The 65,185-nt window shown below is 44.7% G+C and overlaps 1 protein-coding gene across 1 annotated transcript; it reads right to left on the bottom strand.

Moving 5' to 3' along the window:
• Positions 1–10,955: 10,955 nt before the first annotated feature.
• Positions 10,956–36,344, bottom strand: LOC103664388. The gene is made up of 7 exons (XM_008692269.2): positions 35,603–36,344; positions 35,299–35,464; positions 30,160–30,275; positions 29,281–29,399; positions 26,160–26,289; positions 13,163–13,300; positions 10,956–11,417 (listed from the first exon to the last, which is right to left on the bottom strand). The coding sequence occupies exons 1-7, from the start codon at positions 35,882–35,884 to the stop codon at positions 11,169–11,171; spliced, it is 1,200 nt and encodes a 399-aa protein (XP_008690491.2). The 5' UTR covers positions 35,885–36,344; the 3' UTR covers positions 10,956–11,168.
• Positions 36,345–65,185: the final 28,841 nt, after the last annotated feature.

Here is a 65,185-nt window from a genome sequence, read left to right as displayed (position 1 = left end):
AAAAAAAAAGAAAGTAAGATCTGGGCACTAAGTTTAAGAAAATATTTTTAAATCATTCTTTTACTGTCATTTTGTCTATCTCAAAAATTAAATAAATAAATTTTATAAATTGAAAAAAAAATAAAAATAAAAAGTATTTTGGAAAATTAAAAAAAAAATCCATTTCAGCCAGGGAAGGGGACTGTTGTTTCTCCTTTGTGTCCCCTGAGTGCTTAGCAATGGATACAGACTTGCTGGTTACTTATTTAAAGTTAAAATCTGCTGCTGTCAAAATTTATTTAGTATCCATCATTGACCAGGCATTTTAACTATTGTGTATTCATGTATGTTATCTCAGTTAAACTTTGAATAGCTCAGTGCCTTGGGTATCCCATCCCCATTTTTAAAGGAGAACACTAGGGTTTCTTTGTAGATCTTGGATACCAGTCTTTTATCTGTAGTATCATTTGCAAATATATTCTCCCATTCTGTGGGCTGCCTCTTATTTTTTTTGACTGTTTCTTTGGCTGTGCAGAAGCTTTTTATCTTGATGAAGTCCCACAAGTTCATTTTATCTTTTGTTTCTCTTGCCTTTGGAGATGTGTCATGAAAAAGTTTGCTGTGGCCAATGTCGTAGAGGTTGCTGCTTATGCTCTCCTCTAGGATTTTGATGGATTCCTGTCTCACATTGAGGTCTTTCATCCATTTGGAGTTTATCTTTGTGTATGGTGTGAAAGAGTGGTCAAGTTTCAGTTAGAATGGCAAAAATTGACAAGGCAAGAAACAACAATTGTTGGAGAGGATGTGGAGAAAGGGGACCCCTCCTACATTGTTGGTGGGAATGCAAGTTGGTACAGCCACTCTGGAAAACAGTGTGGAGGTCCCTTAAAAAGTTAAAAATTGAGCTACCCTATGACCCAGCCATTGCACTACTGGGTATTTACCCCAAAGATAAAGACGTAGTGAAGAGAAGAGCCATATGCACCCCAATGTTCATAGCAGCATTGTCCACAATAGCTAAATCGTGGAAGGAGCTGAGATGCCCTTCAACAGATGACTGGATTAAGAAGATGTGGTCCATATATACAATGGAATATTACTCAGCTATCAAAAAGAACAATTTCTCAACATTTGCTGCAAAATGGATGGGACTGGAGAAGATAATGCTAAGTGAAATAAGTCAACCAGAGAAAGACAATTATCATATGGTTTCTCTTATCTACGGAACATAAGAACTAGGAAGATCGGTAGGAGAAGAAAGGGATAAAGAAAGGGGGGGGTAATTAGAAGGGGGAATGAAGCATGAGAGACTATGGACTATGAGAAACAAACTGAGGCTTCAGAGGGGAGGGGGTGGGGGAATGGGATAGGCTGGTGACGGGTAGTAAGGAGGGCACGTATTGCATGGTGCACTGGGTGTTATACGCAACTAATGAATCATCGAACTTTACATAAAAAAATAAAAAGTTAAAAATTAAAAAAAAAAGAACACTAGGGTTTCTTAGCAACTAGGAAATCAAAATTACAGACCAGTGAGTGGGAGAACCAGGGCTCTGAATTCAAGTCTTCTGACTTCAAATCCTAGGCTTTTTTCTATTATTCTACTTTTCTGTAAAGTAGATTTTCTATAAAGATCACTGATTTTTCAATACTGGAACCCTTGAAAGTAGGGGCTAAGGCATTGGGAAAGAAAGTTATTTAATAGACTCAGGTTTCAATTCTAAATCTAAATATATATATACATATATACTTTTGCCCTTCTGAAGTAGTATCTTTTGCTAGAAGCTTTTTTAAAAAAATAAATAATATGTTCTAGGGACAAGGAGAAAACAAACTTAAAATCCATTTGAGTACAAATCACTGGACTTGAGTTTCTTCCAGGGTTTTGCTGTCTTCTATATGCATGCACTGATACTGAGGACTCTAAGCCAGCATGGAAATTCAGGTTACAAATATAAGCTGCTCATAACTTTGTCTCATGGACCAGCACCGGAGTTTGGGGTAATGGAAGTGAATGAGAGCGTCCTGTAACAGCAGGAAATGGTCACAGCCTGAGTTGGCCCAGGTGGTTTCTCTCCTCTCCCCAGTGTTGCAATGGATTCCCAGAAGGCCACCTGGCCCTGCCTTCCTCAGACTACTGGGAGGGCCCACAAAAGAGAGATTACCAAAGTTCGCATAATGCTTTACAGTTTACACAGTGCTTTTTAAACACAGCTAAGCATTTGGTCTTTGCAATCACCTGGTAAGGTTAGGGTGTTATATCACCCATTTTACATCAGAATAGTCAGAAGATCATATATTAAATAATTCACCTAAGGTCCCAGTAAGTAGCAAAACACATTCTCAAACCAACTCCCTTGTTCAGTACACCTCCATATGTCCCACTGAATCTGTTCAGGGCTTACACCCTGCACCAAAGCATGATTCCCTGAACACACTTCCTCCCCAGCCTCCAGGCCCTGGTATGTGCTGTCTCTGCCTGGAAAATTCCATCTGCTTCCACCATTTCCAATTATAGAATCCCAACTTCAAGGCCCAGCTTAAGTGTCAATTGTCCACAAAGGTTTTCCAGATCCCTCCTGTACTCTGCCTCCCTTGTGTTTCCATAGCCCTATCCTGTACTTAAAAAAAGAAAATTCACCCCAATCTGCTGAGTGTTCTACTTACTACACTCATGTCAGCCTCATGGTCTATTGAGGGCAAGCCCAGTGTATCTAAAAAATGCCTTATATACATCAGATTCCCAATAAACATCAAGTTTATTATTTATTATAATAAAAATGCTTACCTAATTGAATTCTTATTGCAGACAAAATAAAATAGTAATAGTTAACGTTTGTCAACACTTTCCATGTGCCAAATGTTGTTCTGAAAGCTTTGTTCATCTACCCAGCCCTACCACCAACCTGTGAGATGGGTCTTGTCACTGTCCACATCTTAAAGATGAGAAAACTAAAGTTGAGGAGGATGAGAAACTTGTCGAGGGTTACCCAGCTAGTAAGGGGTAAAGCTTGCTTTGAACTACTTTCCTTGTAAGGCAGGGACAAGTCCCTGAGTTCTAAGAGTTGTACATTCATTTCCTTCTATAAAAAAGAAACCTCCACTCCAGAAGGAGGCTGAATTGGAGCAAAGCCAGCCTCTGATTTTGCTGGTCTTGCTTTTGGCCAGAGACGGGCAGCAACTCTGTTGACGGCTGGTGCTCGCTCTGGTCCGTGGCCTAGAATGAGCCTGGAAATGAAGGCTGATCTTTCTTGAGCTATCAGTGTGAAAGAAAGGGAAGAGAAAGCTCCTACTTTCTTTTGTTGTTGCCCCCACACATCTTGCCTTGGGGCTCTCTTCTTTGCTCTCATCTTTTAAAGGACCAGAACAGGAGAAGCACAAAGCCAGGAGAGCATCTTCAAGGTCAGAAGTCAACTGCATGTTGGGACAGTGCTGCCTTGTGTAGCCCTGGATGGGTTATATTTAATCCCTTTACTCATCTACCCTCCTGTGTACATCCAGGGCAATCAAAATTTTCTCCTGGTGAGTGTTAATTCTTCTGACTACAAAAGAAGGCTCTTTTAAAATTCAAACACTGGTGTTTTGCAGCCTGTGGTTGGGTAGGGAAATCTCTGTTTCCAGGATTTTAGGTCCTATTCTCTGAGCTGTTCCGGCATGGCCTGCTGTGCCTGGGAGATGATCAAGTGTGTCTATCCCACAGCCTGGGACATTTGGGCCAGACCTCTGTCTTCTAGAGAAGAGGTAGCAGAGCTGGCAGTAAGCCAGACACCATCTCAGGCTGCAGCTCTTTGCTGCAGAAGAAGAATCTAGAGAAGTTCCAAAGGGCAGTTCAGAATGTCCCATCTTTCCTACATTTTCCATCTATCATGGCCCATGAGATGAGGCAAACATCAAGGCAAAAGATGAAGGGTCTGGAAATCAGTGCTATAGCTAGTGATTTCTAATTGGGAGACACATCTCACTCTGTCCCAGCCCCTGAGGATGCCCGATACCACCAGCACCACTGCTTCTCCTTCCCTTGTCACCACCTCCAGTATGAGCATCATCCTTTTCAGACCTTTGTGGAGCAATAGAGAGTTGAAATGGATTCAGATTTGCTTGACTAACAGATTTCCACCCAGTCCTTTGCTGCTGCTGGGGCCTGTGGCAAGTTATAAAGTATCCATGAACTTCAGTGTTTTCATCTTCAGAAGTGGGGATGAGAATGATCTCCTTTTTTGTAAAAATGAAACAGGGCCTTTCACATTATAGACACTTAATCAATTTTATTTTCCTCCTTTTACCAAAGAGCTAGGTTGAGAAGATACATGCCTAAAAACAGAATAAACCAAGCTCGTATTGAGTGCCTGATGACTGCTGCAGAGGTAGTTCACAGAAGAGAAGGCCCAGCTGGCAGGGATTATTTGTACACCATGGTCTTTTCGGAGCATCATTTCGGCTGTGTTCTGCCTCAGGTGGGAGACTCAATGTAGGTTCAAGAGTTGGACATAACTAAGCACAATAATTTTGAAAAGCAACCTGATAATGTAGCCAAAACCAAAAAGCCACTCAAACCTAGTAATGCCACCTTAGAAAATCACATTACAATAAAATAATTGAGAAGAAAAAACATCTACTCATTTTAAAGACATTCATCATAGCACTATTTATATAAGTAAAATGAGAAAAATCAAATAAATAATAAAAAGAGAATGTCTCAGATGGGACTTAACAGGTATAGTCAGAGCATTTCATACTAAAGCAGCAGAATACACATTCTTTTCAAGTGCACATGGAACATTCTTCAGATTAGGTCACATACTGAGTCACAAATCAGGCCTCAAATGTTACAAAAAGATTGAAATAATACCATGTATGTTTTCAGACCACAATGCTATAAAACTTGAAGTCAACCATAAGAAAAAAATTGGAAAGACCACAAATACACGGAGGTTAAAGAACATCCTACTAAAGAATGAATGGGTTCACCAGAAAACTAAAGAATTTTATATATATATATATATATATTTTATATATTTATATAATTATATATATATAATTATATACATATATATATGCAAATGAAAATGAAAACACTATAGTCTAAAACCTTTGGGATGCACCAAAGGTGGTCTTAAGAGGAAAGTATTTTATAGCAATATTGGCCTTCCTCAAGAAGCAAGAAATTCTCAAATATACAACCTAACCTTACATCTAAAGGAGCTGGAAAAAGAACAGCAAATAAAATCTAAATCCAGCAGGAGGAGGGCAATAACTAAGATTAGAGCAGAATTGGTGATCTAGAAATAAAAACATAAACCAAAACAACAGATCAACAAAACAAGGAATTGGTTCTTTGAAAGAATTGAAAGAATTGATAAACCCCCAGCCAGACTTATCAAAAAGAGAAGAGAAAGGACCCAAATAAAATCATCAACGAAAGAGGAGAGATCACAACCAACACCACATAAATACAAACAATCATAAGAGAATATTATAAGCAATCATGTGCCAGCAGATTAGGCCATCTGGAAGAAATGGATAAATGCCTAAAAGAAGTTAGATAGAGGACTTGCTCCAGGAAGAGAGCTGTCACCATGGATAACTACACTGTAATATGAACTAGGTAGGGTGCACAGGGAGAAATGGAACAAGGCCTGTTTGAACAAAGTCCTCTCTGTGTCCTGTTGTTTCTGGATGACTCAGCAAACATTTATCGACCAAACATTTACTCTTTTTCATCTTCCTGTGAGTTGCATTTCTTCCTTTGAACTCCCTATCCCCTTCTCCTTAGTTCAGAATGACACATACACCTCATTTTGTCTGATTGTCTTTGGAATTTCCATGTCTGTGTGGATTCCCTGTGTGCATGAAATGAAATTCGATTTTCTCCTGTTAATCTGTTTCATGTCATCTGATTCTTAGTCTAGCTAGAAAGACCTTTATGGGCAGAGGAAATTCTTCCTCCTTAACAACATAAAAGTTGAACAGTTCATGTGTGTGGAGCTGGGGCTTTGAGGTAAGTCCAGTGTCTTGCTGAGGCTTCTCCAGACCCCTGACACATCAACATGAATGGGTGGAGGACACCCACAAGCCTCTATGCAAATCCTGGGAGGACTTGTCCCCTAGACCCAAGTTTCTCCTGTCTCTCTCCCTGGATGTGTGGCCCCGCCTTTCATATTAGGGGAAGATCCCTCACTTTCTACGGTTGGCTAGGAAAAATTTTCATAAATTCTTTCAGGCATTTAGGGGGAAGGTCGAAGTTTTTTCCTGAATCTTTCAGGACTTGATTGTTCTCAGCTTGAAATAACCTGCGTTTGAAAGTGGCACATTTTGGGGCAACTCGCCCTTGGCCCTTACACCACAATCTTACAACCTTTTCAGAGTGAGAAAGATAAACTAACCAGCTTGCCATTTATAGAATGCCAGTCACTCATCGAAAACTTAACGCATAGTATTTCTAATTCCAGCAGTAACCTTGCAAAGCAAGCGCTGACCACCTTTGTTTTACTGACAGGGAACCTGAAGTACAGAGTTTAAGTAGCTTGCTCACTGTTGCTTTACCAGGAGGTGGCAGAGCTGGCAGTAGGCCAGGCACTGTCTCAGGCTGCAGAAGAGGAACCTACAGTTCTCAGACCGCGGGGAGTTTTCGTTTGCTTCCAGCTCCATCTGCGCGTGAATGCAAACACCTGTCTCATTTGCGCATTGCCCATGTTGGAGCATCATTGTCTTGTGCAGCACAGGCCCTTCAAGCTTCTCTACTGTAGCAGATCCTCTCCCTTAGGGTAAAGCCAAATGCAGGATCTGCAGGGTTAGCCGCCCCTTCCACTCCAGTTGAGAGTGGTTTGCAGTGACTAAGAAGGTAGTAGACAGCATGTCGTTGTGTCTGTTCTCTGACCTTCCTGATGCCCTAGCAGTGCTTGGGAAAGTGGGAACAAGCTGGGAGGTTGGACTGTTCTGGGCGTGTCAGTGCCAAGCATTATCATTGCCAACAACATTGGAAAGAAGGAATGCAGGACAGGATGGGGCAGGCCTACTGAATTCTAGGGGCAGTCCCTTTTCTGTGATAGGGCCAGACCAGGGCTAGAAGCACCATCAAACACGGAAATGTTGAGGTATTTTCCCCAGAGATGCTGCCCATGCCAGGGAAATGACAGGCCTTCTTAACAAAGATTGCCAAGGCCCAGGTCATCCCCCTGAGGGGCAGGACAGGTCACTCTGCCAGAGCCCAGCCCCAGAGCATCAGGGCTCAGAGGGGACCCACAGGCAGGCAGAGGCTCTCTTTAAGTAAGGGAATCTTACTGCCAACAAAATCTTATGAGGAGGCAGTATACAAAGTAGGGGAAAAAGGGCCACGTTTTAGTAGTATAAGTTATTTTATAGTTTCAGATTGAATAAATTATTGTAAACTGGTCAACAAAAACAATGAGGCTTTTCTGATAAATACAAACATTTTATAATGGATGGCTTTGGCTGACATATACGCAAGCCAACATCTCACTTACCTATGTTATTTTGTGAGACATTATTGAAAAAAATCTGGATTCATACAGGTCAATAATTACAAATTCGAGAAGTTTAAAAATATCTTGCTTTGCAATTTCAGGATATTTTAAAATTAAGAGGGCAGGAGATTAATTTTTGGAGTCCACGTTAAAACATACTAACCTGGCAGGTGAGACTTGGGTAGTTTCCAATGATTTGTATGTTGGCTGTTATATCTTTGAATATATTTTCTTAATTTTTAGTTTTAGAATAGTTAAATTATACTTAAAAAGCTGAAGCGAATCTTTGTAGAACTCTCTGATACTGGCAGACCTATAGGATGCAGAGGAGCTTGCATTAGAAACCACTGGCCCAGGCAAGTCAAAGATGGCCTTCATTTGGGACTCTGTGAGTATGTGCTGGGCTGTTCATTACTAACTGCCTGCAGATTTCAGAATGTTCACTGGGTAGTCAGCACTGTAACATGGTGGTTAGAACATGGGTTTTGTTGTCAGATAGACCAAGGTCTGAATATGAACGCTGCCACGCAGTTTCTAAGATCACTGTTTCTTTGCCCTCCATTTCCTCATCTGTGGCCTGGAAATGGTGCCACGTAAGCAATATGATTCCTGTGGAAATGAAATAAGATTATGTATTTAAAGCTCTTAGACTAGGTTTTGGCATTAGAAAGTACTTTCAAAGGGGGAGTGGAAGCAACTACTTCAGGCAGGGCTGCCCAGGGCTGAGTGCTATGCAGGCTGCTGAGTGCTGAGTGGTCTCCCGGATATCAGTGTCCTTTGCAGGCTCTCCTGTATCCAGCTCCCGTGTCACCCGAGCTCCAGGCTCACATGTACAGCTTGTAGCAGATTTGGGTATTTAGTAGCAGCTCAAACTCAGGAACAAACAGAATTAGGACTTATTGACCTCCCAATGCTGTGTACCCCCAGATCATTTTATTCTCCTGGTTAATAACCTTAAAATACTATTGACTTTCCTTACCGGGACCTATGACCTTGGACTCAAAGTGAGGTCCACAGAGCAGCAGCCCAGGTGTCTCTCCTGGAGCTTGTTAGAAACATAGACACTCTGGACCCCTAGAATTAGAAGCTGCTTTTTAACAAGATTTCTGGTAACTTTCCTGCATGTGCAGTGTGAGATGCACTAAGCCCACTCTTTCTGACCTCAAGGGTTGAGCTCCTCCTGGCGCAAGACACCCAGCACTGTGAAAGCCTGGACCAGCCTCTCACCCTTTTGGATCCCCTTCCATGAATGAAGGGTAGTCTCTGAGTTTGCTAAATGTCTGACCATTCTAATGGTTGATTTAAGATCCATGAGAGGTGGCCCTGGGTTCAGATCTGGGTAGCTAGACCTCCCACTCCAGTGAATGAGCCCCCATGTTGACTCTTCCCAGGCTGATCCTTCAGACCCAGAGGCAGGAACTGTCCCATAGACACATGGCTAGTTAAGACCCACAGGTTCACCACTCAGTTCTGGGCCTTGGTCGACTCTGAACCATGTATCTGTCAGTAATATTGTCAGACAGACACACATTTGGGTTGTGTTTTGGTGTTTGCTGGTAGCAGGAATAGGATTTCTAGGTCTATCAGGACCAGCAATGTCAATCCCAGAGGCCACACTAGGAAGCAGTTTGAATACATGGAGAGTTACCTGGAGGCCCAGGGGTCGGAAATACAGCATCATTGGTGTTTTTTCTTTTTTAGCCTGAATGGGGAGTGACCTTTCTTCTGTCCTAGCCCAGAGACTTGCTGTTACTAAAAAGAACAGCAGTCACTCACCTCCGTAGAGAATGATGATGAACATTTCAGAACCAGCCAGAAAAGCAAAAACCAGCTGGCAGTCAGCAGAGCACCTCCTTTCATTCCATGCCCTAGTAAGGACTTGATGGGGGACTTTGGCCCCTGTGACAGCTTGTTTTTCTTCAGTGGCCTGGAGCTCTGAACTGTAGAATCTCACAGGTGGAAGAGATTTGGAGACCTACACCCTCTATGGAAGTGGCAGCTTCTGGTTGGGGGTGGGGAGTCATGTGAGAAAGCTCCCTCCTAAAGTGTTTGAGGCACAACAGTGGGTGGCCACCCCGAGAAACCCAATGAACAGCAGGGGGAGGTTTGCTCCTCCAGGTCCTGGGTGAATATCTTTTGGGACCCCCAGATTCAGGTCCATGGAGAGGCAGGCCTGTATATGTTTGATCAAATTGACAAGATAATCAGAGTCCAGATGTGGCTCCACCTAGCTGCGGTCAGGACCAAGGACTGCAGCCTAGCACTGGTTGCTAGAAATGGCTAGACACAGTTCTATGGCATGGCTGTAGGCCAAAGAGCACTAGCTGAGGATGGGGAAAGGAGCCCCAAGAGCCAGGGATTCCTGGGACTTAGGTTACTCTTCCCACCCCTACTTCTCCTTGTGGTTTCCTCTTCCTAAATGGATTCTGTCCTGATTCCTTTTGGCTAATACCTTGCATGCTCTTCTCTTTCATGTCTTTTATCAGCTACCTAACCAGCCAGAAATGCTTTCCCTTTTCTGGACCCCTTACCCACAATCCATGTTTCACACCCTTGAAGGCTTGGTTCAAGCCCTAGCCCCTCCTCAAACTTGTCCCAGGGCTCCAGCCCTGGAACTCTGCTTCTTTGCCCCTGAATGTCTCCCTCTGTCTTAGTGGTGTTCAGTTTCCCATGTGTTGGTCACCCCAACATGACTATGTGACTTCAGGGTTAGTGGCTTTGTCTGTACAGTTACACTCATGAAGCATTTCTGGCTCACCTGGTACCCTATACATGTGAAGCAGTGTGCTGAGTGGTGTGTGTGTGTGTGTGTGTGTGACACACTCTGCCTTTAAGGAACTTAAAGTCTAGAAGGAAGGATAAATCATGGCACAAATGGTTAAAGTGGGAATATAATGAATAGTAGAGACAAGACAACATGAGGATTCAAAGGAGAGAAAGATTGGGAAGGGGGTTGAGAATTGCTGCTTGGAGCCAGGGGCCTCCAGGCCAGGTCTTGGAGGGTGCAAAGAGCTTCAACTGGAATGAGTGGACAGAGGGAGGAGTGACCTTCTGGGAAGAGAGCTGCTTGTGCAAAGGCACAGAGGGCAGAAAGTGCAGGCTACCCTGGGCCCCTCTGGGGCTGAGGCCTTCAGTGCAGCACAGGATGCTGGAGCTTGCCAGCATGGCATGGCCTGCCTTTCTGTGCTCCAGGTGGTCACTGGAACCAGGCAGTGAATGTGACCCACTGGGGATCCCCCTGAGAACTCAGCAGTGATGGAAGATGGGTATGGAAGCTCTGTGCTATGGCTGTACCTGAGTTCTCATGGTTCCCATTCCAAGCACTTCTCACCCCTAAAGCCAGGCTCCCCAGTAAAGCTGTTGGGAGCATTTGGCCTGGACCACAGCACCCAATGACCAGCACCCTGAAGAGAGAATGTGGGATAGACTCAGTGATGGGAATACATCAATTTTCTCAACCTGTATGACTTTATTTTCCCTCACCGCAAAGGATTGCAGACAGAAATCTGCACAAGCCCAGGTCCAGGCTCTGAAAGAAATTTGGGTATTACCCAAAAGAAGCATGTCATAAAACTGAGCACATGCTCTAAGCCTGGTGACCCCTCAGACACCACTCCTTCCTAACAAGAGCGAGCAGATTAACCTGGTTGTGTTCTCTGTGGAAAAGGCGCTCCTACAGATGGCCACCACAGTATCCTGTGTGATTCAGTGGCTCCCCAAGCTGGGCCAGCTCCCTCCTGCGCACACACTGCCATCTGTCACCTGGAGGAGCAGGGACAGCTCCCACTCCAGGTCCTCAATACTCTGAGCCAGGTGGGCTCTTCTCACTCCCAGCATCAGGGTCTGGTCACTCTTCAGGGCCCAGGTCCCCAGATTCTCTCCACCTGGGCCACTTGCGTCTGCTGGGTAGGGTCCGTCTTCCTGCCACACACAAGGAAAGATGCTGGGAACCTCCTGAAAAGGACACAAATAGAAAAAGGAGATGTGGCCCCTGAGAGCTGTAAATTCACTCTTTCCTGAATCCACCATGTGATGTTGGCAAGACTCTTGTCACTCTGACAGTCTCCAGGCATTACCACCCATCCAAATACTTGGGAAGATGCCAACAAGTTACCTCCAGGGACTGATCTCACAATTAACTAATAAAGACATAGTGTTCCCTGAGTTTATGTTGCTACATTAATGCACAACAACAACTAATTATATCATTACATAATCATCATGGTTAATAATCTGGAATAATTATTGAATAATTAACTCTTGCTGCATTTTATAGCCCCTCAGCTCATCCTGTTTTTTTCCTTCCTTAATACTAGAGATATTTATATAATGTCTCTTTAATCTTGAAGTATCCCTGTTATTTTATCCTCACCAAATCATCTGAGCCCTTCAATGCAGCCAATGATAGGTCCCTGTGCCAGGTCCCTCCACAGTGGCACTGACATCACAACTGCCTATCTGAACTGGAGGGTGGCTGTGTAGAGACCCCACAGCTTAGTGTGACTTTTTTGGGAAAAGTCTAGATGAAGCTCAGGGAAGGAACAATAGACACACTGAGGAAAAAACACAACGGGAAGTTGGCATCTGCATTTGGGTTTCATGAGGAAGACCCACCTTGGGAGTTCAGGGAAACTTTGGGGCCTCAGGAGACAGTTCCTGCAGCCCTGCTGGGAAGGGCACCTGTGCATTTCATGACTGTTACACAGCCCCTGCTGTGTCTTTGTTTGTACACAAGATAAATTTTTCCTTTAGTCATTTGTGAGCACAGGTGCTCTTTCTTGTTGTTTTTGTCTTAAGAGAGAGGTCAGCTTGACCAAGAAGAACAGATTTTCCAGACCTCCCAAAATTAAGGCCCAGGCACATACAATGTTCTCATGGAACTCTCTGCATTTATAGAGCATTGCAGTGCCCCAACCCTGCTCCTCCTGGGTCCTCACTTCCAGGGTCCTTCCTAGCTGAAGAGGAGATTCTTTGGTGACATAGATATCCTGGCACAGATGCCCACTCTGGGAAGCCCGGTGAGGGGAGGTGTCTATGCATATTCCTCCACCAGCCAGGGCATTGCCTGTGTTTAGCAACTCAGTAAGGCAGGGAGTAGGGTGAGATGATGTAGGCACTGGCTTGGGTGCAAAAGTTAAGAGTATGCCAAAAAATTCAGGTCAAGAGAAATGGTATTCTAATGCAGCATTAAAAATCTCCAAGTGGCAAACTAAGGCCCACAAGCTGGCTGCCTGCTTTGATGAATAGAGTTTTATTGAGCTCAGTGCAGATAAAACTGAATCATGCCTTCTGTCTTTTGTCTTTGTCCACTCCAACCTTCCCTGTGTTGACACATCCAGAGACCCAAGTTAGGATGGGGGTGCAATCTAGATGACAGATGCATCTCATGTAAAAGTCCCTGTTCCAGTATGTGCTAAGCTGCATCTGAACAGCTATTTTTTTTATTGCTCCCTTTTTATGCTCCTCCTCTGTCTTTCCAGGCCATCAATTTACTTAGAGACCTGTAAACCCAAGCTGATTGAGTGGGCTTCCCTGTCTTTAGAAGTACTTGCCAAAGCAAACAGGCAAAACCAAATTTTGGCTGGTGGGCTTTCTCATCAGAGCTGGTTGTTTTAGTCTCAACCTCTTCTATGGAAGACTGTGAGACCCAGCTGTCTGTGGGCACCTCAGGAGCTGATGTGGTGGTTGGCTGGGCTTACCACAAATGCATTGTCTTCACTTGGGGGCAGTTGTCCTGGTTTGTCTTTTTCCTTCTGAAGTTCTAGGGCTTGAGCAGTGAGCTGAAAGAACTCCTCATTCAGCTCATCCAAAGTATCTTCCACCTGCCATATCTTTCTCTAGAAACAAGGGACACATGGGAAAGGCTGTTGTGGAGGTGTGCACAGGGGCCACAAGAGCAAAAAGCAGGACACCTAATGCAAGTAGGTGTGACCAGGGAGTACTTTCTTGAAGAAGGCGCATCTCAGCTGAATTTTAACAATAAACAAGAATTAGCTGGGTGGACAATGGTAGGAGGGCATGCTAGGCAAAAGGAATGGCATATATGAAAACAAGAGATATGAGAGAGGAAGGGAACATTCATCCATCTGTCATTCCATCTATCTGTCCATCCACTCATAAGTAAAGAAGGATTTATTGAGACCCAGTATGTGTCAAGCCAATGTTTAATTCTGAAATTCCATTAGTGAACTTCCATGGGGTTTATAGTCTATCAAGAATGGCAGGCCTAAAACAAGGAATTATGAGTGAAGAATGTTACCTGTGGGTTGCTGTGGGAAGGTTGCTACAGGAAGTAGTCCAACTTCAGTTTGGTGGTAGCATGGAATTTGTTTGGAAAAGTAGAAGGAGATGATGCTGGAGAAATGGAGGTGATGTGGGGGCTAGAGACAGTAGGCCACAAAGGGGCTTGGGCACTAGTCTTGGCTACTATGGTGGAGACTTTCTTTATTAATAGAATTCAATTTGTTGGGAGTGTTGTGTGCCCAGCTGAAAAACTGCTAATTTCAGACTCTCTTATAGATTGAGATTTCCATATGACTAAGTTTTGGCAAATGAGATGTAAAAGAAATTTGTTGAAAGGATGGATTTTAGCAAATCTCTTTAAAAAGACAGCTGACTCAGTCAGCCTGTGCCCTTTTGCCTTCCCACCTTTCCAACAACCATCTTGTGACCACAGGGACCATGAAGATGAAAGTCATGCTAAGAGTTATGAAGCAGAAAGACAGAACGATCCTAGAGTTTGTAGATCATAGATGCTGATGGGTTTGCTCTGCATGTTACATTTAAGCTATTTGTGAGTTAATAAAACATCCAGTTGCCTGGTCAACTTGGCTGTCATGGAAAGTTCACCTCTTGCTCCACACATGAAATGCCAGGTAAAATACAAATACAAATGCAGAACCACATTTCAGTGGGAACCCTCCTGATGCCAGAGATGAAGAAACAAGTCAGTGGTAGGAGGAAGCTGAAGGCACATGGCATGTAGGTATTTTTTCTCAAAGGCTTAGGTGTTAACTACCATCTTGGGCAGGTGTTGAGGTCATGAGGCCATTTATGGCAGGAACTGGTCCCTGGCTGCCTGAGCAAAGTCTGGACTCAGGCTCTCTATTCTCTGAAGTTGAATTAAAAACCTACATCTGGCCTGAGCACATGGCCTATTGCTGAGCAAGCTTGTTGCTCAGGGCTGAGGTTGGAACAGGTTTGATGTGAGAAATTGGAACCATGAGGTTGAGTGCTCTGTATGAGGCCAGATAACAGAGAGAGAGAGATGAGGGATGTGGAAAGTAACCTCCCAAGAGAACTGGAAGCAACAAACCCAATAGGGTGCAGAGAGAAAATTAATCATTGCTTATTGTGTGGGGATGATGGTTAAAATGATTACCATCCATTTTGGATACGAACGGCTTCCCATGTCATGTAAAAACTCCATTATGTCATGGATTGTCACAGTATCTGCTATTTTACCTTCATCAAGAAGGAAAGCAGAAATGTTCTTTCCGTAGAAAGAATTTTCCAATCTATGCCCATCCTGGGTTGTGTGAGGGAATAGTGTCAGTGACATCTGAAGGAATTTCTATACCTTTATAGGGGTGGTACTTGTTTTAGGTGAATGAGCAGAAACTGTAATCTCTGAGGATGCCTTATGGGCAAAACATTGTTTCACAGGCTTCTTTCCCATTTCCATTCCCCTTATTGTCAGATCTGCCCAAATATCTTTTTTTTCTTTTTTTTTACTAATAATTTTTTATTATATTATGTTAGTCACCATACAGTACATCCCCAGTTTTTTGATTTAAAGTTCCATGATTCATTACTTGCGTATAACACCCAGTGCACCACGCAATAAGTGCCCTCCTTAAAACCCATCACCATCCTATCCCAATCCCCCACCCCCCTCCCCTCTGAAGCCTTCAGTTTGTTTCCCTGAGTCCATAGTCTCTCATGGTTCATTTCCCCTTCTGTTTACCCCCCCTTTCTTCTTCCCTTTCTTCTACCGATCTTCCTACTTCTTATGTTCCATAAATGAGTGAAACCATATGATAATTGTCTTTCTCTGCTTGACTTATTTCACTTAGCATTATCTCCTCCAGTCCCATCCATGTGGCAGCAAATATTGAGAACTCATTCTTTCTGATGACTGAGTAATATTCCATTGTATATATGGACCACAGCTTCTTAATCCAGTCATCTGTTGAAGGGCATCTCGGCTCCTTCCATGATTTAGCTATTGTGGACAATGCTGCTATGAACATTGGGGTGCATATGGCCCTTCTCCTCACTACGTCTGTATCTTTGGGGTAAATACCCAGTAGTGCAATTGTTGGATCATAGGGTGGCTCAATTCTTAACTTTTTAAGGGACCTCCACACTGTTTTCCAGAGTGGCTGTACCAACTTGCATTCCCACCAACAATGTAAGAGGGATCCCCTTTCTCCACATCCTCTCCAACATTTGTTCTTTCTTGCCTTGTCAATTTTGCCATTCTAACTGGCGTAAGGTGATATCTCAAGGTGGTTTTGATTTGAATTTCCCTGATGGCTATGATTTTGAACATTTTTTCATGTGTCTGTTAGCCGTTTGTATGTCTTCATTGGAAAAGTGTCTGTTCATCTCTTCTGCCCGCTTTTTGATTTGATTATTTGTTTCCTGCGTATTGAGTTTGAGAAGTTCTTTGTACATGTTGGATACTAATCTTTTATTTGTAGTGTCCTTTGCAAATATCTTCTCCCATTCCGTGGGCTGCCTCTTAGTTTCTTTGACTGTTCCCCGGGCTGTGCAGAAGATTTTATCTTGATGAAGTCCCACAAGTTCATTTTTTCTTTTCTTTCTCTCGCCTTTGGAGATGTGTCATGAAGGAAGTTGCTGTCGCCGATGTCAAAGAGGTTGCAGCCTATATTCTCCTCTATGATGTTGATGGATTCCTGTCTCACATCGAGGACCTTCATCCATTTGGAGTTTATCTTTGTGTATGGTGTGAGAGAGTAGTCAAGTTTCATTCTTTTGCATGTAGCTGTCCAATTTTCCCAGCACCATTTATTGAAGAGACTGTCTTTTTTCCACTGGATGTTTTTTCCTGCTTTGTCAGAGCCAAAGGTCCATTTCTGGGTTCTCTATTCTGTTCCATTGGTCTATGTGTCTGTTTTTGTGCCAGTACTATGCTGTCTTGGTGATCACAGCTTTGTGGTATAGTTTGAAATCCGGCAATGTGATGCTGGATTTTTCCTTTTCAACAATTCCTTGGTGATTTGGGGCCTTTTCTGGTTCCACACAAACTTAAGAGCTGTTTGTTCCAGTTCTTTGAAAAATGTCATTGGTATTTTGATCGGGATGGCATTGAAAGTGTAGATTGCTCTGGGTAGCATAGACATTTTAACTGTGTTAATTCTTCCGATCCATGAGCATGGAATATTTTCCCATCTTTTTGTGTCTTCTTCACTGTCTTTCAAGAGTGATTTGTAGTTTCTAAAATATAGATCCTTTACGTCTCTGGTTAAATTAATTCTGAGATAACGTATGATTTTTGGTGCTCTTGTAAATGGAATGGATTCCCTAATTTCTCTTTCTTCAGTCTCATTGTTCGTGTATAGAAATGCATCTGATTTCTATCAAACAACATTCAGTGGAAAAAAGACAGTCTCTTCAATAAATGGTGCTGGGAAAATTGGACAGCTACATGCAAAAGAATGAAACTTGACCACTCTCTCACACCACACACAAAGATAAACTCCAAATGGATGAAAGACCTCGATGTGAGACAGGAATCCATCAAAATCCTAGAGGAGAACATAGGCAGCAGCAACCTCTACAACATCAGCCAAAGCAAATTTTTTCATCACACATCTCCAAAGGCAAGAGAAACAAAAGAAAAAATGAACTTGTGGGACTTCATCAAGATAAAAAACTCCTGCACAGCCAAGGAAACAGTCAAAAAAACTAAGAGGCAGCCCACGGAATGGGAGAAGATATTTGCAAACGATACTACAGATAAAAGACTGGTATCCAAGATCTACAAAGAACTTCTCAAACTCAATATACAGGAAACAAATAAATCAAAAAGCGGGCAGAAGAGATGAACAGACACTTTTCCAATGAAGACATACAAATGGCTAACAGACACATGAAAAAATGTTCAAAATCATTAGCCATCAAGGAAATTCAAATCAAAACCACCTTGAGGTATCACCTTACGCCAGTTAGGATGGCAAAATTGACAAGGCAAGAAAGAACAATTGCTGGAGAGGATGTGGAGAAAGGGAATCCCTCTTACATTGTTGGTGGGAATGCAAGATGGTACAGCCACTCTGGAAAACAGTGTGGCGGTCCCTTAAAAAGTTAAAAATTGAGCTACCCTATGACCCAGCCATTGCAATACTGGGCATTTAACCCAAAGATACAGACGTAGTGAGGAGAAGGGCCATATGCACCCCAATGTTCATAGCAGCATTGTCCACAATAGCTAAATCATGGAAGGAGCCGAGATGCCCTTCAACAGATGACTGGATTAAGAAGCTGTGGTCCATATATACAATGGAATATTACTCAGCTATCAGAAAGAACGAGTTCTCAACATTTGCTGCAACACGGACAGCACTGGAGGAGATAATGCTAAGTGAAATAAGTCAAGCAGAGAAAGACAACTATCATATGATTTCTCTCATCTATGGAACATAACAACTAGGAAGATCGGTACGGGAGGAAAGGGATAAAGAAAGGGGGGCAATCAGAAGAGACAATGAAGCATGAGAGACTATGGACTCTGAGAAACAAACTGAGGGCTTCAGAAGGGAGGGAGGAAAGGGAATGGGATAGGCTGGTGATGGGTAGTAAGGAGGGCACATATTGCATGGTGCACTGGGTGTTATACGCAACTAATGAATCATCGAACTTTACGTCAAAAACCAAGGATGTACTGTATGGTGACTAACATAATATAATAAAAAAAAATTAAAAAAAAAAAGAAATGCAACTGATTTCTGAGCATTGATTTTGTATCCTGCCATATTACTGAATTGCTCTGTAAGTTCTAGTACATTGGGGGTGGAATCTTTTGGGTTTTCCATATAGAGTATCACGTCATCTGCAAAGAGAGACAGTCTGACATCTACTTTGCCAATTTGGATAACTTTTATCCCTTTTTTTTGTCTGATCGCTGTTGCAAGGACTTCTAGTACTATGTTAAAAAATAATGGTGAGTGTGGGCATCCTTGTCGTGCTCCTGATCTTAAGGGAAAGGCTTCCAGCTTTTCCCCATTGAGAATGATATTTGCTATAGGCTTTTCATAGATGGTTTTTATGAAATTGAGGTATGTACCCTCTATCCCTACACTCTGAAGGGTTTTAATCAGGAAAGGATGCTGTATTTTGTCAAATGCTTTTTCTGCATCAATTGAGAGGATGATAGGGTTCTTGACTCTTTTCTTGTTTATATGATCTATCACACTGATCGATTTGCGAATGTTGAACCACCCCTGCATTCCAGGGATGAATCCCACTTGATCTTGATGGATAATCCTTTTAATGTACTGTTGGATCCTATTAGCTAGGATCTTGTTGAGAATTTTGGCATCCATATTCATCAGGGAAATTGGTCTGTAATTCTCCGTTTTGATGGGGTCTTTCCCTGGTTTGGGGATCAAGGTAATACTGGCCTCATAGAATGAGTTTGGTAGTTTTCCTTCTGTTTTGATTTTTGGAAATAGCTTCAGGAGAATAGGTATTATTTCTTCTTTGAATGTTTGGTAGAATTCCCCAGGGAATCCGTCAGGCCCCTGGACTCTTGTTTTGGGGAAGTTTTTGATCACTGCTTCAATCTCTTCATAATTAATTGGTCTGTTTAAATAATCAATTTCTTCCTGCTTCAGTCTTGGTAGTTTCCAGGTTTCCAAGAAGGCATCCATTTCTTCCAGATTGTTTAATTTATTGGCATAAAGCTGTTGATAAAAGTTTCTAATATCCTTCCTATTTCATTGGTGTTGGTTGTGATCTCTCCCCTTTCAATCATAATTTTATTAATTTGGGTCCTTTATTCGTTTGAATAAGTCTGGCCAGTGACTTATCGATCTTATTTATTTTTTCAAAGAACGGGCTTCTAGTTCTGTTGATCTGCTCTACTGTGCTCCTGGTTTCTAATTCATTGATCTCTGCTCTAATCTTGATCAACTGCTTTCTCGTGCGTGGGTTAGGCCTGTTCTTCTGTTCCAGTTCCAGCTTCTTGAGGTGTGAATATAAAAAATGCATTTTAGATTTTTCTATTCTTTTGAGTGAGGCTTGGATGGCTATGTATTTTCCCCTTAGGACTGCCTTTGCAGTGTCCCATAGGTTTTGGACCAATGGGTTTTCATTCTCGTTGGTCTCTGTAAATTGTTTAAATTGATCTTTAATTTCCTGGTTTACCTAATCATTCTTGAGCAGGATGGTTCTTAGTTTCCAAGTGTTTGAGTTTTTTCCAAATTTTTCCTTGTGATTGAGTTCCACACTCAAAGCACTCTGGTCTGAGAATATGCAGGGAATAATCTCAGTCTTTTGGTATTGCTTGAGACCTGTTTTGTGACCCAGTATATGGTCTATTCTGGAGAACTTCCATGTGCATTCAAAAAGCATGAGTATTCTGTTTTTCTGGGATGTAGTGTGCTGTATATATCTATGAGGTCCATCTGGCCTAGTATATCATTCAAAGCTCTTGTTTCTTTGTTGATTTTCTGCTTAGGTGATCTGTCTATTGCTGAGAGTGGAGTGTTGAGGTCCCCTACTAGTAACATATTATTATCTATATGTCTCTTTATTCTGGTTAAGAGTTGGCTTCTGTATCTAGCTGCTCCCCTGTTGAGGGCATCGATATTTATACTTGTCATATCCACTTGTTGGATATATCCTTTAAGAATAATATAGTGTCCTTCTGTATCTCTAACTACAGTCTTTAGTTTAAAATCTAATCTGTCTGATATGTGAATTGCTACCCCAGCTTTCTTTTGAGGTCCATTGGCATGAAAAATGGTTTTCCATCCCTTCACTTTCAATCTGGATGTATCTTTAGGTTCAGAATGAGTCTCTTGTAGACAGCAAATGGATGGGTCATGTCTTTTTATTCAATCTGCAACCCTGTGGCGTTTATGGGAGCATTTAGGCCATTCACATTGAGAGTGATTACTGAGAGATATGATTTTAATGATGTCATGCTGCCTGTGAATTCTTTGTTTCTATAGATTCTAAATTTCTGTTCTGTATCACTCTTGGGGCCTTTTTACCTTTATAGAACCCCCTTAATATCTCCTGTAGGGCTGGTTTCATGGTTACAAATTCAGTCAGTTTCTGCCGATCCTGGAAGGTCCTTATCTCTCCATCAATTCTGAATGACAGACTTGCAGGATAAAGGATCCTTGGCTGCATGCTTTTCTCAGATAGAGCTTTAAAAATATCCTGCCAACCCTTTCTCTCATTCCAGGTCTGTGTAGACAGGTCTGATGTTATTCAGATATTTTTGCCTCTGTACATGAGAAATTTCTTCACCCTTGCTGCTTTCAATATTGTATCCTTGGATCTAATATTTGCAAAATGCACTATGACGTGACGTGGTGTAGGTTTGTCGTGGTTGACCTTGGAAGGGGTCCTCTCTGCCTCTTGGACATGAATACTTGTTTCCTTTGCCAGATTAGGGAATTTCTCAGCTACAATTTGTTCAAATATCTCTTCTAGACCTCTCTCTTTCTCCACCCCTTCGGGGATGCTGATGTTTCTGACATTAGAACGTTTCATTAGGTAGGTTATCTCCCATAATCTACATTCTTGAGATTGGATTTTTTTGGGCCAAGGTTCTGTTTTAACTTTGTCTTCTAACATCCCATCGTCCAATTCACTAATTCGTTCTTCTGCCTCATTTACCCTGGCTGTCAGAGAGTCTAGTTTAGACTGCATTTGATTCATAATACCTATTCTCCTGAAGCTGTTTCCAAAAATCAAAACAGAAGGAAAACTACCAAACTCATTCTATGAGGCCAGTATTACCTTGATCACCAAACCAGGGAAAAGACCCCATCAAAACGGAGAATTACAGACCAATTTCCCTGATGAATATGGATGCCAAAATTCTCAACAAGATCCTAGCTAATAGGATCCAACAGTACATTAAAAGGATTATCCATCAAGATCAAGTGGGATTCATCCCTGGAATGCAGGGGTGGTTCAACATTCGCAAATCGATCAGTGTGATAGATCATATAAACAAGAAAAGAGTCAAGAACCCTATCATCCTCTCAATTGATGCAGAAAAAGCATTTGACAAAATACAGCATCCTTTCCTGATTAAAACCCTTCAGAGTGTAGGGATAGAGGGTACATACCTCAATTTCATAAAAACCATCTATGAAAAGCCTATAGCAAATATCATTCTCAATGGGGAAAAGCTGGAAGCCTTTCCCTTAAGATCAGGAGCACGACAAGGATGCCCACACTCACCATTATTTTTCAACATAGTACTAGAAGTCCTTGCAACAGCAATCAGACAAAAAAAAAAAGGGATAAAAGTTATCCAAATTGGCAAAGTAGATGTCAGACTGTCTCTCTTTGCAGATGACGTGATACTCTATATGGAAAACCCAAAAGATTCCACCCCCAAAGTGCTAGAACTTACAGAGCAATTCAGTAATGTGGCAGGATACAAAATCAATGCTCAGAAATCAGTTGCATTTCTGTACACGAACAATGAGACTGAAGAAAGAGAAATTAAGGAATCCATTCCATTTACAAGATCACCAAAAATCATACGTTATCTCAGAATTAACCAGAGACACAAAGGATCTATATTCTAGAAACTACAAATCACTCTTGAAAGACAGTGAAGAAGACACAAAAAGATAGAAAAATATTCCATGCTCATGGATCGGAAGAATAAACATAGTTAAAATGTCCATGCTACCCAGAGCAATCTACACTTTTAATGCCATCCCGATCAAAGTACCAATGACATTTTCAAAACTGGAACAAATAGCCCTTAAATTTGTGTGAAACCAGAAAAGGCCCCAAATCACCAAGGAATTGTTGAAAAGGAAAAACAAAGCTGGGGGCATCACGTTGCTGGACTTCAAGCTGTACTACAAAGCTGTGATCGCCAAGACAGCATGGTACTGGCACAAAAACATACACATAGACCAATGGGACAGAATAGAGAAATCAGAAACGGACCCTCAGCTCTTTGGACAACTAATCTTTGATAAAGTAGGAAAAAACATCCAGAGGAAAAAAGACAGTCTCTTCAATAAATGGTGCTGGGAAAATTGGACGGCTACATGGAAAAGAATGATACTTCACCACTCTCTCACACCATTCAGAAAGATAAACTCCAAATGGATGAAAGTCCTCAATGTGAGACAGGAATCCATCAAAATCCTAGAGGACAACATAGGCTGCAACCTCTTTGATATCAACCACAGCAACTTTTTTCATGACACATCTCCAAAGGCAAGAGAAAAAAAGAAAAAATGAACTTGTGGGACTTCATCAAGTTAAAAAGCTTCTGCACAGCCAAGGAAACAGTCAAAAAAACTAAGAGGCAGCCCACGGAATGGGAGAAGACATTTGCAAATGACACTACAGATGAAATAGTTGTATCCAAGATGTACAAAGAACTTATCAAACTCAATACACGTGAAACAAATAATCAAATCTAAAAATGGGCAGAGGAGATGAACAGGAACTTTTCTAATGAAGACATACAAATGGCTAACAGACACATGAAAAAATATTCAAAATCATTAGCCATCAGGGAAATTCAAATCAATACCACCTTGAAATATCACCTTACGCCAGTTAGAATGGTAAAGTTGACAAGGCAGGAAACAACAAATGTTGGAGAGGATGTGGAGAAAGGGGATCCCTCTTACACTGTTGGTGGGAATGCAGGTTGGTACAGCCGCTTTGGAAAACAGTGTGGAGGTCCCTTAAAATGTTAAGAATTGAGCTACCATATGATCCAGCAATTGCACTACTGGGTATTTACCCCAAAGATACAGATGTAGTGAAGAGAAGGGCCATATGCTCCCCAATGTTCATAGCAGCATTGTCCACAATAGCTAAATTGTGGAAGACGCTGATGGAATATTACTCAGCCATCAGAAAGAATGATTACACAACATTTGCCGCAACATGGACGGGACTGGAGGAGATTATGCTAAGTGAAATAAGTCAAGCAGAGAAAGACAATTATCATATGGTTTCACTCATTATGGAACATAAGAAGTAGGAAGATCGGTAGAAGAAAGGGAAGAAGAAAGGGGGGGTAAATAGAAGGGAAATGAACCATGAAAGACTGTGGACTCTGGGAAACAAACTGAGGGCTTCAGAGTGGAGGGGGTGGGGGATTGTGTTAGGCCAGTGATGGGTATTAAGGAGGGCACATATTGCATGGTGCATTGGGTATTATATGCAAATAATGAATCATGGAACATTGCATCCAAAACTGGGGATATACTGTATGGTGACTAATATAAGAAAATACAAATTATAAAAAAAATTTTAAAAAGGATGTAAGTAAATGTAACATTTAAATATATAAACGAGTACATTAATATCATGATAACCCACTTAGTTGGACTGCAGTGATGGCTCGTCTTTGCCCCCTCTGGACCTATGCCTTTCACCATGTTCTTCTGTAGTGCCCCCCCACTGTGTGTCAGCTTTTTTCTCATAGCTTGAAGCTGAGCTCCACCATCTGACTTCCTTTGGCCACTAAGATAGGCAGAAGTCACCCGGTGCCACTTTTGAGCCTGGGCCTTAAGACGCCTTTTGTGATTCTGCCAATATTGTAAGAAGGACATGTCCAGGCTAGCCTGCCGGCCCTGGGAGGAGGAGGAGAGACCCTTGATGCGCAGTTGCCCTGAAACAGTGTCTCAGGCAAGCCCAGTCTGGATCTGGGGCCCAGGTGAAATGCAGACACCCTGTGAGATCCAGAACTTCGGGGCAAGCCCAGACCAAATTAGCTGAACCCCCAGACACAGGAGCAATAAACGTTTATTGTTCTTTGCTGCTGAGGATTTGTGTTGTTAGTACTGCAGCAAAAGTTAAGGGATAATCAGTAATCATTCTTACATTTTGGGCTTTCTCATTTCAGTTTTTCTCTCTCTCTTCCCTCAAGCTAGTTTCACTACTGCTTTTATGGCCCTCTCTTTCTGTTTTTCCCATGTGTCTTTTTAAGAATATATATACCCACATATGAAATCATTCCACATGTGCAATTCTTTATCTTCATCTTTTACCTTAATAACATTGAAAATTCTCTATAACCTTATTTTTCATAAAGGCATTAATATCTCATGATAGAGTTCTACCATAATCCAGGTAAACCCTTATATTATCAGAAACTTAGGTCATCTCCATTTATTTTTATAATATAAAAAATTTCAATGTCCTTGTTTCCTCATATTTGCCTGTATTTAAAATTTTTTTCCCTTAGAGAGATTCTTAGGATTGGAGATACTGAGTGGACTGAATATTTTAGAGATTTTTGACACAAAGTGCCAGGCTGCTTTCCAACAAGGTTTTAACTTTTTATCCTCAATCAGCTGGATGTGGGAGTATCTATCTCTTTCATCCTCACAAACACTTAGTACTTTAGTTAAATGTTTTAGGTAGATATAAAAGGTCATCTAGTTTAATTAACATTTCTCTGATTTTTTAAACATTTTTCATATAATTTTACATGTTGGTATTTCCTTTCTCTTAGGGCCATTTACATATTTTTTCCTCATAGAGTAAAAGTATCTGTTGATGGTAAATTTTGACCTAGAGAATCATGTTTTATATTATTATGTGATCAAACCTATTGTTGCTTTTCTTTGGGATTTTTTTCATTGTTTTGAAGATTCTTTTAAACCTTCACAGGCTCCCACCTCTTGCCTTTATGAATATTATAGATGTAGGGGCCAGGGGCAGCCCCCAACCAAGGCCAGCCATCTTGGCATGGAGATTATGCCAAGTTTAAAACAATCATGGCCCAAAGGGCTTGACTTCCCCCACAACCACCTAAACTAATTTAGATAGAGGACCTGCTCCAGGACAAGAGCTGTCACCATAGAAAACTACACTATAATATGAACTAGGTGTGGTGGACAGGGAGGAATGGACTGAGGCCTGTTGCATCAAAGTCCACACTATGTCCTATTGTTTCTGGATGACCCAGCAAACATTTGTTGACCAAACATTTACTCTTTTTATTGTCCTGTAAATTGCATTTCTTCCTTTAAATTCCGTATCCCCTTCTCCTTAGTTCAGGATATACCTCATTTTGTCTGACTGATTTTAGAATCTCATGTCTGCGTGAATTCCCCATATGTATGAAATTAAATTTGATTTTCTCCTATTAATCTGTTTCATGTCAATTTAATTCTTAGTCCAGCTAGAAAAATCTTGAAAGACATAGAAAAAATGATTTCCTCCCCTGCATAGACAATCAGTGAACACTTAATGAGTGATTTTCTTGACCAACATTCTCCAATCCAAATTTCTTTTTCCACAAACTATCCCTCCCAGTCATGTTTTCTCCACCCCTGTGTTTGATTTCTGAACCCCAGAGTCACATACAGTGTGTAGGTAACAAGCAGGGCTGAAAGATGGGACAGCTGAACAGCTCAGAATCCTTGGAGGAGGCAGAGGCTCATAGCATTCCCTGAGGTGAAGAGGACCTTGGTCACAGAGTTAGACTCCTACCTGCAGTTCAGGATAGGCTCCATGCCTGTGTCCTGCCCTGAGGCTCCACAACCTAGAACCTGGGCTCATGGTATCTCCTCTTTTGGTGGCACACTGGGGGAGCTGTCCAGGTCCCAGGTTCTGCTGGGGGCTGGGGAAAAGGAATGAGAGACGTCCTTTCAGGCCTCTGCTACCCAATAGTACATCTCCCCAACCAGAAAAAGGACATATTGGCCACTTTCAACTCCTCCCTAAGGTGTCAGGCATTAGAGAAGGATGATATTATTAACATGACAGAGAAACTGATAGACATGCATGGATTCCCTGAAACTGCACCCACACAGCCATGCCTGCCTCAGCAGGTAAGTGACTTCTCAGTAATGGGTACAGAATATGCCATCCAGAAATATGCCAACTTGGCATATTGATTATTTTGAGGGGAAGGCAATTGACAAGAAGCAGATATAAGGCAAGCTCTCTGCCCTCACCCTATTTACCTGAAAGCAGAACATATATTTTAAAGGTACTTTCCTCCCTTTTCTAGGAAGGACAGGAGTTAATCCTGAGACAACTCTAGATACTTAACCAGCCTGGAGATGGCACCAAAGGAATTTACATAAAAACCTTGCTAAAACTAGCCCTTATTCTCCACTAGTTCCCCCATATATTTACCTTCTCACAATTTGATGCCCTAGAAACTCAAAGCCTTTTCTTTTGTCTTGTCACCTCTCTAAAAATTTACTGTTCTTCTGTTAAGATGCTGTGTAAGCCTCAGTTCTAAGGACCTTCCTTTACATTTCACTGAGTGCTTTCATGTACTATGTGTATGTTAATGAACTTGTTTGTTTTTTCTCTTGTTGATCTTTTGTCAGTCTAATTTACAGGGCCCCAGCCAAGAATCTAAGATGGGTAGAGGAAAGGAATTCCCCCCCCCCACATCAGTCTGGCCATGCCCTGTGAGGGTCCCCTTAGGAACTCCCCAAATGGTGTTCCTGCTGGGGTCTAGTAACTGCTCTGTGACCTTACCCTTCAGGCTTGGAAGGGGGAGATGTTGGCCCAGTACTACTTGCCCCAGGGTACTGTGCTAGTCTTTGTGGTTACATGTACCTGCCTACACCTTTATACGTCCTCCTTAAATTTTCCATCTAGAAAATGCCAGCTGCTTCCTGCTGGAATCCTGGTCAATAAAGTGCTATACTGTTCGGACTCCCTTTGAGAAACTCAAGTCTTGATCTCAGTTTCTGCCCCTTGATATGAGAGGGTTGGACTGTCCTCAGTGAGCTTTTGGGCCTCTGGGACTGATCTCAGTTCATGAGCTATGCCTGAGCTTTCTCACATCCATGTTTTTGTCAACACTGTTCCCCTCCAGGAACACCCTTCCCCAATGCTTCTTCCGGTTAGACCCCTACTCTTATTTTAAATTCTATTTCAAAGTATACTACCATCACAAAATCTTCCCTGATCCTTGCAGACATCTTTAAACTTCTAGAGCCTTTTAGTATAATCATTTCTTCTTCCTGACTCCTTCAGCTCTGTATCAAAGACAGCAATAAATATCTGCTGAATGAAATTATCCTTAGGTTGTAGCTCATGACACTGGCTGAAAAGTGTTTGCTCAAGATGCATAACTTTTGGAGCAGAGCCCACTCTAGAATCCAGGTCTCTGGATTCTGAATGTCAGAGAGGAAGAATTTCCTCTGCCCTTCAAGATCCTTCTAGTTGGACCAAATCAAATTGACATAAGACAGATTAACAAGAGAAAATCGAATTTGTTTCTTATGTATGGGGAATCCACATGGATGTGAGATTCCAAAGACAGGGAAAATGAGGTGCATATCTCATTCTGAACTAAGGAGAAGGGGTAGGGGTCTTGGATTTCAAAGGAATCACAGGAAGAATGAGAGTAAATGTTTGGTAAACAAATGTTTTCTGGACCCACAGAAACAATGAGACTTAGAAGACTTTGATCAAACGGCTTTGCTAGCTTCCTCCCTACCTACCATACCTAGTTCATATTACAATGTAGTTTTCTACGGTGACAGCTCTCTTCCTGGAGTAGATCCTCTACTTAAATTCTTTCAGGCAGTGGGGGTGGGGGTGTGGGTAAAGAGACTTCCTGAGTCTGCTGGGTTTTGATAGCTTCTAACTCAAAATAATCTTCATGTTGAGTGGCCCAACTTTGGGGGGTTGCCCTTGGCCCCTACACTAACTTGCCTTTGTGTGATTCCCTGCTGGAGTCCCTGATCCTCCAGGAACCCAGGCCTGGTAACTTTGGCAGGAGAGTCTAGATTCCTCTCCCCTTGCTCACAGGACACTTTATTTGTATACGTTTTCTAGGTACCCTAAACAAGGAAATCAATGGAAGAAATGTTTCTGAGAGGAAGGACTGTTGTAGCTTTAGTGGAGGGATTAATGGGGAGGTTAGTGCAGGGTGGATGCTGAGATTCAGACTCTCTAAGCTGATATCCCAGCTCCATTATATAACTTAGCCTCTTTGAAACCCAGTTCTCTCATCTTTAAAAAATGGAGCTAGCAATAGTATCTACTTTATAGTGTTATTTTTAACTTAGAGAGCAGATAAAGTGTTTACATCAGGTCCACTACATACAAAGCAGTCAATATGACTATTACCACTTATTGTTATTAAAGGGGGATGAAGGGAGAAACAGACCATGCAACTAAATGCGTGGACAGAAATCAAGTCAACATAAGCAAACAGGTCCATCTCAGCCTTTTGGTCAATTTGGAAGAAGAACAAGTCAACCATGTGGCTACATGTTGGAGGAGACCATGTATCAGAGGAAGGAGAGTTGGAAGGAGGTGGGGTGGAGTCTGGTGAAGTCCAGAATCACCCAGAGTGAATGTGACCTTGTTCCCATGGGTGAGAACAAACCCAGTAAATGACATGAGTTCTGATGAGTTACTCAAACCAGCGAACCCCTTGGTAAACCAAGGTAGCCAGGACAATGGGTGAATTACTATGGGCAGAGCATCCCAAAGCCTTCAGCTGGATTTGAGTGGGTTAAGGCTTTAAATCAGGTTCTGGTTATGAAAAATAAGATTCTCAGTACTGGGAGTTAAGGACAACAACCAAAGAATACAGCTGCTATGTGCAAGGCTTAGTGCTGATACCTGCCCCCACCTTGTACTTTGGTGCTCATCATCCGAGGGTAGAAGCTGTGGCTTCAGGGGCATGTTACTTGCCAGGTGAGAATCTTGTTGACAGCTGGGGAGAGGCTGTTCACCAACCTGACCAGAGACCTTGGAAGAACAGACAGTCTTGCAACTTTCCTTCAGTTTTGGGCCCCAAAAATAACAGTGATGGACAAGTGCATCATTGCTGAACCAACATGGGAATCTGCACTGATCCGAGCTTGGGATCCTGTGTCTTGGTGTGGCCAGGCCACTGACTGCCTAGTGTTCCTGGGGCCCCAAGTGCTGGCTCAGTAGCAGATAAGACCTGATATGTGTCATGGTCTCCCTTTTCTAAGCCCCCACAGGCACTTTGGGAACAAACTTAACTGTGATGGATTCTGCCCTGTTGCACTGGGGATGTACCAGGTAATGACTCCTGAACAGAGGCCCTCTGAGTCTTTCTTCCCTTTGACATGCTGCTCTCAGGGTAAGATCCATGAATTGTGCTTCCCTTCTGAGCTCTGTGTAAGAGGCCAGATCATCAAGGGGACTGGGGAGATTATCTCTGACACACAGCTTAGAGAAGATAAAGAGCTGAAAATAGGGGTTAACCTATGAGTACAGGCTGTGCACCCTGGGTTTCTGAATAGAATGCAGACCCAAGAGTGTGAGACCCAAGTATGTATGTGTGTGGTATATGTACACGTGTGTGTATGCATGAGTGTGGTGTTCTGTGTGTGTGAATGTGCACGTGTGTGGTTGTATGTGGTGTGTACGTGCATGCATGTGTGCATGCGCACACACCAAATGAGTCTCCACCACGTTGGGGTGACAATGAAGCTGTTCGCATATACAGGTACACTCTATCACCCTGGGCGGTTTTCACCTTTCTGCTGGCACCAGCTGACTGCCCACATGCATGAGAAAGTGCCGATGCCAGGGCCACGATCACTCTGTCAAGCTCTGGCTGAAAGTCCAGGAGTGAGACACTGGCAGTGCAGCCTGGGGAAGGAGAACACAGAGAACAGCTACAGACACAGTTGTCTCATCTGAACACAGATGCCCCACTTCACATTTACTTGGCTTTTTCCCATTTTTTTTTGAAATTCAATGAAGCTATGATTTATTTGTAAATGTCTTGGGCTACAGAACGTGGATTAGCATGGCATGCATGTGCACAGATAGGATGAACCAAAGCCACAGGGATTTCATCTGTTTCCCACAGTGTGCTCCACGCACTCCCACAAAGCTGGATTTGTATGTCCTTCAAAATAGGGCAGTGTCAAGTTAGTATTTATTTTATTTTTTAATTTTTATTTTATTTTTTTGACTTTTTCCCATTTTTGAAGCCTTGTGTGTGAGCCTCTTTGTTTTTTATTCCACTTCTACCTCCATCCCAGAGCTGGCTTCCATCTCTCTCTTTCCTTCAGAGAGTCTCTCCAATGTGCTAAATATATGTGGATTGAACCTTGAAGACTACATCATGGTTTTTTATGTGTGAATAGTTAAATTTTTATACATACTCTCTTCCCTTCTTATACAACTCCTTCTGTTTCTTCTTTTTTTTAAACTCAGAAATGATTAATGATCTTTTATCTCCATACGTAATCTGTTACTTGTGACTACTTGAACATTTTTGAGTGCTGCATTTTGTTTGTGCCCCCCTCCCCCGCCAGGCCAACTTAGGATACCTGCTGCCAAGACCAAAGCTGTGCTGGGGTTCACACCCAGCAGTCTCCAAGAACTACACTGTGACTTGCTGAAATACCTACCCAGAGGGAACCTGATGGGCTACAGGGTAGTTTTGCCAAACTATTATGTAATTTCTTCTTTTTAATTTGCTAAACCTTCATCACATAATTTTTTGGAAAAAAGTGCTCCCCATCAAGAAATAATGGAAGACTCTGCCTTCAGTTAGCAATAGCTAGGAAAGTAGTAGGCTTCATTTAGTCTTCTACGCTCAGCTCCTGTCGGTGCCCATGGAGAGGATTTTCAGGACATGAAGTTTTTACAGCTTAGTCCCAAGCCAATTTCTGAGGAAGGTAGGGGTTTTTTATTTGTTTTTTGTTTTGTTTTGTTTTGTTTTGTTTTTGGTTTTTTTTCCCTTCTCATGATCACTTGGCCAGATGTTCCAGCTGAGAAGTGTATGGATAAGAAGTTTAAAAAGAGGGAATGATTTTGAGAGGTCAAGGAAAGCTCTTAACAACATTGTTCCATCCCCAGGATTTCACAGACCACACATGCACACAAGTACACATGCACACACACACCTGTGTGCCAAGGAGGGCTTCTGGCATCTGTCTGACCTGTTCCCCAACTCCTCTCCGCTAGGGCTTTTGAGGACACATGGCTGTTATCTTGTGAAAAGTAAGTGCTTGGATCTCAGCCTCAAATGCATTCTGGAAAGCGGTCTATACTGAGGAACAAGGGGTGAGACCCCAGCCCAGCCTGGCCAGTCTGTCTCCCCAGAAGGACCAGGGAGATCAGTGGAAAGGACTGGGGCTGGGATCTTGGCACTGGAGCCTGGTGGCTGAGTGGTGGGCCCTTTGGGTCTACTGAGGTGTGTTCCTTCATGCTCTTTCAGCTAGAGGCGGCAGAGGTTTAGTGTAAGGGCTACAGGTGGAGAATGGGGTTTGGCTAGCTGCTCTCCATATAACTTTGGTGGGCTTTTTAGCCTCTTTAAGACACTCTTCCGTCATCTGTAAAATGATGGTAATGTCACTCATAGATTTCCTGTGAGAATCGAATGAGTTAAATGAGATAGTGCTTTCCCAGTGTTTACAATGGCCCTCAAGGCTGTGGAGGAGAGCTTGGAGAAACTGGGGTCCCAGAGCCCCCAAAGCCCCAGGCAGCTGTGCGCAGGAGGAGTGGGGCATGCTCCCTTCCTTGGTCAGATGACCTGTGTGTGCAGATCTTCTCCAAGGAAGCTCCTTGGTCCCCTCTTGATGCTGACAAGACAGCATCCTAGCCTGGTATCCAATGGCTGAGGCAGGCCCTTGGGAGCCGTCCTATAAGGAGTCTTCTGTCGAATGTTCTCAATGCTGAGTTAAGGGAGGGGCTTATTTTTCTGATTACACTAAATAGACAGAATAGATAAGCATCTGATGAGATGCTGCGCATATTATGGGTTGTTTTAACTCTTTTTCCTGCCCAAATTAGAGGCTAAAAAAAGTTTTCTTTCTCTAAATAACTCCTATAACTTGAAGAAATTTAAGGAAGCATTAAGCCAGGCAAGCATTGTCTACTAGCCTTAAGAATCATGTTTCCCCTCTAAGTGGTGAATGAGCTGTGCTTCCCCTGCCGTCCTTACAACACACCCTGGGGATGGAGAACTGGGGTGTGCCCTTCGGGACCTGTGGGAATAAACAAAGAATCCATCAAGTTAATTCTCATTGCTATGACTTGGTGTTGTTCTGAGGGGCATAGCGTAAATTCTGCAGGTTTAGCTTAAAAATGGCAGTGTTAGGCCAGAACCAGGAGACCCTTCCTTCTTGGATCTGACTTTTCTTCCCTTGAAGGAGGCAAACATAAATTCTCTGAACCTCTCCAAAGGCACTTGCTGACCAGGTGGGTTTGAGGGTCTTAGGGGTTTTGCAGAGCAGCTGCAGGAGGGGCTAGCCTGGGAGGGCCAGTGGGATTCTGATTTAAGGGGAGCTGCTGGGGGCAAATCCTATTTACTAGATTCTTTCTATGCAGTGGCTTCTATACTTAAGAATCACAACACATACTAAGAAATTCATTGTTCATATACTCCTCCATATATGTATGCATAAAACTGCAAGAAGAGTTGTATGAAGCCATATACATGTGTTGCTTCTGGTAGTTTTGATTTTATTCCTTTCCAGGTTTTTTTTTTAATGCTTCTTGCAACTTATTAAACTGATTTATAATAAGCTACAATCTGAAGTTTGACAAACTGCTCCAGGAGATGGAGAATCAGCTGATTTTCAATGAGATACCATCTCACACCTGTCAGAATGGCTAAAATTAAATACACAAGAAACAACAGGGGTTGGTGGGGATGCGGAGAAGGGGAACCGTCTTGCACTGTTGGTGGGAATGCAAACTATTGCAGTCACCCTGGAGAACAGTGTGGAGGTTCCTCAAAAAATTAAAAATCAATCTGACAATTGAACTACTAGGTATTTAGCCAAAGGATACAAAAATACAGGATTCGAAGGGGTACATGCACCCTGATGTTTATAGTAGCATTATCAACAGTAGCCAAATTAAGGAGAGAGCCCAAATGTTAAATCAACTGATGAATGAATAAAGAAGATGTGTGTGTGTGTGTGTGTGTGTGTGTGTATGTAATGGAATATTACTCAGCCATCAAAAAGAATGAAATCTTGCCAATTGCAATGATGTGGATGGAGCTAGACTGTATTATGCTAAGTGAAATAAGTCAACCAGAGAAAGACAAATACCATACAATCTCATTCATATGTGGAATTTAAGAAAGAAAACAAATCAACATATAAGAAGGAGGAAAAGAAAAAAAAAGGAGAGAGGGAAACAAGCCGTAGGTGACTCTTAATACTAGAAAACAGAGGGTTGATGGGGGTTTGGGGGGATGGGCTAGATGGGGGATGAGTATTAAAAAGGGCACTTGTGATGAACACTGGGTATTGTATGTAAGTGATGAATCACTAAATTCTACTCCAGAAACTAATATGGCACTGTATGTTGACTAACAAAATTTAAATAAAAGAAAATAAAAGAAAGTCATCTGGTTTTACTGAGGTCTGGATTCAGATGTGGATGACTTGCAGCAACAAGCTTGGATTTTCCTGCCTTGAGGTTGGGCTTTCACAGAGCATGCTTTGGGGCTGGGAAGTTCTTGGTGAGCTCAGGAGTGCTTGCTCCAGGAAGCACACAGCCTCCTCCAGTGTCCATGGCTCCTGGCCTGGGAGTGAACACTTACCCTGTCTCTACAGCGGAGAAGGCTTGTATACGCTCTAGGAGCATGTAGCCAGGCTAGGGAAAGCTGTGGGTAAGCCTGCTGGTATGAGTTGCTAGGTGAGTTCCCCTGCCTTGGGGACACAGTCTTGCAGAGAGCAGCCTGGTGCCCCCTTCCCACCCCAGACTGGTATCCACTGGACACTTACAGGGAGAAAGAGGGGCCAGGAGCAAAGGGGACAACAATCCTTACCCTTACAACATGGAAGTAGAGTTACCCACTGTGGTAGTTAGAGCTGTGCTTTATTCAGTGGCCCAAACACAGAGACATCAGGGCCATTCAGGAGTAGCTTAGAGCCCACACACCCAGAACTGCCATCTGCCAGCCCCACCCAGGACAATGCTCAGTTTTGGGTTCTCTAATATCTGATTGTGGCTGTAAGTCAGAGCATGTAGGGGGACCCAGGAATGTCCCTCCATACCCTGTCCCTGTTCCATCATAAGCCCTGCCTAACACATGCTTCTTTACAGTGAAACTCAACACCCAGGTCCTAAAGGAAGAAGCCTTTACAATCTGGGAATGGTTAGACTCTACCAGGTGGCAAGAGTATTTCAGGGTATTTCAGAAGCTGTTGTAGGAGGGGCTTCCACAGGGAGCAAATAAATATTCATCTACAGACCTGCGAGGCTGATGGGATTTGGGGTCAAGTGGACTTTAGCTTTCCATTATTTACTCTTTTGTACTGATGGAACTTTTCTAAGGAGCATGTATTGCTTTTGCCCTTTAGAAAAACAAAACTAAACATATAAACTAAGGAGACTCTCAAGGCCTTAGGGTCCTTGACATCCTCATATCCTACACAAGGCCAGCCCTAAAACACAGCAGTGGATGTGGCCAGAAGGAGAGCTGGGGCAAACATCACTCTGCCATCTGCTATTGCAATCTCCCTCCCTCTCTGGTAGATCACGTTCTTCCCTGGGCCCAGGACCATCTTCGGTGATCAGGGTCATTGCTGTCCCGTTATGACACAGGGATGATGAGCACCAAGTGAGAGGATAAATATGAGATGCACAGTTAGGTGCTATACAAAGTTCATATTCCCACCCCTGGGCACCTGCCTCTCACCTAGAGGACGCTGCCAGTGCTCCCTGGGTGAAGCTGCAGTGTGGCGGCCCCAAGATTCCTCACTCTGCCCAGTGTATGTCCTGGAAGCAGCTTTGACCTCCTTCCCTGGGTCTCTACCCCTGCCCAGAGTTTGCTGTTCAGTTGTGCTGAGATGCTGCAGAATGTCCTGGAAAAATCAGAGCTGTGTCACTCTCTTGGTTACGAGTGTTCTTCTTGGTTCAGGCAATTTCCAGAAGTGGGTGTTCCCTGTTCCTTGGGATGGTAGGGATGATGGTGGCTTGGTTGTCTGGGAACTGTGACTGACCTTGAGGCCCTGGAGCTGCTGGCTTGCACCCCTGTAGAAGGCTAGTGCATCACTCCTGTGCTTGTTCAGCTGGGCTGCCACATGCAGGCTCTGGTCCTCAAGCTTGTCGTAGAGGGTACGGATGCTGAAGTCCTCTAGGATCTTCACAGGGAATGGCTCTCCTGCAGGAAGAAGGCTTGGAGTGAGACTGTGGGATGGAGCAGAAGCTGGAAGCAGCTTCTCTCCTTCCCTTTGAGGTTTTGTAGGCAGGTATGCAAGGACAGAGGAGAGCAGAGGAAGCATGTACAGGGGGAAGGTTAGTGCTGGCAGGAAAGGCAGGGGTTAGACTTGATGGGAGCTGAAGGAGGGGGGAGACCTTCTCAGCAGCAGGTAGCAATGGCTGTGGAGAGAATCTCTTCTGTGTGGGGTGACAGACAAGGAGCTCTACAACCTCTGTCTGTCGGGCCCTGTGTTACACCAGAGTTGGGTGGTGGGCACTGCCTCCCTGCTTTGCTGAGGTCTCCCTGGCCTCAACAAGATGGCAGGCCCCTGAGGAGGCTGTTTGCTGGGTAATGCAGGCCACGTCTGGCTGAGTAATCTCTGCCCCTTCCCTCTGCCTGAGTTCATCTCACTGTCCTCATGTCCCCATAACCACTCTGTGCTCACCTTCAATAGCTCTGGCCCCACCTGTCCCCACTGCTCTGTGGATTTCTGTTCAGCCTCGGGTGTCCCACAGCACCTGGCAGACAGCAGAGGCTCTCTAAGTACTTGTCTGGCTGAGGGTCTCCTCTAGGCTTTAGGCTGGAGTGTGACCCAGACTGACCCCTAAGGGAGTGAATCTGGCAACTCCACTGTGGCTGCTGGGCCCCAGTGGGGTTCTCACTCCCTATAGGAACATCCCTTGGCCGAGGGTCTTAAACCCCTTGACCCCCTTCTCCCTCAAACCCATTCTGCTCTGCTAGGACACATGTGAGTGAAGGAGGCAACTTTCCAACTGCCTTTCCCTGTGGAGCTGGGCCTTGAAGGAAGGAAGAAAGAAGGAAGGTGTTGTGAGGGCCCATGTTGGCCTAGGGCTTGCTCAGAGAGTGGCCTGTGGGAGTGTGAACATGAAGCTGAGTGAGTGTCCATTGCCAAGCCTACACTACTCTTTCCCAGGACTGATGGGTGCAAGAGGGGAGAAGGGTAGTCCCATTGATGCTGACAAAGTGATGCAGGAGTTCTCGTTCTGGGTAACAAACATGGGCCCATCCCCTGCACAGCCAAGCTTTGCCTTCCTTTCTTTTCTTTATAGCCCAGATGGGGTCTGTCCCCTGAGCTACCAGCTGTTTAGGTGGGAAGGGGGTGGGAAAGCAGCTTTTCAGATCCCCTACACCACCAAGATCTTCTCTCTATGTGCCCCATCACATGCCCCCCGTGTAGAGGCACTTCACCCTCCCTATTGGGCCAGTTCTCTAACCAAGAGAACCTTGTGCCAGCACCTCCTCCTATGGGAGATCCCAGCAGTGAGCCCCCCACCCCCAGCCCCGAGCCTGAATGGAGGCTTCCTTTGAAGATTAAAGTGCTGGCATTGATCCCTGACTCTGTGTACCTTTCCCTGTGTCCACCTTGTGCATGCTCTGAACAGCCCACCCTGCTGATCACCCCCAAGCGGGGACCTAGGGTGGGAAGGGTAGATTTGTCCTGGACTCAGTCAGTCCTCTATGTCTGCACTAGCAAGGTTGCTGTCCTCACTGTCCAGAGCTATCTCCAGGAAAAAGATGACCACCCTCTGAACCCCATGCAAAGTCATAGCCAGGGACAGCACAGAGGTAAGCCTGCCTTGGATGGTGTATGTGTGTATGCATGTCTGTGTGTGTGTAGGTGGGTGTATATGCAATGTGTATGTATGTGGACACTTGTGGATGTGTGTGTGTCTGTTTGTGGATGCACGTGTGTTGTGAGGAGGCTTGTGTTCAAGTTCACATAGCTAGCAAGACTCTAGTGCTGGTCTGGTCCCATGACTGTGCTTTGTAATCACTCACTTCACTGCTTCCTCCAGGTCCCTGGGCACTCAGCTTACTTCCTGGGGTTTCTGCAACACAGCAGTTAAGGACTAAATGGAGGCAAACTCTAAGCTGTGCGAACCCACATCAATGAGAGCTTATAAGGCCCTTCCTCTGTCCCTTTGTCTGATGTCCGAAGTGAGGTAGCCCAGTTGTTATTCCCAAGCAGATGAACGGTCTTGGCAGAGTCTCTTCTTCATGCTGTCCTGCATACACTTCCTCCTTACAGTAGGTGCTGGGGGCCAAGTGTGAATGGGGAGGAAGGTGTGGCCCCTCTAGGTCCTCCTGAGAATGGAGGCAATATCCTATTCTCCAGGTGAGAAGAGAAACTGACACGGGCAAGTGAGTGATCCTGTAAAGAGATTCTGTAGAACAGGCTTCATTTTTGCCTCTGCAGTGAGCTAAGGAAAGCTAGCCATGAGTTGGAGAATTGCCCGTGGGTTCCTAAGAACTCATGACCAGCACAGTAATGAGTAGAGAGCTCTCACTTCAAGCCCAGCACCACCTACTCTCTAAAAATTGCCACTTGGGGATCTCAGGGAAGCCACTCACATTTCCTTGAGTCTCAGTTTCTTTGTCTATAAAATGGGGGTGGTACAACACCTGAAAACACCCACTTCTAGGTGCCATTGTGATGATCAGATGGACAGCATGAAGTGTTTTATAAATCATCAATGTTGTAGAAATATGAACTGTTACCCAGAGTGTGTACCTGGGGTGCTGGTTGGGGTGGAGGGCAGGAGAAGAGGAGAAGGAGAGTTGTTGCACACAAGTGTGGTACCTGTACCCCAGGTAATGGCTTTCTCCTTGGGATCAGCTCCTTCCCCAGAGCCCACAGGACTAAGGTCTTCATAGGACAAAAGGCTGAAAAGAAGCACCCACACTCAGGTGGCACAGTGCTCATATGAACAGGAGTGCCAGCAATGAACATCACAGATCAGCTTAGGAAGGTGTTCTTTCCCGAGTTTCCAGGGCCAGCACTGGGGTCATGAGTGTGGAGAGGGTGGAGAGTGGCCAGACAGGCCATGACCCCTAGGCTGGGAAAGGAGTGAAGGGTGAAGTGGACTCACCTGTCCCTAAGGGGTACATACTCAGTGGGCACATGAGTCTCCCCAAGGCTCCTCCACTGGGGCCTCCAAGCCCTCGCAGGGCAGGCCTGGGCCAGCGGGGGTCTCAGTATGAGGCTGAGGCCTGTCAGCAGCACGGTTGCTAAGCCAATAGCCAGTAGCATTCCTGCAAGGTCAGGGGAGAGGGGTAGGGGCCACGTGATGACCACTCAGATCATCTGCAGGCTTTATGCCTCAGCCACTGCAGGGCTGCCTTCTCTCTGCCCTCCTGGGCAGGGGGCCATGACAGACCCACTGTCTGAAGCTCAGTGAGATTGGTTAAAGATAAGCAGTAAAGAAGATGGATGGAAAACCCACAGAGGAGGTTAGAATAGGCATTTCTGTGAGCCTATGACTCTACTCAGGGGCCCTGTTTACCATGAGACCCTGTTCATAAGGACTGGTCCCAAAACTGATGGGCTTGGGAGGTGGGGAGACGGGAGAACCCAAGAAGGAAATTCCATTTTCTTTACCTGCAAAAAAAGAAGCCCTAGTTCAGGGAAAAGTGTGTCCTCGTGCCCATATGAAGTCTTTGGGGCTATGCCCAGAGTAACAGATAGGACTGGGCACACACTTGAGCATCCTGCTGTGCAAGGCTTCTCCCATGCCCCCTCTGGGTCCTGGCTATTCTGGTCGAGGGTCAGTACCTGTGATCACTGCCCAGTCTGGGCCCAGGTTTGGCAGCCTGTGCCTGAGAACCCCATGCCTGGTAAGCTGATACGGGGAGGAGGGCTGTACGGGGGATAGACTGGGATCACAGGCCACTCCTTTCTTCTTCACCAGCACCACGATGACGCTTTCAGGCAGTCCATTGTCTCGAAACACATATGTGCCTGGATCTAGGAACTGGTGGGCAAACCTGGGGGATGAAGGGACAGAATATGGGGAGAGTCAGGTTTGCTGGGCTGCTCACACCAGGCTAAATGTCAGTGCCCTTGACCTGGGGCAGGACCCTTCCCCATGAACAGGAATAATGTGGCCCCCGGAGCTGTCCATGACTCCCAAATCCCTCCTCTCCATGTCCTCAGGAGACCTCACCTCCCCTTGGTCTCTTCTCCCATGTGGTTGGCAGATTCCTATTCTCCTCTGGTCCTCCTAGCACCTCCCCAGCTGTGACCCACATGTGAGGAACCATGGGTCCTCCAAGTTCCCAGGCACCTTAGTTGAGATTACCTTGAGAAGTTGAGGTGAGTCTCTTGTACCAGGTGGCTGAGTCTCCTGAAGGCCCCAAAGTCCCAGTGGGGGTTGCTGTTAAACAGATGCTGCATCTGGTACACAGGGTAGTGACTGGCTGAGCGATCTGGAGAATGAACAGGGGTGGGGCTGGCTTCCAGGGACCTCCTCAGCCCCAACCCTGCCAGCTCACATCTTGGTAGCTCAGTGTCTGTCCTCAGGAGAATGAGCAAACTGAGAAGACATGTTTTCAATGAAATGACATGTTTAATCCTTTAGTGTATGTAATACTAATACATTTAATGATCTTGGTGCCAGGGCAAGACCCTTTTCCCCCCTCAGCCTGCTAAGTGAGCACACTAGCACATTGTTGAAACACTGTGAACAGAGGCCCTCAAGCCCCCATGCCCTTTGTGTGAGAGCACAGCTGGATGTCCTGGCAGTCTCAGAGGTGGGACCTGTTCAACTTTGTACCCTTGACAGGCAGCATGCATGCAGCAGGCATGCAGCAGGCACCAATACATGCTGTGGGTTGACTGAGAGAATGAGCAGCTAAGGCAGTGGATGGGGAGTCTGGCAGAAATACAGCCAGGCCCAGCCAGGCCATTCCTTCTGCACAGGAGGTCTTTCCCATGCATAGGTGTCAGTTCTTCCTGAGCACTCCCATTCCCCCAGAAAGGTGGGGCTCTGATCTCTCATCTCCCCCACTGTGTGGAGAAGGGGGAATGCAACTGGGTTCACTCCACAGGTGTAAATACCAAGGTTTAGAAAGGATGGAGGTTACCCAGATCCCAGTGGGTTTATGGGAGACCTGGCCTGGAAACCAGGGCACAAATGTCTGGAGTTCATCTTCCAGGATTTATTTCCCCCTTTGATACTCATTGCCTTAGCAGTGCTTTGTGGGGTGGAACTTTGGTACTTACGTGACACATGAAACCAAACACTTCATCTATTTCTACCTGGGCCAAGGGGCCATTCTTCTGTTTAAATCAGGTTAAAAGCATGGCTGTGCCACAAGCCCAGTGCAGCATAAATGCCAAATACCAGAGACTGATATCTTCAGCATTGCCTGAGGGAGCACCTTAATCTTTGAGCCTTTATTGTGTTGTTTGTATAGGGCATTATCTGTACTATTTTGTTGCGGTTATAAAACGATTAGCAAAACAGCTTACATTTGCATTTATTTTCTATTCCATACCTCTCTGCCCCATGTTTTTTCTCCTCAAAATCCATTCCTTAAAAAAAAAAAAATTCTGTTGGAAAATAAAAATAGCCCTCCCAGGACTGGCTACTCTCTTGCCTCTCTCATGTCTTTAGAGCTACAGACCTGTCCTTGTATCAGCCCAGCCATTTAATGTCCTGGGGCATCTTAGTGGGACAGCACCGTACCATCTGTCATCTGTGTGTGAGCACGTGGGCCGGGTGTGTGGAGAATGCCCATCCACTCCACAGCAGCGCCCTGGGGAAGTATCAGGCAGGGGAAAGGGAGGAAATTGAGGTCTACAGAGGGCCCGGATCATGCTCAATGTATGGAAGGTGGCGCTGAGCCCAGAGGGGATGAGACCCTCTTCTATAGTAAAGGGTGTCTCATGGAGGAAAACTCTGTCTTGTTCTGTGAGGTTCCCAGGGATGGGAGTCATAGGGTGACAGGCTTCTGCTCATTTCAAGGAAGACAATCCTTATAAACAAAGGTATCTGAAGATGTAGGGGGATTAAAACTCTTTGGAGTGTAGGGATAGAGGGAACATGCCTCAATTTCATAAAAGCCATCTAGAAAAAGCCCACAGTGAATATCATTCTTAATGGGGAAAAACTGAGAGCCTTTCCCTTAGGATCAGGAACACAATAAGGATGCACACTTTCACCACTATTGTTCAACATAGTGTTAGAAGTCCTAGCAACAGCAATCAGACAACAAAAAGAAATAAAGGGTATTCAAATCAGCAAAGAAGAAGTCAAACTCTCTTTGCAGATGACATGCTACTTTATGTGGAAAATCCAAGAGACTCCACCCCCAAATTACTAGAACTCACACAGTAATTCAGTAATGTGCAGGATACAAAATCAATGCACAGAAATGAGTTGCTTTCCTATACACTAACAATGTAACTGTAGAAAGAAAAATTAGGGAATCAATTCCATTTACAATAGTACCAAAAACCGTACGATACCTTGGAATAAACCTAACCAAAGAAGTAAAGGATCTATACTCTAGAAACTATAGAACACTTATATTAGAAATTGAAAAAGACACAAAAAGATGGAAAAACATCCTAAGTTCATGGATCAGAAGAATAAATATTGTTAAAATGTCTATGCTGCCCAGAGCAATCTATCCTTTCAACGCCATCCTGATCAAAATACCGACGGCATTTTTCAAAGTGCAGGAACAAACAATCTTAAAATTTGTATGGAACCAGAAAAGACCCCAAATTGCCAAGGAAATGTTGAAAAAGAAAAACAAAGCTGGGGGCATCACGTTGCCTGATTTCAAGCTACATTACAAAGCTGTGATAAACAAGACAGCATGGTACTGGCACAAAAACAGACACATAGATCAATGGAACAGACTGGAGAGCCCAGATATGGACCCTCAACTCTATGGTCAACTAATCTTCGACAAAGCAGGAAAAAACATCCAATGGAAAAAAGACAGTCTCTTCAATAAATGGTGCTGGGAAAATTGGACAGCTATATATAGAAGAATGAAACTCGACCGTTCTCTCACACCATACACAAAGATAAACTCTAAATGGATGAAAAACCTTGATGTGAGACAGGAATCCATCAAAATCCTAGAGAAGAGCATAGACAGTAACCTTTTTAACATCAGCCATAGCAACTTCTTTCAAGACACATCTCCACAGGCAAGGGAAACAAAAGCAAAAACGAACTTTTGGGACTTCATCAAGATGAAAAGCTTCTGCACAGCAAAGGAAATAGTCAACAAAACAAAGAGGCAACCCACAGAATGGGAGAAGGTATTTGCAAATGACACTACAGATAAAGGGCTGGTATTCAAGATCTATAAAGAACTTCTCAAATGCAATAATCAAGTCAAAAAAATGGGCAGAAGATATGAACAGACACTTCCAATGAAGACATACAAATGGCTAGCAGACACATGAAAAAAATGTTCAAAATCATTTGCCATCAGGGAAATTCAAATCAAAACCACCTTGAGATGCCACCTTACACCAGTTAGAATGGCAAAAATTGACAAGGCAAGAAACAACGAATGTTGGAGAGGATGTGGAGAAAGGGGAACCCTCTTACACTGTTGGTGGGAGTACAAGTTGGTATAGCCACTTTGGAAAACAGTGTGGAGGTTCCTCAAAAATTTAAAAATAGAGCTACCCTATGACCCAGTAACTGCACTACTGGGTATTTACCCCAAAGACACAGATGCAGTGAAAAGAAGGGCCACATGCACCCCAATGTTCATAATAACAATATCCACAATAGCCAAACTGTGGAAGAAGCCAAGATGCCCTTCAACAGACGAATGGATAAAGAAGATGTGGTCCATATATATAATGGAATATTACTCAGCCATCAGAAAGAATGATTACCCAACATTTGCATCGACATGGATGGGACTGGAGGAGATTATGCTAAGTGAAATAAGTCAAGCAGAGAAAGACAATTATCATATGGTTTCACTTCTATGTGGAATATAAGGAATAGCATGGAGGACATTAGGAGAAGGAAGGAAAAAAATGAAGGGGGGAAATCAGAGGGAGAGATGAACCATGAGAGACTATGGACTCCAGGAAACAAATTGAGGGTTTCAGAGGGGAGGAGGATGGGGGGATTGGGTTAGCCCAGTGAAGGGTATTAAGGAGGGCACATATTGCATGGAGCACTGGGTGTCATATGCAAACAATGAATCATGGAACACTACACCAAAAACTAATGTTGTACTGTGTGGTGACTAACGTAACATAATAAAATTTAAAAAAAAGAAGATGTAGTGGGCTGCCAGGAGGGGTTGAGGAGTCTGCCTCTGGGGGGCTTCAGGCCCTGGATGGCACAGACCAGACATGCAGGAAGGCTGGCTCAGACCAGAGGTCACCTCGGTGAGTCCCTGCCTCCATGCAAGGCACAGAAGTCTGACCCTCATGGGCTGCAGGGAGGAGTTGTAGAATATTGGAGCTGGAACATCTGCTCCGAGAAGTGAATGGAGGCCCACAGCGAAGTAACCAATCAGGTTGAGAGCAGGAGGACAGCACAGGCCTGTGAGTTGCTACTTCAAATGTGTGATCTATGTGTGATGTCCCCGGGCGGCCAGGCTGCGGAAGGATGAGAGAGCCAGGGCCAGCGGGAGGGTCCAAGGTATTGAAGTAGGGAACTTACTGTGGGGAAGAATATGAAGCTGGAAAAGAATCACATCCCCCTCTACCAGGCAGACCACTGGATTTGGAATATGGGGATGGATGCGGGGGTCATGAGGGACAGAGTGCTCTGGTCCTGTAGTCCGATGATGCCTTTGCAGCCAGGGCCTGGATACAGGTAATCCTGGGAGAATTTGGAGAAGGAAAGCTGAGGGACCTGGGCTTGTCTGGGGATATACACACACTCACCTATTGGCCCTATCTTGTCTCAATTCCCTTTTAGGAGTAGTTTCAGCCCTTTTGGGGCCCTCGCCTCCCCAAGGACATGGCCTTCTGTGATGCCTGCCAGACTGTCACCTCCTGAACACCAATATAGGGCTGAAAAGTTCCTGAGGAGCCATGGGTGGGGTCCCCAGCTTCCCATCCCTTGCTGGAAGAATGCAGCCATGCCCCTCATCCCTCCCACTCTCTGGGAAAGCATGGGCTTGTTACTCCCCCTCCACTTACCCAGAAGGAAAGAGCCAAGCATGTCCACTTTGGAGATGACAAAACCAAAGATGCCATGAGGGCCACATTGGACCAGATGGACCCTGGCGTTCCCTTGAAAGAACTGGTCTGGACCCAGAGTGCTCGCTATTTCCTGAGAACATGCAGCACAGCATTATATACCCAGGGAGCACAGGAAGTGCAGAGAGGCTTGCAATGATGGATGGCGAGAAACCCAGACTGAGCCCTTTAGTACAACCCCTGGTGATGCTGGGTTCAAGGATGCCCATTGTCAACCTCCATCAGGACATGTCTCCTTCCTCACTGAAACTTGCCCAGGTGGCCTCCTGTGCCCTGGGCTCCTTCTTATCTCCAGAAAACACCCCTGACTCAACTCTGGTCCTTGTACTGGGTCATCGTTTGCTCCTGTTCTCTCTACTTGCAAAATCCTACTAACAGAACAACTTCTTCAGAACACTTATCTTCCTATCACCCCAGAACTGCTCTCTAGTGCCACACCAGTGATCCTCCCTACCCTTTCAGTTGCAAGCAGATACAGCCACCAAGAACCTTCTGGTAAGCAAATGTCCAAGTTGAGCCAGCCTTGCACTGCGTCTGGGCCCTGGTCTTCTGCCCCTTCTACCCTGATGAAGCATTGAGGTGCTGAAGACAGCCACAGCCAACACCATGGTGGCCAAGAGAAGGCTCTGCTCTGTGACTAGAGGTCTGGGCTGGGATGAGAGGCTCACGCTCAGTTTTAGAAGGGCTCACACCATTTTTGTGACCATGGTGAGGGCTTTCATTCCCCTGGGCCTCACTTCACACTTATGTAAAGCCAAGCTAATGCTTTCTCAGCTCCCTTCTGGCATTCAAACCAGACGGTTGACATTATCAACAGAAGAAATACCACTTATTACTTCCTTTCTGCCTTTCCCTCCAGCCTACAGAATGGAAATTCATGCAGATAGCAACTGACTAGGAAAGACTGGTTATCAAAAAACCAAGACTGGTTTCCCTTCTGCTGCATGGTTTCTGCAGCCAGGGTGCCTGGGTGACTCTTTCTCCCTGTCCCAGCAGGCAGAGGCTGACCTTCCATCCCAGCCCTTCCCTGAGCTGGGCTTACCCTCTGGTCACTGTCTCCTGCCTCACTCTTCACATTGAGGATCAGCTCTCTGCTGGAACCCCAGGCCAGGGAAAGTTGGGGGGCCCTGGCCAGACACTGGGCATCACAGAGCTCTTCTGCTGAGACATACTCCTGGCACTGGCAGCTGTGGAAGAGAAGATGGGAGGTCTGCCCTGTTGGGTGTGGAGCAGCTTCCCACTTCTGACACCCCTATGGTAGTACAGGCCCCTTCAGAAGGATATGAGGTGTCTATACTTCCTAGGTAGTGACTGCACTTTGAATGCAGGACCATGATGACTCATTAAAATGCACTCTCTCTAGCCCCTGCTTTTGTGCCAGCTTGGGCATCTCCCAAAATGGGAGCAGTGCCTGGGACAAATCCTAGCTGAAAGGCTCAGAATTTTTGTTTTGGGTATCCTGGTGAGGCAAGAGTGAGGAGTAGAATGCCATTCAGCCTGGAATACTCTATTCAGCGGATCTCCCAACACAGTGGCTCCCCAGCCCTGCCCGCTGGGGGAGACTCTGTTCAGTCCACAAGTCAGGTGGGAGACTGGAGTGTCAAAAAAAATTGGAATTCTCCTTGGCTTGGCATCTAGTCAGGGTCACTCCTAGCAGTTGGTTCAGGGACCTGGGGTGTTGAGCTCACTCTGCCTTGCTGCCAGCATCTCCTCAGCTCTGGGTTGCTTGACCTGGCTGGTGTTGGCCTGGCTCCCCTTCTTGGGAAATGCTGATAGGGCAGTTTCTGGAAGGAGCTTGTATTTGGCTCAGTCTCCCATCAGGGCTGGGTCCTGCCCAACTCTTCTGGATGGGCTTTCTGGGGGCAGTCAGGACCTGTCAGGTGATGGTGGATTCATTTGTTTTCAGCAGCTTTTCATTACTTACATGCCCAGTTCAGCACTGAGCTCTCCACCCACTGGGTGACAGAAGGAGGAGCAGTTGTACAGCTGGGGGGACACACACTTGCGAGTGGCAGCCAGGCGAACTTGTCCAGGCCAGCAGCGCTCTGCGACCTGTGGGAGAGAGTAGGAGAAGAGTCCTGGCTCTGGCACCCACTGCAAGCCCAGGGTGGGGCACTCTCAGCATCAGAGAACATTCCAGAAACGTGGTGGGACCTCTGGGGAACCAGGCTCCTCTGAGAGGTCACTTAGTGCCCTAAGACTGGAGTTAGGCTTGAGGATAGAGGAACCCACGCAAGTAATAGAAAACAAGTTTGCTGACCAAGGGAGATGTATGGGAGGTCTAGCTTTGGGGAGACTGGATCCTTTATAATGAACGCTGAAGTTCTGTGGGTCTATGATAAGAAGTGTGTCTTGCCATGTGAGCTCTCTAAGGTCTTCTCATTTGTATAGGAGGTAATCCACCCAGCACAATGGACTGAACATTAACCAGACAGCCAACCAAAAGTGGCTAGCATGCAGAGGGACCCGTATATGCTACCTCTCCTCACTCTCCTCAAGCCTTCCTTTCTTGAGGCCAAGGTGTTACCTGGGGCTGACAGTCCTCATCATTGTTGCTCTCCTCATTTTCCAGGCCCCTCCTGCTGTAGGACTCATGTCCTGCCTGGCAGATGCAGGAACCATCCGACTTCTGGAAGACCCTGTTCAGGCCCTGACACGTGCAATGGGAGGCACCTGGGGATAGAGAAGTCCCATAGCCCATCACAGGCACTTAATAGTGAGCCAGAGACATGAGTAAACTCTCTGTCCTTGTCTATAGGGAGTTTGTGATCCTGGTGGGGAGATCAGACACTCATCTTTACCAAAGTACTGACCTTAGGAGTCTTTGTGGGGATTGAATGAGATCTTCTGAACCAATGATTCTTAACCCTGACTTTGCATTAGATTTATCTGAGAAGCTTTTAAACAATATTGATGTTCAAGTCCTCTTTAGGCATATTATATAAAAACCTCTGAGGTGAAGCCAGAACATCTACTTTTTAAAAGTCCCTTGAGTGCTTTAATGTGTAGCTGCAGCTGAGAATTACTGATGTAGTTCAAAGCACTTGACACTGCATGGAATGGAAAGCATTATTCCTATTTTCCCTCACACAAAGCCATGTGGGGCTATTCCTGAAGGACTGGCACAGGCCTCCATCTCTAGACAATAGAGAGAGAGCTGCAGAGACTGAAGGCCTCTCAAGGAATTTGAAGGGTGGTCTGGTTTGGATGGACAGAGCCAAGAGAACAGGGATTCTCTGAAGAGGTGATGAGTAGGGANAAAGTTCAAGTTTTTATTTGGGAGACTAAAAGAGTCTAGGTGATTGTTCTTCTGGGAGAGAGGTAGAGATTGGGACCTTGTAGTTGACTAGGGTTCACTGCAGTTCCAGTTTGTTTGCCCCTGTTGGAACTATCATCTGCTCAGGGAGAATAAAAAATTCATTTAAAGTTTAGCCCTTATCTGCTTCCTGCAGACAATCACTTACATGTACAGGGGATAGTAGCCAAAAGAACTCAGCAGAACTTGTTGAATGGATTGAAAGTTGACATTTTTTGCTAGTGTGGTCATATTCTTTCCCCAAATGAATTTAGGGACCATTAACAAGAGAAATAATTATTTCTACTATAGAGAAGGAAGGGAATTATTCAATAGTGAAGTGACACAGAGAACTCTCATGAGTCAGGTTCTAGATGGTGAAGCCCTCTCTAATATCCTGAACTCCAGTATATTCTTGGGCTCATCTAGACCAGCTCCCTGCTGAAACCCTGGGCACCATCAGATCTAGGAGTCTTCCATATCTCATTGTCCAGAGCACTGGGCTTCCACTTGGTTTTGTGGAGCCTGTGGTTCCACAGGGGAGCCTTGGGGACTTCTTGGATGAAGGAGTGACTCAATGGGAGCAGTTGTGAGACCTCAACCTTTGTTCATTCTGCACCACTCTGCTTTTACATGTTTCACATTAATTTCCTAAATGTGAATTATTTTGAAAAAGTGTTCTGTTGCTAAAGATACTTTGGACAGAAGTCTGAACTCTTGGTCTGGCATCCATGACTATAAAAATAACCACAGATCTATATTAAAAGAATCATTGTTTAATATCTTCTCCCAACCATCTCAACCCAACAAGATTTTACTCATTTTCAAGTTCCTGTTTAAATACAACCTTTTTATATGTCAGCTAATTGAACATAATAAATAATGAAAAAAGAAAAAATAATAAAAATAATAAAATAAAATGCTTATAAAATTATTTTTAAAATTAAATAAATACAGCCTTTCCCTGGAATATTACTCAGCTATCAAAAAGAATAAAATCTTGTCATTTGCAATGATGTGGATGGAGCTAGAGTGTATTATGCTGAGCAAAATAGGTCAGTCAGAGAAAGACAAATACCATATGATTTCACGCATATGTGGGATTTAAGAAAGGAAACAGATGAACATAGGGGAAGGAGGAAAATAAAAGAGAGGGAGGCAAACCGTAAAAGACTCTTAACTATAGAGAACAAACTGAGGGTTGGTAGAGGGGGGTAAGGGGGCTAAATGGGTAATGGGTATTAAGGAGAGCATTTGTATGTAAGTGACAAGTCACTAAATTCTATTTCTGAAACCAATATTATACTACATGTTAACTAAGTAGAGTGTAAGTAAAAACTTGAAGCAAGCAAACAAAGATGTATATGCTGTATCTACTTCACAGGGGTTTTTTGAGACTCTGGATAAGATGGCATCCATCTATTTAAAGCATCTAGCCTAGCCCTGGAAGTACCTAAAGGCATAGAAGGAATTAGTTCCTTTCCTCACTTTACTTTTCCAAAATTGACAAAATAGGTGTCTTTCCTGGCAATGGTTTTCATTTCTACATTTATCCATATCTGCTGTTTTAACCTCAGGAACTTCCCTTCAACTCAGCTCAAAGTTTATTGTTTCAATTCTCTGATGTGAATTGCCCCTAGTGTATTAGAAAAACCAAGAGTATTTGTGAAATTAGCTTTTCAGAAGAACCATAAAAATCAAAGGCAATCTAGAAGTTTTGTTTTATTATGTTTTGTAATGGCTAGAAAATGTTGCTTGGATGGCTGCAAATGGCATGATAAACTTTCCATTGTTTTTGTTTTAAATAAATATGCATCAATCTTCAAAAAAAATTTACAACCATTCCCATAAGTTTCCCTGATCCTACAATTTCTTCCTATATTGAACAATCCAGGCTTCTTTGTTTTTTTCTTGTGGCACTTGACATTTCTGCCAGTTTGTTATATATTCTTTTCTTTCTTTCTATTGCGCTTGTCTTCATATCTTCCATAGTGTCTTTGTGGCACTAACAACAATAGTTGGAAGTTAGTGTTTGTGAGCTAACCTCTAAAATAAATGAACTAAAAATTTCCCCAGCTCATCCCAAAAGGGAAAGACACAGTTTACAATAGTGCGTATACTTACAAGACTTTTTTTCACCTTTGGCAATGGTGGGGGTACCTTATTTTAGGCCAAACTTCCTATGATATATAACTAGAAAGACCAGAAAACTGTCAAAAACATCTGTTTGAAGGAATGAAGAACTTAACTGGGGACTTACAGGGGAAAAAAATCTTGGCAAGAATGGAAATCCAGAGGGGTGAACCCCACATTTGGCAACACATTTTCCCAAAAGGCATTTGCCTCTTCAAAGGTGCCATTGAGAGGCTGAAGCATAGCTTCAGGATGTCTCATAAGGTTAAGGGGACAAAAATTGGGTCCACCAAGAATAAGGGTCTCTGGTAAACATCACAGGCTTTTAGGTTGGACCACCGAAGGGCTACACCCTAGTATGGATTGACTGTAAGGAAACTAACTTTCTCAAAACCTGGAGCCTAGCACTGATTTTCTGGATCCCTGATGAACTGAGGTGATTTGTTCCTACTGTAAATGCTTTCCAGAAAGAAAATAATTCTTCTATGGAGGAAAGTAACAACATCCAGAATTTCAGAGTTTCTCCACAATTTTCAGTCACAATGTGTAGTGTTCAATAAAAACAAAACAAAATAAATAAAACAAAAACCAGGCATGCAAAAAAGCAAGAATTTTTAAGAAATCAAAGGAGAGAGAGAATAAGAGACCCCCAGATACTAGCTACAGCCTCCTAGGAGATCCAAATATTGGAGTTTCAAGACATGACATGTACTTTAAACTATGATTAGTATGTTTGATAAATCAAAGGACAAGATCAAAGGAAAATTTCAACTGGGAATTATCAAAGACTAATATAAATTCTAGGTCTGAAAGATTCAACAGCAAAAACATCAAATATTGATAGATACATTTAATGGCAGATTTTATGGAACTGAAGCAAAATTAAATAAAGTGGAATATAGGTCTGAAAAAATGATCCAGATTGAATCTCAGAAAGAGAAAATAAAAGATGAAAAATGCAGAATATAGTGCAAGAGACGTGTATGGTAATAAGAGATAACATGTAATTAGAGAGTCAAGAGGAAAGAAGAGAGTAGAGGAGAAAAAATTTTTAAAAATATAATGGCTGAGAATTTCACAAACTTGATGAAATGCATCAAACTACAGATACAAGAAGTGTTAAAGAAACTCAAAGAAGATAAATACAAAGAAAAACTACAGGAAGAGAAGTATAGTTACATTCCCCCAAATTGAAGACAATGAGGAAATCTTAAAAGTACCAAGGAATGAAGCATGAGAGATTATGGACTCTGAAAAACAAACTGAGGGCCTCAGAGGGGAGGGGGGTGGGGGAATGGGATAGGCCGGTGATGGGTAGTAAGGAGGGCACGTATTGCATGGTGCACTGGGTGTTATACGCAACTAATGAATCATTGAGCCTTACATCGAAAACCGGGGATGTACTGTATGGTGACTAACATAATATAATAAAAATATTATTATGAGGAAAAAAAGTACCAAGGAAAAATGATATTTACCTCCTAAGAGCAAATATAAGACTTATGTAACACTTCTCAACAAAAATAACAAAAGACAGAGGTCATGGAAGTGTTTCTTTGAAATGCTAAAAGAAGACAACTATCAAGCTAGAATTCTCTGCTTAGCTAAAATATGTTTCAAGGATAAGCTGAAAAAAAGAAAATGTTAAACAAACAAAACACCAGAAGATGAAATTTTATTTATTTATTTATTTATTTATTTATTTATTTAGATTTTATTTATTTATTTGATGGAGAGAGACAGCCAGCGAGAGAGGGAACACAGGCAGGGGGAGTGGGAGAGGAAGAAGCAGGCTCCCAGCGGAAGAGCCTGATGTGGGGCTCGATCCCAGGACCTGGGATCACGCCCTGAGCCGAAGGCAGACACTTAACAACTGAGCCACCCAGGCGCCCCAGGAGATGAAATTTTAAAAACCTAACAGCATTTGCAATAACTTCAAAAAATATTAACTTCGGGCATATCTTAGAGATATTGTGGGTTCAGTTCTAGACTACTGCAGTAAAACAGATATTGCAATAAAACAATGAAAAAAAGTAAATAAAGCAATTCAAATGGATTTTTTGGTTTCTCAGTGCATATAAAAGTTATGTTTATGCTATACAGTAGTCTACTAACTGTTAATAGCATTATGCCCAAAAAAACAATGTATATGCCTTAATTAAAAACACTTTATTGCTGAAAGATGCTAATCATAATCTGAGCTTTTGGCAGGTTATAATCACTGATCACAGATCATGACTAATATAGCGTTAAAGAAGAAGTTTGAAATATTGAGAGAATTACCAAAACGTGGCCCAGAGACATGAAGTGAGTAAATGCTGTTGGAAAAATGGTGCCAATAGTCTTGTTCCATGCAGGGTTGCCACAACCTTCAATTTGTAAAAAATGTGGTATCTGTGAAGCTCGATAAAGAGAAGCACAATAAAACAAGGTATGCCTCTACATAGTAATAAAGCTAATGAATAAAAAAAATATTGTAAGAGTAAAGAAGACATAAATAAAAGGAAAGCTAAGCCATGTTCAAGACCTAGAAGACTCAATACAATAAAGATGCCATTTCTCTCTGAAAGGATTTGTTGTTTCTATGCAATCCAATAAAAATTTCAGCAAGTATCTTTGTGAATATGATCTGATTACATAGAAATCAAGGGCCACAAGAGCTAAGACAATCTTAAAAAGAATAAAGTTGGAAGACACAGACTATTAATATTAAGATTTATTATAAAACTAGAATGATTAGGACAATGTTACTACAAGGATAAGAAAAAAGACCAATGGACAAAACACAGTTTCCTAAACAGACCCACACATATATGGGATGTTTGATTAATGACAAACCTGAGTGATATTTCAATAAAGGTGCCGTGCCAATTGGATATCTGTTTGGAAAAAAGAATTTTGACCCTTAACTCACAACCTATGCAATAAACCAACAACACTTTTAGGAAATAAAATTGGAGAAATGGGGTGACCTCTTTTTTTTTAATAATAAATTTTTATTATGTTATGTTAGTCACCATACAGTACATCCCAAGTTTTTGATGTAAAGTTCCATGATTCATTATTTGCGTACAACACCCAGTGCACCATGCAATACGTGTCCTCCTTAATACCCATCATTAGAAACTTTTATCAACAGCTTTATGCCAATAAATTAAACAACCCAGAAGAAATGGATGCCTTCCTGGAAACCTGAAAACTACCAGGACTGAAACAGGAAGAAATTGATTATTTAAACAGACCGAATAATTATGAAGAGATTGAAGCAGTGATCAAAAACCTCCCCAAAAACAAGAGTTCAGGGCCTGTCGGATTCCCCGGGGAATTCTACCATTCAAAGAAGAAATAATACCTATTCTCCTGAAACTGTTTCAAAACACAGAAACAGAAGGAAAACTACCAAACTCATTCTATGAGGCCAGTATTACCTTGATCCCCAAACCAGGCAAAGACCCCATCAAAAAGGAGAATTACAGACCGATTTCCCTGATGAATATGGATGCCAAAATTCTCAACAAGATCCTAGCTAATAGGATCCAACAGTACATTAAAAGGATTATCCATCATGACCAAGTGGGATTCATCCCTGGGATGCAAGAGTGGTTCAAAATTCACAAATTGATCCGTGTGATAGATCACATCAACAAGAAAAGAGTCGAGAACCATATCATCCTCTCAATTGATGCAGAAAAAGCATTTGACAAAATACAGCATCCTTTCCTGATTAAAACCCTTCAGAGTGTAGGGATAGAGGGTACATTCCTCAATCTCATAAAAACCATCTATGAAAAGCCTACAGCAAATATCATTCTCAATGGGGAAAAGCTGGAAGCCTTTCCCTTAAGATCAGGAACACGACAAGGATGCCCACTCTCGCCACTATTATTCAACATAGTACTAGAAGTCCTTGCAACAGCAATCAGACGACAAAAAGGGATAAACAGTATCCAAATTGGCAAAGAAGAAGTCAAACCCAAAAGACTCCACCCCCAAACTACTAGAAGTTATAGAGCAATTCAGTAATGTGGCAGGATACAAAATCAATGCTCAGAAATCAGTTGCATTTCTATACACGAACAATGAGACTGAAGAAAGAGAAATTAGGGAATCCATCCCATTTACAATAGCACCAAAAACCATACGTTACCTTGGAATTAACTTAACCAGAGACGTAAAGGACCTATATTCTAGAAACTACAAATCACTCTTGAAAGACATTGAAAAAGACACAAAAAGATGGAAAAATATTCCATGCCATGGATCTGAAGAATAAACATAGTTAAAATGTCTATGCTACCCAGAGCAATCTACACTTTCAATGCTATCCCGATCAAAATACCAAGGACATTTTTCAAAGAACTGGAACAAACAGCCCTTAAATTTGTGTGGAACCAGAAAAGGCCCCAAATCGCCAAGGAACTGTTGAAAAGGAAAAACAAAGCTGGGGGCATCACAATGCCGGATTTCGAGCTGTACTACAAAGCTGTGATCACAAAGACAGCATGGTACTGGCACAAAAACAGACACATAGACCAATGGAACAGAATAGAGAACCCAGAAATGGACCCTACATAGGCAGCAACCTCTACGACATCGGCCAAAGCAACCTTTTTCATGACACATCCCCAAAGGCAAGAGAAACAAAAGATAAAATGAATTTATGGGACTTCATCAAGATTAAAAGTTTCTGCACAGCCAAGGAAACAGTCAGAAAAACTAAGAGGCAGCCCACGGAATGGGAGAATATATTTGCAAATGACACTACAGATAAAGGACTGGTATCCAAGATCTACAAAGAACTTCTCAAACTCAATACACAGGGAACAAATAATCAAATCATAAAATGGGCAGAAGATATGAACAGACACTTTACCAAAGAAGACATACAAATGGCTAACAGACACATGAAAAAATGTTCAAAATCATTAGCCATCAGGGAAATTCAAATCAAAACCACAGTAAGATACCACCTTACGCCAGTTAGAATGGCAAAAACGGACAAGGCAAGAAACAACAAATGTTGGAGAGGATGTGGAGAAAGGGGATCCCTCTTACATTGTTGGTGGGAATGCAAGTTGGTGCAGCCACTTCGGAAAACAGTGTGGAGGTCCCTTAAAAAGTTAAGAATTGAGCTACCCTATGACCCAGCAATTCCACTACTGCGTATTAACCCCAAAGATACAGACGTAGTGAAGAGAAGGGCCATATGCACCCCAATGTTCATAGCAGCATTGTCCACAATAGCCAAATTGTGGAAGGAGCCGAGATGCCCTTCAACAGGTGACTGGATTAAGAAGTTGTGGTCCATATATACAATGGAATATTACTCAGCCATCAAGAAGAACGATTTCTCAACATTTGCTGCAACATGGATGGCACTGGAGGAGATAATGCTATGCAAAATAAGTCAAGCAGAGAAAGACAATTATCATATGGTTTCACTCATTTATGGAACATAAGAAGTAGGAAGATCGGTAGGGGAAGAAAGGGAAGAAGAAAGAGGGGGTAAAAAGAAGGGGGAATTAACCATGAGAGACTATAGATTTTGGGAAACAAACTGAGGGGATCGGGATGGTGTGAGACTTTTTCTTGTAGAAGTTGAGAAGGCTAAACAGAACACAAAGCTGAAGAGAATTTTGGCTTATTCCAAAATCTGACCTAGAGGTGATCAAGGCCCTTTTTACAGGCTCAATTGTGTCCCCCCAAATTCTTATGTTGAAGTCTGTACTCCCACTACCTTAGAATGTGACTGTATTAGGGATGAGGCCTTTAAAAAGGTAATTAGGTTAAAATGAGGCCATTAGGGTGGGCCCAATGCAATCTGACTGGTGTATTTGTAAGAGGAAATTTGAACACACAAGAGAGGTACCAGGGATGCTTGCACACAGAGGAAAGGCCTTGTGAGAACACTTGATAGCAGTCATCTGAAAGTGAAGGAGAGAGGCCTCAAAAGAAGCCAAATCTGCCAACACCTTAATGTTGGACTTCTAGCCTCCAGAACTGTAAGTAAATAAAATTTTATTGTTTAAGCCACCAAGTCTGTGTATTTTGTTATGCAGCCCAAGAAGACTAATAGCCCCAGGGTTCTATGTGACAGAGAATGCTTGCAATAATTTCAGCCTGAAAAAAATTTAAGTAGTGTGACCTAAACGTCATCCCAGCACAAAAATTATTATCACGTGCCCATAGAAGGTGTAACTCTAATTCCCTCATGATCATTCCAAGATAAAGCAGTTAAAATATATTTCTCAATAACTAAAGCAACTGGCTGTACTAGGTTGTTATGTGCAAGCCAGTGAAATGCAATTTAGACAGCACAACCATTGGGACCTGCTTCACTCAGCTCCTGATCTCCTAGTTCTGGGGCAAGTGTTGGTCACTGGATTCAGGGCTTGGTCACCTAAGAGATAGAATGCCTTAACCAGAGACAAAAAATGATGGTAGAATCCCTGTAAACCTCAAATCACACCATTTGAAGGTGGCATGGCATTGTGGTTAAGAGCAGGAATGTGGGAGTCAGCTAGACTGGGTTCAAATCCTGGTTCTGCCACTAACTCTCTGACCATGGACAAGTTATTTAAACTCTCTGCAGTTTAGCTGGCCTGTTTATAAAACAGGGACGATAGTAACTGTGCGTATTTCAGAGAGTTGGTATGAGGATCTCGAGGATTGACATTAGGGCGGCACTTGCAACAATAACTGGCATAGGGTAGGTGCTCTTATCGGTGGAGATCTGGGGTCAGCCCTCATTAGGGAGAAGGGCTGGAGGGAGCCCCCACTGAGGCTAAATATGAACAACTTAAATTTCCTGCTGTTGGTTACTTTTCCTGCTTGCACTGTGGACCACGCACAAGTGGTTCGCACAGCAAAAACCATGAGGAGACCACCTCTGAAATGAGGAAAGGTGAAGGGGATCAGCAAGGAGCCAGTGGCCACAGCTGAGTCCTGGGTTTATGTCTCTGTGCCTGATCCTGCCGCACAGGTTCTAAGACGGGTGGTCTTGAGAGAACTGGGTGTGGCTGCCACCATCTTTAGGAGCGTGCAGCAGCATCAGAACCACTGTGGCCAGTCTCAGTGCAGGTACCGGCTCCTCCATTAGTCGAGTCATCTGGGGCAAGTTGCTGGACCTCTCTGAGCTTGTTTCCTCACATTCAGTCACTTTGTTGAAGTCAACGCACAAACTCATTTTATCCATGCACACACACCACGCCCGTGCGGTGGGAATCATGCGGTCATCCATTCTCTCACATACTGCAGCTTTCATAAAACAATTACATTTGGTGCTAATGTGGTTTTCTGAAACCTTATACTGTTGATCCTCAAAACTTCAGGGGACAGGAGAAATGGTGTATTTGGAGCCCATATCTGGAGACAAGGGCAATTAGCCAGTGGGGGAAAGGGGTGGAGGGCATAGGTGGAGACTCACCAGGTGGAGAGAAAGCAGAGCTCCCACAGGGGAGGCAGCCAGCCTGGCCAGGTTGGGCACCAAAGGTGCCTGCAGGGCATGGCAGGCACTCTCGAGCTGCCCCCGCCTGGCTGCTGTTTCTAAACGTTCCCAATGGGCAGGGCCTGGGGCTGTGAGCCCCGGCTGGACAGTAGTGCCCCACCGGGCAGGGCAGGCTGTGGTAACTCTCTGTTCCTGGAGGGAAATAGAGGGGAAATTCTGAGCCATGGACTCTAGCTGAGGTGCAGACTGAGAAGTGGCAGATTCCAAGGGAAGAATGAGCTTGCCTGTAGGATTCAGGTGGGGTAGGGAGTGGGAGGGGAGATAGCAAAGCAAATACTGTTCAGGGAAGAATCTAGATGGTAAGTTGGACAGTGGAGTCTCTGTGCTTTATTGTATTTACCCTCCTACCCCCCAGCAACAGTTCCCTTGGCCTTCTGGGCGCCACACGACACACTTCCATCTTTCTCAGCAGACACAGAGCCGCATACCCAGCATTGCTAACACATCGGACAGTAGGTTGTCCTGTTTTCTAGGACAGGCTCCAACATGCTCATTGTATGATGTGATGCACAGTTGATAATTTTTAGGTCTTTTAAACCTAACATCAAGACAGGTGTGACACTATTCTCTCTGAATCTTCTTTCACCTATACCCCCCACCCCGATACTGTTGGGTCTTTCTCAATCAGGTGGCTGGCCTGGCTGAGAAAAACTACAGGCCTGTTCCCCTGCACGCTCCTAGGGGCTCTGTGGGTCCTCCATACCTGCCACCTCCACCCTCCTCACTGGGCTCTGCCCAATTCCAAGGATCCAGCCCCTTTCTCCTGCTCACGCCCAGATTTCCCAAACTCACCCTGGTGGCAGCTGAATCCAGGGGGGCAGGCCTGGCAGGCCTGGGTGTCGAGGGCCTCGCTGCGGTAGGTGCCTGCTTCACAGAGGCGGCAGCAAGTCTCCTTAGAGACCCTAAGGCCAGTCCCATTCAGGGCCTCGGAGCCCCCAGGGCACGCATGCGGATGGGCACTGCCCGGGGGGCAGTAATAGGGAAACACACAGCTGCACAGAGACAGAGAGCCCTAGACTCAAGTTTCATGTTGATGGGATCCATGTGTGCTATTGCTCTCAGCTCGCTAGCAGGGTCCCCCGCCCCCCCCCCGCCCCCCGCACATTCCCCGTGCTTGGGCCTTAACCCGACAGGGGCAGGGGCAGCTCTGATATTGTCCCAGACGGGGGGCTGTGGGATGGCCTTATGTCTGATGAGGCCCAAGTAGGTCACAGTGTCTTCCTGGAGGGGGTTGAGCCATGTCTAGGTGGCCAGGCCACTGGGCAATGTCTAGGCCTGTGCTCCCTGCCCACCTCACCCTGCGCAATGGAATACGTGAAAAACATCTGGTCGGCCCCGGGTGGGGGGACAGAGCCGGGAGTGCTGGGAGTGTCAGTGCTGGATACAGGATTGAGGTTGCCGGGTGAAATATACTGCGTCCAGTCATATTTGAATTTCAGATAAACAACAAGCAATTAACAATGAATAAGCGTAAGTATGACCACATGTCTCATGGGCCGTACTTATACTAAAAATTTATTTGTTTTCCTGAAATTCATACTTAACTGGGTTTTCCTGTATTTTTATTTGCTAAATCTGGCCACCCCACACAGAATGGCCTTGGAAATGAAGGAAGGGCATCTCAGTGGAATTTGCTTCCTCACCCTCCCTTTCCAGGGACAGAGGCAGGGACTGGGGCACCTGAACACTCAAACTGGGAAACCCAAGCAGACGGTTAGCCCGTGCTTGCCTCTGGGCCTTGTTGTTTTGGTCTGCATCCTTTGGGACGCCGGGGTTGACTCCTCTCTGGAGAACCCAGAGGCTGAGACACAGGGAGAGCCCAGACACACAGACAGGGGAGGGTACTCACAGCTGCCCTGGGCCCGTGTAGGTGGAGGAGCCGGCAGGGCAGGCATAACCCCCGGGGCAAAGTGGGGGGACCCCCGTCTGAGGCCCGCAGTAGGAGCCAGCCCTGCATGTGACCTCAGCCGCAGCACCTGAGAGAGACAGAGCAGACCAAGACACCTTGGTCTTGAGGGGAACCCAGGTGTTGCAGACCCAACCAAGATGGAGTGGGCCCTGGGGGACTGGGCAAATGGCTTGCTAAGTCGAGCAGGTGGCCATATCAAGGCTGCATGATGTGTCTTGTGCTGAAAAGGCCTGCCCGAGCACCAGGCTTAAGCCTCAGGGAGGAGGGCACAAAGGATGGGGGCAGGGGCTGGGGAGGTACAGATAGGCCAGACAGTCTCACCTGCAGGGCATTCAGATCCAGCTCTGCAGGGGATCACAAACACATTTGCATGACCCCTCAGCTCAGCCTGGGGGCAGTAGTGGCCAGGGGGACAGAGCTCACAGTCTTCTTGTGATGATGCCCCTGGCTTGATCCGAAAGGTGCCTGGTGGGCATAGAACAGCGCCCTGATCACCTGGACACCAGTAGCCTGGAGGACATGGGTGGCTTTTGAAAGAAGAGAGACCTGGGGACAAAAACAACAGGCACGACCATGGGACCCCTGAAAACCTCTCATCTCTCCTCCATAGAGGCTCTCAGCATCCAGCCTGGGTTAACCTCTCACCTGGGGACAGGCAGTGGTACCCAGGAGGGCAAGGGAGGCACTCTGCCAGACTCTGGCCTCCTTCTGCAGCCAGGTAGGTGTGCTCAGGGCAGGCCTGGGGCATTCCTGGGCTGGTCTCATTCCCTCCTGGGCAGTAGTGGCCAGCAGGGCAGGGGCGGGTGGTCGGGTCTCCTGGAGACAAAGGTTGTGCTCACTTTCCATCCTCTCTCCCTGCCCAGAGGGCCTCCCTCTGCCCTTCTTGGGACCAGTGCCCTCCTGGCCACAGTGCAGGTACCTTACCAGCTTCGCACCAGCGCCCAGCAGGGCAAGGCCCACATTCTTCTTGCTGCTTGGCTCCAGGGGCAGCTGCCACAGTGTGAGGTGGGCACAAGGTGGGCTCTCCACTACCTTCTGGGCAGTAAAAACCTGAAGCATATGGGGTCACATTGGATCTTGTGGAAGGCAGGTAGGCTGCTCCACCGTGGCAGGCTGGGAACAGCATGCATCCAGGGGTGGCCCTGGGTATTCTCCTGGCCCAGCAGTTGAGAGGTCTTGATGCCAGTCCTGGCTCCACTTGCTTTTATGTTCGTCAGATCAGTAACCTTCTGAATTGCATTAGGTGCATACTCATATTACATACATATGATGTATGTAATTATATACACATGCATATGCAGATACATATTAGATGCACAACACTGGGGCTCAACTATTTCTTATGATTTTTTAAAGTAAGTTCTACAACCAATATGGGGTTTGAACTCAAGACCCTGAAATCAAGAGTCACAGGCTCTACTGACTGAGCCAGCCAGGTGTGGGTGTCAACTATTTTTAGGGCCTGTTTTTGACCAAAACAAGAAACCCTTTGCCCAGGTGGGTGCTGTGCTGCTAGCTCTGCCTCTTTCACACTCCAAGGGCAAGAAACAGGAGTCCTTACCTGGTGGGCACTGCTTGGCGCACAGCTGTCCCCGGGGGCATGAGGGCTGAGACTCCCTGGAACCTCGTGTCATCAGTCCAGAGGTCCCAGGAGGACAGAAATAACCAGCAGGACATTTCCCCCACACCTGTCCACCTCTAACAGCACAGAGAGGGAAGAAGAGTGAGATCAGGGTGGAGGGGTTGATCGGAGCCCAGTGCCCCAGCACCAGAGGGGATCCAGGCCCTTGTTTCAGACAGTTTCATCGTGACCCACAGCGTGAAATGCTTTTGACCTCTCCCCCAGGAGAACACATGGATATATCCATGTATACTATAGAAACAAGATGTGATACTTCACCAAGCAATAAAACAGGGCGTGAGGCTCGGACTCAGGGGTTCTGGGCCCAGCGCAGCGTTCGAAGCTCCATCCCTGCACATCCTTCAGGAAAAGATGGATTCCTGGATATCTACTCCACTGACTTTGTGGAGCTCAGTGGATAAAGGGCAGGGCTCAGGGCTGCCAATAGCAGGACAAGCCCCTCCTGGAGGAACTTGGTGGCCCTGCTGCACTCACTGTGAAGATGAGGAGGAAGAGGACTGGCAGCTAGTCTACCTGCTTCCTGCATTTCCCCCAGGGAGGGCCGGTGGCTTGCCAGGTCTTTGGGCCTGGGCTCTGGAGCAATCAGTCTGATCTCCAACTCTGCAGCAAAAGCAGGCTACACCTAAGGAAGAACTTCCTGAGTATAGGAAGATAATCCTCCAGAAGGAGCATCTGAGGAACTCTCCACTATTACCTTTTAAGTAGAAAGTAATCTTTGAAGCAGGCTCACCTCTGCATGAAATGGAGCAACTCTTCTTTTGACGATTCCTCTTCCCAATTCAAGGAAATTAGAGGTATGTGTTTTCAGCAAATGTTGGGACCTTTCTCGGACCAGAGACCCCCAATGTGCTTTTCTTTTGTCCGGCTACTCTGGGAGAATTGGGCTGAGGGCTACTTTGAGGCCTGGGCCTGTCCCCAAGGTCTTAGAGAAGGTTGGGGAACCCCCACCGCCCCATGCAACCCTAGAGCCTGTGAGTCTCTGAGTCCCAAGTACAGCATGGCTTCTACAGCTACAGTGAGAATGTCCCCATTGTATAAATACATATCGTACTCATACCAAGTAGGTGTGGGACATTCAGGTAGAATTTCGGTGTCCTGAGCTCTGCTCTCTGATTATTCTGTTTATAGGTACCATTTATTGTCTTTCTAGCTCCAACAATTACAAAAGCTATTCACATTGTCAAAGATTCAGAAGTAGAGGTAGAAGGAAGAATTGTTCCTCTCTTCCCCTGAGTGTGGTGCAGAACGCTGGTATTAACTGGAGGCACAAAGAATTTTGCCTATAAGGAACTTTCCCATGTTTTTAGGCAGGGACTGAGCAGAGCTTTTTAAATTTCATATTGAGCAGCACAGAGAGGCTCTCAGCATCCAGCCTGGGTTAACCTCTCACCTGGGGACAGGCAGTGGTACCCGGGAGGGCAAGATTTAAAAAAAAAAAATTTTTTTTTTAGATTTTTAAAAAAAAAAATCTCAGTCTGCACCCATTGTCCCAGCTCTCTTCACCTGATTGTCAGGTTTCCTCCCTGTTCAGGCCTGTGTGGCCAGGTGGGGCTATGGTCTTACAGCTGGCCCTGGCCCCTCACACCTTAGCTGCTCCACTATCAGTGTGGGGGCCTCAGGGCAGGCTCAGGGGTATTGGGCCTCTTTGCCTGGAGGGTGCACTTTGATGGCAGTGCAGGAGGTGAATGACTCTGGGCTATTACTGACCTGCAATAGCTACCGGGGTGACAGACGGAGCAGTCACCCTCTTCCCGGAGGCCTGATGCATCTTGGGGAGTGAAGGTCCCTGGAGGACACGGAGGAGGGGACCACGTTCCTGGAGAGGGGGGTTAGCCAGTGAAGATGGGTGGCTGAGGGCTCAGGTCATTTCAGTGCCTGTGGACCCACCTCCTCCATGCCTGCACTGATTAGTGACCAGGCCCCCCACCTGTCAGCATCCTGCTGCCCCCATGGTGCTGAGAGCTTAGGCCCTTCCTGCTTTCTCAGAGCCTTCAAAGTGCTGAGATGGCTGTGACTTTAGTCTCTCTCCCTAGGATTATTGTCCCCTTACAAAAGGGTAACTTCCTAGGGAAGGGTTTCCAGGTAGCAGTGAAGGTATTTGGGGGTGAGGGGCTTTAATCTAACCAATAGGCTTGGGGGTTGCCTTCTGTGTGTCAGACACTGGGCTCCCTGGGACTGAGCTAGATCCAGTCTGTCCACACTGAACACATCTCTCTTGGGAACTGTCATCTCCTCCTAGTCACCCCTTCCACAGTGCCCTGCTGCCTGGCCTGGTTGGGTGGGATGTGCCTGTGTGGTCCCCTCCTCTCCAGCTCGGGTTGGCCCACAGCTCCACTGCTCCGGTGGCCCTTGTCCTGGAGGCCATCCTCTGACTTTGCCGTTTTCTTGTGTACATGGGCTGTGCTATATGTGCCAGGTGCACCCCAGTGTACACATCTGGAATGGGAAATAAGTCCCCCGAGGGAAAAAAATTAAAGGGAGCAGCTGGATCTACTGAAAAACAATTCCAGGAGAGGGAGTAAGAAGCTGAAAGGTGTGAATTGAGTTAGGGGAGGTTAACATCAGAGTCAGCAACTCCAGCTGGGTGGGCTGAGGGTCTGGGTGGTGGGGCTGGGAAGGCAGAACAGTGCTTCCTCAGAGACCAGCTGTCCTCCGTGTGTCTGTGTGACTAATACAATATATAATCACGGGGACAATAGGCCAAGTTCTTTGGATTTGAAATGTAAATATTCTGGGGTAAGAGGTCACTCATTTTAAAGGGGGCATATATACCTTTCACACCATAGTTCCAGGAAGAACAAATATATGCATCACCTGTGAATCAAACACTTGCAAAGTAGAAATAGTTACAACTCTAAAATTGGCAGGAAGATTTGCCTAAATTGATATAAGATGTGGAAGAGACTATGAACTTTTGTGGATACCTATTTGTTTGCCAGGCTGCCTGGAGACAGCATATGCGTGTGTGTGCCTGTATATATGTGTGTGTCTGTATACACTGTGTGTGCACATGTGTGAGTTTGTGTGTGTGTACTGTGAGTGAGTACACCTGGGCATGTGTGTATGTATTCACATGTGCACGCATGAGTTTGTGTGAGGGTGGGCTCATGCACACTGTGTTCAAGATTACTGGACTCAAACTTGAGGAGAGCACACTCATGGTTGATAGAACACTGCCTTTTGGTCTTTGGGTTCCACTTCCAGTGACCCAACACCACTGCAGAGTCCTTTTCCATGTGGTGTTCAGGAAGCTGCTCCCAGATTGTTGACCCAGACTGGCACAGATGATGACACCTGTTTGCCATCATCCTGATCCAGGTGCTCACCCTGGACCCCCAGGCTGAGTGTAAGGAAGGGGCAGGACATTGAGCATGGATGAGTCAACAGGTGAAGAAAAGAAAAGCGACAGAGTGGGGTGGGATGAGCTTGGGGTAGGAATGAGGGGAGGATGAAATCTATGCAGATGGCTTTTGCCATTAGCATTCCCAGTGTGAATATAGTGCTTGGCATGCAGTAGGCATTCCATGGAGTTTGAATGATGAATGAATGAAAGAAAGAAAGAAAGAAAGAAAGAAAGAAAGAAAGAAAGAAAGAAAGAAAGAAAGAAAGAAAGAAAGATGGGGATGTTGAGGAGAAAGATGAGGGCCTGGGATGCATGGGGACTTGAGGGCTCCTGGGCTTACCGGTTGGGCAGTAGGCATGTGCTGGGCAAAGCCTGGGCATTCTGATGCCAGGATGTGGGCAGTGAAAGCCAGGTGGACACGAGAGGCAGGTGTCTGAGCCTAGGGAGGGCTGGTACTCCCCTCGGTGGCACGGGGCAGGCCAAGCAGACCCTGGTTGGCAGAAGTGACCCTGGGCATTGGACACAAAGCGGCCCCTCTGAGAGCCAGGCTGGG

This window comes from Ursus maritimus, unplaced genomic scaffold (genome assembly GCF_017311325.1).
Source record: "Ursus maritimus isolate PB19 unplaced genomic scaffold, ASM1731132v1 scaffold_10, whole genome shotgun sequence".
NCBI classification, from domain to species: domain Eukaryota; kingdom Metazoa; phylum Chordata; class Mammalia; order Carnivora; family Ursidae; genus Ursus; species Ursus maritimus.
This window is presented reverse-complemented; position numbering and strand designations above follow the sequence as displayed.

What these genes read in the sequence shown, in the direction of transcription:
- LOC103664388 (XM_008692269.2), bottom strand. Translation starts at nt 35,884, where the DNA reads ATGCTTCCTCTGCTCTCCTCTGTCCTTGCATACCTGCCTACAAAACCT. An exon ending in AGCAGCTCCAGGGCCTCAAG is followed by an intron (nt 35,465 to 35,602) that starts GTCAGTCACAGT and finishes TGATTTTTCCAG; the next exon opens with GACATTCTGCAGCATCTCAG. An exon ending in GATGAGCACCAAAGTACAAG is followed by an intron (nt 26,290 to 29,280) that starts GTGGGGGCAGGT and finishes CCTTTTCCCCAG; the next exon opens with CCCCCAGCAGAACCTGGGAC.